The 67,681-nt window shown below is 35.4% G+C and overlaps 8 protein-coding genes, 1 non-coding gene and 3 pseudogenes across 18 annotated transcripts; 9 read left to right on the top strand and 3 right to left on the bottom strand.

Annotated features, from left to right (window-relative positions):
• Positions 1-7,069: 7,069 nt before the first annotated feature.
• On the top strand, positions 7,070-9,405 carry LOC104724229 (uncharacterized). The gene is made up of 9 exons (XM_010442687.3): positions 7,070-7,524; positions 7,657-7,703; positions 7,806-7,908; positions 8,040-8,126; positions 8,491-8,574; positions 8,671-8,724; positions 8,824-8,904; positions 9,056-9,101; positions 9,187-9,405. The coding sequence occupies exons 1-9, from the start codon at positions 7,240-7,242 to the stop codon at positions 9,264-9,266; spliced, it is 867 nt and encodes a 288-aa protein (XP_010440989.2). The 5' UTR covers positions 7,070-7,239; the 3' UTR covers positions 9,267-9,405.
• Positions 9,406-10,543: 1,138 nt separating this feature from the next.
• Positions 10,544-14,860, top strand: LOC104728321 (S-locus-specific glycoprotein S13-like; annotated as a pseudogene).
• Positions 14,861-14,955: 95 nt separating this feature from the next.
• Positions 14,956-15,514, top strand: LOC147934512 (receptor-like serine/threonine-protein kinase SD1-8). Its single transcript, XM_087471269.1, has 2 exons — positions 14,956-15,109; positions 15,191-15,514. The coding sequence occupies exons 1-2, from the start codon at positions 14,963-14,965 to the stop codon at positions 15,512-15,514; spliced, it is 471 nt and encodes a 156-aa protein (XP_087327395.1). The 5' UTR covers positions 14,956-14,962.
• A 9,427-nt stretch (positions 15,515-24,941) lies between these two features.
• Positions 24,942-26,367, top strand: LOC104724231 (cyclin-B1-2). The gene is made up of 4 exons (XM_010442688.2): positions 24,942-25,214; positions 25,333-25,433; positions 25,739-25,836; positions 26,090-26,367. The coding sequence occupies exons 1-4, from the start codon at positions 25,089-25,091 to the stop codon at positions 26,188-26,190; spliced, it is 426 nt and encodes a 141-aa protein (XP_010440990.1). The 5' UTR covers positions 24,942-25,088; the 3' UTR covers positions 26,191-26,367.
• A 118-nt stretch (positions 26,368-26,485) lies between these two features.
• Positions 26,486-29,792, top strand: LOC104724232 (uncharacterized). Its single transcript, XM_087471268.1, has 7 exons — positions 26,486-27,176; positions 27,329-27,457; positions 27,643-28,004; positions 28,169-28,913; positions 29,002-29,098; positions 29,190-29,244; positions 29,383-29,792. Exons 1-7 carry the CDS (start codon positions 26,684-26,686, stop codon positions 29,443-29,445), a joined length of 1,944 nt encoding a protein of 647 aa, XP_087327394.1. The 5' UTR covers positions 26,486-26,683; the 3' UTR covers positions 29,446-29,792.
• Positions 29,793-29,864: 72 nt separating this feature from the next.
• Positions 29,865-31,685, bottom strand: LOC104724233 (transmembrane ascorbate ferrireductase 2). Its single transcript, XM_010442693.3, has 4 exons — positions 31,252-31,685; positions 30,980-31,028; positions 30,356-30,555; positions 29,865-30,275 (listed from the first exon to the last, which is right to left on the bottom strand). The coding sequence occupies exons 1-4, from the start codon at positions 31,396-31,398 to the stop codon at positions 29,979-29,981; spliced, it is 693 nt and encodes a 230-aa protein (XP_010440995.1). The 5' UTR covers positions 31,399-31,685; the 3' UTR covers positions 29,865-29,978.
• A 4,144-nt stretch (positions 31,686-35,829) lies between these two features.
• On the top strand, positions 35,830-36,713 carry LOC104724234 (putative invertase inhibitor). Its single transcript, XM_087471025.1, has one exon. It carries the CDS (start codon positions 36,035-36,037, stop codon positions 36,650-36,652), a length of 618 nt encoding a protein of 205 aa, XP_087327151.1. The 5' UTR covers positions 35,830-36,034; the 3' UTR covers positions 36,653-36,713.
• Positions 36,714-45,744: 9,031 nt separating this feature from the next.
• On the top strand, positions 45,745-45,850 carry LOC147934511 (small nucleolar RNA R71). Its single transcript, XR_015573423.1, has one exon. It is a non-coding gene; the product is annotated as a small nucleolar RNA R71 (small nucleolar RNA).
• Positions 45,851-50,948: 5,098 nt separating this feature from the next.
• On the bottom strand, positions 50,949-54,904 carry LOC104724235 (uncharacterized). Of its 10 annotated transcripts, none has more exons than XM_010442697.3 (9): positions 54,795-54,904; positions 53,794-54,188; positions 53,562-53,646; positions 53,349-53,424; positions 52,730-52,810; positions 52,498-52,634; positions 52,076-52,334; positions 51,923-51,986; positions 50,949-51,788 (listed from the first exon to the last, which is right to left on the bottom strand). In XM_010442697.3, the coding sequence occupies exons 2-9, from the start codon at positions 54,119-54,121 to the stop codon at positions 51,211-51,213; spliced, it is 1,608 nt and encodes a 535-aa protein (XP_010440999.2). In that variant the 5' UTR covers positions 54,122-54,188; positions 54,795-54,904; the 3' UTR covers positions 50,949-51,210. The 10 variants fall into 10 exon arrangements, with proteins under 10 accessions (XP_010440999.2, XP_087330847.1, XP_010440998.2 ...); XM_087474721.1 differs by having other exon boundaries at positions 53,562-53,643; positions 54,795-54,898; XM_010442696.3 differs by having other exon boundaries at positions 54,627-54,887.
• Positions 54,905-58,246: 3,342 nt separating this feature from the next.
• On the top strand, positions 58,247-58,956 carry LOC147934510 (uncharacterized). Its single transcript, XM_087472654.1, has 2 exons — positions 58,247-58,399; positions 58,495-58,956. Exons 1-2 carry the CDS (start codon positions 58,247-58,249, stop codon positions 58,954-58,956), a joined length of 615 nt encoding a protein of 204 aa, XP_087328780.1.
• A 471-nt stretch (positions 58,957-59,427) lies between these two features.
• LOC104728320 (uncharacterized) lies at positions 59,428-62,886 on the bottom strand (annotated as a pseudogene).
• Positions 62,887-67,370: 4,484 nt separating this feature from the next.
• Positions 67,371-67,681, top strand: part of LOC104724237 (SKP1-like protein 11 pseudogene) — an 880-nt pseudogene continuing 569 nt past the window's right edge.

Below are 67,681 nucleotides of genomic sequence, written 5' to 3'. Positions count from 1 at the left end.
ATTAATGATTAACTAGTAACTACATAAAGAGAAATTGTAATTATTGTTTGGGGGAGAAGTTCCTACTTCAATTATTAGAGTTACTTTTTTTCTTAATAATGAGTTTGTAATTATTAGAGTTACTATTTTTTCTCAATTTAAATTTAGATTATTAATGCTTCTTTCATGTGTTTGTGTTATTTTGTTGCAGGTTGAAGCGGATTACGTAATGATATCAAAGAAGTTTCAAGGTCCAACAGTGTGGAAAATTCACAAGTTTAAATACAAAAGTTGTTTGAACTTATTTTTAATTATGTATTTTTACTTTGTAATATAGATATTTTGTATTCATGTTTCATATAAATATAATAATTTTTTTTTATAAAATTATGGCAGGTTTCTCTTTTAATTTGTCAAATTATCTAAAAACTGAAAAACAAAATCCTAGAAATTTGTAATTTCAATAAAATTTAGTGTAACAATTAATAACTAAGAATACACTTCATTGTAGTATTGTAGACTGAAATCATTCATGGTTGCGTAATTCTTAGAAAGTTTCTATATCACTTCATTTCATACTTATAGAATTCTATATTCTTTGAAGAAGTCTTTCAGATAAGTCTTCAGCATAATCATTACAAATATTAAATTGATTTGATTGATTTGCAGACGGTTCGGTTTCCCGTGCAGAAGTCTGCCAGAGAAGTTGTCGACATAATCATTACAAGGTTTAAATTGATTTGACGTTAGTTGGTATAGAAGTCTGCCAGAGAATTCGATTTCTTTATATTTTCTGGTACTGTTTCAAATAAACCGGATTTGGTTTTCTAAAACCGAGATTATTTTTCTTGTCATCAATACAGACTTCACACATAACTCCATCACGTTGACTTCCAAATTAAGTCTAAGTTAATGACCTAACTGCCTAAGAAAACCAATAACTTGATTTCTCCATATGTATAATATATAATCATTTCAAAAATATACAGAGGCAAATACATAACATATATCAAAGAATACAACAAGGAAATCTTAAAAATTATTCACCAATTTGCAATAAATTGGTTTTCAAATTATGACGACTTCATGTTGATGTCAACATTTTAGACATAAACAAGCCTCTACGCAGAGACTTTAACTCGAAGTCTATTTTGTGTGGTCTATTTTTGCAATTACAATTTAATAAAGCAGACACCGGACGAAGTCTACTAGGATAGTTGACTTCTTTTGTTGTCTTCCTTTGTTAATTTTTGGTCAGTTTTACAATTAAAAACATAGAAAAGAGTAGACTTCTTAGGAAGTTTCAACAAGTTAACTTCGATTACAGTCAACTCTGGTTATTTTTGCAATTGACCAAACCATTGACTGGGTAGTAGACTTCTAGCTGACAAGTAGACTTCATCTATCCGTCAACTAGAAAAAGTAAACTTCGTTGTGGTTAGTTTTGTAATTGACCAAGTTTGAGTTTCGCCAAGTAGACTACGTACGAAGTCTCCAGGAATGTTGACTTCGTTTGCAGTCTGCCGTGGTCATTTTTGGGGTTGACCAACATTTTAATTTTTTAACTAGTAGACTTCTTTTGCAGTCAACTAATTAATTTTATATCAATAATATTACGGTTAATGTTTTTATATTTTGGTCAAATGCAAAAATAGCCACTATAGAAGTCTACTCTTTTATTATCGGAAGAAAACTTCGTCCGGCAGTCATAACTAAAAAGTCAAGAATTTGGTCAATTGCAAAAATACACCTTGCAAACGAAATATCCGACAGAAAGATTATAATGCAGTCTGAACCATATTTTTTTGTTTTCAAATGAAATTAAGAAGACTGAAATTTCAGTCTACGGGCTCGAAACTCGATAAATTTTTTATTGCAAAATTGACCACATAGTAGACTTTACATGATATTATGACGGTTAGACTAACAAATGAAGTCTAATTTCGCAAAAAAAATCAAGAAAAATCACGAAATCTATCGGAAAATAACTTTGGTTATTTCGCAATGTCAAGCACCGAGGACGTCGTCTTTAGTCACCACGGAAGAAACCCAGCACCAATTTAATCACTATCCAAGAATCATGACATATAACAAGATGAATGCACTTGCAAATTTTATTGGATTAAAATGGAGAGGAGATGGGAGAAAATGAAGTTCTCATAGCATTAGATGTTATTTAAGCTTACAAATTCAGGTTGTTGAAGCTTTGAGAGCTTCAAATTTGGTTGTTCATGGTTGTTGGAAAATTGATGGCGGTGGCACAACCGTAAATAAAAGAAGAAGATGAGGATATGAATGTAATAAATATTTTCGCAAGAAATTCAAGTAAATTAGAAATAATGGTATTTTTGTGAATACAATGAACACATAAGGATTTAATTGGGAGAAAGTGGCAAATGTTGGAGAGAGGAAAAGAGGTAGTCAGTTTTGCAATTGACTCAAGTTAGGGGTCTAGTTTTGCAAGCACCCCATTTTTTCTTGATAATTTATGTCTCCCCTCTCCTACCACAAAAAATGTCCGTTTAGTAGTTATATAATTACCATATAACTTTCCACCAAAAAGAAATTTACCATATACAGTAGACCTTCCATAAATTAATATTCTTTATATTAATATTTGCTATAAATTAATAAATTTTTCTGGTCCCGACTTGGGCCGGTGTAAAATGAAACATTTTGATAAAATAGTAAGATAATATTTTTTTTTGGAAATCCTATGTAAAAATATGGCCCCATCAGTATCATAAATTAATAATCATATAAACTGATATATATATATATATATATATATCTAAGAAAATCTAGTGAAATATATATCTATTGTTGTTTGTCTATTTTTGAATTTGCATTCTTGTTGGAGCTCATTCCTAATTTTTTTATTGTTGTATTTTCAAATCGCATCCATAAATTGTGAAGAGTCATAGATGCAATAATTGCTTCTTTACTAATTGGTTTTAAAGGTACCGCAATATCTTCTACGACTTCATCATTACCATGAAGAATAGTAGTAACAATTTCTTCTAAACTCTAAACTTCTAACATTTCTTATTTTTACCTAGATAATCAATTAAACAATTGACATTCATCCTATTACGATAACCAAGATTATAAATTAAAAATTTTTTTTAAAAATATGAATGATAAGAAAAGTATCTTATCTTGTAATCGAAAATTTTCAATATGAAAATGAGAAAATCTCTTCATAAATTAATAAAATATTAATTTATCGATAAATTAATAATTATTAATTTATTATTAAATTAAAACCACTATAAATTAATAAAATTTCATGGTCCCAACTTTATTAATTTATAGAGGTTTTACTGTAACTATCATAAATTAAATAATCAGATATTCATATGGAAAAGTTCAATTTTTTTCATTTTAAAGTAATATAAAAATATAAAAATATGAAAGATTATAATATTATTTGTTGTAAACAAAGTTATAGTATTTATTTCACAACTTTTTACGTTAAAAGATCAATTTATTTTTTATTAGATAATTTAAAGATATAAGAATATGATATTTATTAATCTTTGTACCAAAAGATCAATTCATTTATTATAAACTAAATTCGTTATGTAAAACTAATTGATTCCAAGATATTTAAAATATGATATTCCACAATTTTCCGCCAAAGATGAATTCTTTTTGTAATCTAAAATATTTTCAAGATTTAATAATAATCACAATAACAATTTATTGCATATTAATTATTTAAAATGTAACTCCGATGATGTTTGACACAAAAAAACACTCATCATATTATAAACTTTAATGTATTAATTGCCACATAATTTATATTTATTATTTGAAATGTAACCATAAGTCCCATGATGTTTGACAAAAAAAATTAAAAAACCTTTCATCATACTAATGAAGTATTATTGCATAAAAAGTTTCTCTATAAATATCAAGGACAAGTATTCATCAAACATCATATTCTATCTCTCAAATAATTTTCATAATTTTATAGTATTAACTTTTATATTTAAATCTAACTCCATTTTTTAAAATGTAACTTTGTAGGTTTTCAAACAAATAGGACAAGTCAAAATTGGAGCGTATGAAAAAATGAACATGTGAAAGGTGGTTTGTCTTTAGAAATGGTTAGATGAAGAATGTCTAAAACACATGAAGAATCTCACTTTGAGATTAGATACAAAGTAAGTCTATCTTCTTTACCTTTGATTTCTACCTTTTCTTGATGTTAAAAAGTAAACTACATTGAGAGTAAGAAGAAGGTGGATATAATTTTCACAAATTCAAATAAAACACAAGGTTTATATTGTATATTAATATTGTAATTTGTTTCTTTTTATCAATTTGATAAATCATAGAAACGGATAAATTTTTAGTTTACAATTAATCAATACAATAAAAGAAGGATGTGTTGCTTTCCTTGTGTAACACATTAGACTCAACATTGAAGTTGGTGTTGACACCACAATTAAAATCAATAGTCAATAAAAATATTTGAATTAATACAACTAAGATTTCTAAACCAATAAAAAAGTGATGTGCCACTAGGCATATCACTTAGGCCCAAAGCCCGCAGGCTGCTCCGGCCTAACCCGGTCTTGAAAAATACTGGAATCAGACTTAAATATATGTCCAGAAAATTGGGCCTTTTGGACTCAGTCCGTTCGGAGTTTAGTGTTTTTAAGGCTTACCTTGAGCGGACTCGGACCGGCCCTTTATACAAATATAATTGTATTTTTTTGTTAACATTTTTATTTGATTATAAGTAAAGTTTAAAACTCTAATCTTAGTTTTCATATTTACTGAATATTTTTAAAATCTTTCTCTATGATATTTTATATTGATTATATATATATTTTTTTATTTGGTTAAAGTATAAAATTTTATTTGGTTTTATTTTTTTTAATTTTAGATTAAGTTGGTTTTAGTGAATATAGATGTGTTATTTAAATTTTGATTGATTTGTTTTATATTGCATCTTTAAACATTTATTTTTAAGACATGTTATAAAATAACTTATAAGTTTGAATTTTTGATCTGTAAGATAAGTCCGGAAAGACCCGAAAAGTCTTATAACTCTGTTAGAGCCGGACCGGACTTTGAAATATAGGCTCGGAAATATTTTGGGCCAGGCCGAGAAGGACTCAAATATATGCGGATTTCGAGCCGGACCGGGTCGAGCCAGCATGATTGACACCCCTATGTGCCACATCATGTTTTATTTTACTTCATAAACCCTTGCTGACATAATAAGGGCCGGACCGGGTCAAGCCAGACCGATTGACACCCCTCTATGCCACATCACGTTGTCTTTCACTTCATAAACCCTTGCTGACATAATAATAATAAAAAACATGAAGACTCTAATTGTTTGTTCGTCTCCTTCACAATATAAGATTGCTCTTGAATTCAGTTAGAGAGAAAAAACAAAAGAATCGGCACAAAGTTTTGCCTTTGATGAAACAAACATAAAGAGAAAAAAAACGACTCGTGCGGTACGAGACATGGAAGAAGCATAGGTCATTGTTAAAAAGGCAAAGAAATCTCACCAAATTCACCTTTGATTAGTTCTAACAAGAATTTCATCAAAATCTACAGATGCTGAAATCAAATTCTCCGGTTATTGAGAACTCTTTGGAAGAAGAAGCAAGGTTAAAAATTAGGGTAGGGAAGAAATTTGAAAAGATAGAATAGAGAGATAGAGAAGGAGAAAGGAGAGAGAGAGAGACACATAGTGATGTGAAGATGAAGGAAGAAGAGAAGAGAGACATAGAGATATCAATTCCTTAGGTAAGCCCCTCCCTAACCACACAATTGTCGTCTGATGTACAAACGATTAAAAAATTCACAAAAGAGCAACTTGGGCATGACAAAGTTCATTAATGTCTTTTAGAATCGCATGTCAAATTGAGGTAAAGATGCCGTATTTATTCAAGTTTTTAGAGTTGCTTCAAGAAGAAATATTAGTGTTTGTGTAAATTGACTCACCTCTTTTTTGTTTACTTAGGTTTTGAATGAAGATGATATTGAGCAAATTGCTGCTTTGGACCAAAACGTTTTTTTTTTTCAAGGTTTAGTACAATACAAGTTACTTAATACTACTTCCATAACTATCTATGTGAAAATTATCACTTTTTATTTCCCTCTCAATCTTAGTAAATTTCAAAAGTTTCATCTTTGATTTGTAGCAAACAACAAATGCTAGATTGAAATCATGATCGGTTATGTAATTGCAATATCTAGAATGATTGGAGGCACACTTTAAGGTGTAGGCAAGCTTTAATATATGAGTTATGGACAGAACGAAACAACCTACTTGATTGCAATATTCATCGCTCACCTAGTACAATCACATGCCATGTAAAGAACACCATTAAAAACAGAATCGCCACCTTCATATCAGAAAGTGATTCAAGATGTTTGGTTCAAGCCGTTGGTTCTCTTAAACATGGACAAGAAGCTTTATAAAGGATATCTTGTGGAGAAGGAGAAAATGATTTAAACCAAACACTTTATTCCAAGGTCGTCAAGCTAGCTAATCAACGTCCACGAATAACTTTTACAAAGACAAATCTTATCTCGGCTTATCATGTTGTATTGGAAAATTGAACTAAATGGGATGGCTTCAATTATTGAGCTTGATTGGAAAAATTATTGTACTTCGTAGTGATATGTAATGAGTAAGTTCGAGTTATAATAAAAAAAATCACATTTATATACAATATCATCCAATTTATATATTATTAAAGTAAATTTTAATGTTTATTTCTCTAAGTATTTATTTTTTTTGAAAATCATTTATGCGGACTCACGTACCAATGTGTAACAAAAATTACAGTAACCACAATTTGTTAAGCCTAACTTTTTTCTTCATTTTTTATTTTGAAAACTACAACAAATTATATACGTAAAACCAAAAAAAATATCATTGACCACTATAAATTTTTTTTTATTAATTATGATATTTGATTCCAAACAACATAAAAAAATAATATTTCAAAAAAATACAAAATGAAATTAATAAATATAATATAAACTAAAAATAACGAGTGACGTAGGGCAGATACCAACCTAGTATATCTTAATTACAATATTTATGCTAATTATCATTGAATGTATCTTAAAATAACCAAACAGTACATTTTAATAGCTATAAGTACACACTGCTAAAAAGTTTTAATAGCTATAAGAACACTTTTCACCTCAGCCTCACATTAGTCTCTCACAAAGATACACACAGAGAAGAGAGAAGAGAAGAGAAGAGAAGAGAAGAGGATGGGATCTATATCGGCAGCTCCGGGAACCACCGTCTTGTTCTCCAATCTCCGTCGCCACAGTCTATACGATCGTCGCCATGAGAATCTATCCGTCGTTTCGTCTTCTTCACAACCGTCTCTGATACCACGGCAGAGATGGCTCTACGTCCCTAAGACGAGGTTGAGAAGAGAGATTCTAAAGGTCGATTTCATCGCAAGAGCTGCTGATTCCACTAGCTCTTCTCCATCTGTAGCTTCCGGTGACGGAACCTTAATCCCCGATGATGAATTCACTCTAGCCAAGGTTTATATTTTCCTTCCTGACCTTTTCAATCCCTAATTTAAGTGTCTCCGCTCCAATTAGGTAGAGTGATCTGAAATTGGGAAATTGGGAAATTGGAACAAAGTTTCACATTGAGTGTTTTGGATTTTGCAGATTTCGTTTGGTGTTATTGGGCTAGGTCTCGGGGTTTCGCTACTCTCGTGAGTTCTTTGATAACGCCTTTGTTTGTTGCTATAGAGTTTATATGTGAGTTTTTTTTTTTTTCTTTTTTTTTCAATTATGGATGTGTTAAAATCCTACAGGTATGGTTTTGGGGCTTATTTTAATATCCTTCCTGGATCTGAGTGGTCTGCTATTATGCTTACATATGGATTTCCCCTTGCTATTATTGGAATGGCTCTCAAGGTACTTATTGTTCTAATGTCCCTGAGAAAGTGGAATATTTCAGATGGCTGTAACTTTATTGTGAAATTTGACTTGTGGTGTATTAGAGTTACTTCAATTATTTGTTTTGTTCTATTTTGCTTCTTCTGTAGTACGCAGAACTCAAACCAGTTCCTTGCTTGAGCTACTCGGATGCAGTGAAGCTTAGGGAAAGCTGCGCTACTCCTATTTTAACACAGGTACTTAATTGTTTATGGACCTCTGGTGATTGCTCTTGATACTTACAGGCGTACCTTCATTCTGATTATAGATAAATTCTTCATAATTTAGTTCTACATAGATTTTTCATAACATATTTTTGTTTCTTGTTAGAGGATAGATGTTAGTAGTTGTCGTCATTAGTATTTGGATATTCAGTCTCAATGCTAGCTCGAATTCAGAGTGGTATGCTCACTTGCACAAGTTCTTGCTTACACAAAAGTTCAGTTAGTTTCCCTTTTGCCTATATGACATTGAAATTGTAGTCTTGTCAGTGCACATTGGATGCTAAACTTACTTCTCTTGAAATTGTAAATGTGCCGGGATTCTTATTTCCTTTATTAGGTTAGAAATGATGTCACGAGATACCGTTATGGAGATGAACAACATTTGGAAGAAGCATTAAAACGGATCTTTCAGTATGGACTGGTAAGCTATTTTATTGAAACAAAAATGAAGCATATAACAACACGCTTTCTTAGTTGCGGTTTAACCCATCTTTCTTACAACTGCTTTGGTCATAAGGGAGGAGGAATCCCAAGACGTAGTGCACCTATCTTACAGATGATTAGGGAGGAGGTAAATTTAATCATGTGCATGAATTTACATATATTGAAATGAACATTGACCTGTGAAACTACACTTACCCTGATCATTCTCGATAACTCATGTTTGTAGGTCCTGACTGAAGGTCGTTACTGCTTGGTCCTTGTATTTGAGGCGAAAGCTCTGAATTTGTCAGATTTTGAAAAAAGACAGGTATGATTACCTTTATAAACTAAATAGCTACAGTATGCACTTATTTGCTTAGCGCGTAGGAAAATAGCATAACTAGTTTCATCGTATGTAGTCTCTAAGAAGTAGAATTACTCTGAAACTGAACTTTTAAAACATAAAATTGTTTTGATAGGCGAAATTCACTTCCTTCTTTGGACCAGACATTACTGCAGAAGTTGGTAAGTAGTAAATCAATTCACCATCCAATTTCAGGTTCTCGTTTGTTAAATTGATTTCTGAACCATTAAAATTTTTGCTTTGAAGGTAAAGGAGAAAGTGAAAATCTCTATGAAGTAAGACTGATTTCCAACGTCTCCACCAACTCTGTATCTTCTTCCTCTTAGATATGTACAATCACATAAACAGCTACGTTTCTGTCATTTTGCGCTTGTATATCAGTTCAATATAATCATTTCTGTATACAGTACTTTAAAAGTGTTGAGGCTGGAGGTGAATATAGTATGTATATAGATTGCCATCGTAGTATACTTGTATTCTTTAATTCAGTCATGTCGTGGTCTAGTTATGAATTTTCTCTGGAGATGTGGTTAGAGACAGAATGAGAGAAGCTTCTACATTGTGAAGGAGGAAGTAGAACGTGCATTGCCATGTCCATGATCCTTAAGCTTCATTCTTCACCATTGTGGTTTGTTCTAGATGACCTTTAAAAACTTGCAACGATTGCCAAGTCAACCAACATTTTGGTACAAAAAACAGAATGAAAAGGGCAAAGAAAAAAAGAAAAAAGAAACAGAACAACCGGACTGAGTTATTTTATACAGAGTGGTGAACATTTTGGAGCATTTGAGGAACATACAAAAAAGGGTTTCAGATCCATACGAGAGGGTAAGGGTTAGGATGGTAAGTATTTGGCTGGATCATTTAAAAAAAAAAAAAAAAAAAAATAGCACCACTGATGCAAGGAAAAATACTCTTTTGAGTAAGAATTTATTTGAGCAAAGTCCTGGAGGTTTGGAAGAATCAGGCTAACAAAGAAAGTGCGGACTTTTATATCCATTGTCAATCATGTAGCAGTAGCAATTTATTTTTGACTTTGGTGTCGATAGACATTTGCCTTGTGGAAATAAGTCATTGTTGCAACTTGCAAGACTCTATGCACAATGTGTGTTATCATTTTTTTTTTCTATAAACAGTTCCGAGGTGCCGCTAATCTATCTGCCCGGTGTCTTCTTACAATAAGCATTAGTCTTTTGAGCATGTCCTTTTAGCCTTCCTGATCATTAAGACTACGTACGGTAGACTTTAGAAAAACTTGAGAAACTTCAAAAAAAAAGACAATCTACATGATGAAAAATGAAGCTAAGTTGGTGTTGGTAATATTGAATCTCACATGTTCGTAATTTTCTTTAACAACTAAATGAACATATGCATTGTTTTCTCTGGGAGAAATTAATCTCACGCATGTTCGTAGTTTTATAGTTTCATTTATGTCCCGTTGAAATTTTAAAAATTAAATGCAACTTGTAATAAAAGTCAAGCAATGTGGATAAAAACAAATAAAAAAGAAACAAAAGCTTGTCCGAACAATTTATAAATTATAAGGAGAAGAATGCAGTTGTTCTCATGAAACAAGAAAGAACCAAACTACGAAGACCAAGAGATGAGGATAGTTTTGTTATTATTATTCGTTCTATTTCATAAAGGTTTCTCCTCCGAGTATGATTCGAGAATTTCATCCTCAATGCCCCTAAAAATATCTAAACGAAGACCCATCTTATCCCCTAAAAGTATTTTTAAGCTTGGCTTTTTCACACCGGCCGTAGTAGGTGACCGTTGGTATCTCGGTATATGGAACCGAAGGTTCCCTAGTGAAGTGGTATGGGTTGCAAACAGAAACAATCCACTCCCCAAGCCCATCGGAACACTCACAATCTTCAAGAACAACCTCCACCTTGTTGATCAATACGGTAAGTCTGTTTGGTCAACCTCAACCAATGGGACTAGCCAAAGACTGAACAAGTCGGTATTGACTGGAGAGCTTCTTGACAATGGCAACTTGGTATTGCGATGCTCCGACAAGCACGACTCAAGTGAATTTTTATGGCAAAGCTTCGACTATCCGACTGACACGTTACTCCCTGATATGAAAGTGGGTTGGGATAAGAAGTCGGGTCTAAATAAGATATTACGATCATGGAAAACCACTGACGATCCTTCAACCGGCGATTACACTTACAAAGTAGAAATCCGTGAGCCTCCAGAGTGGTCCGTGGAATAGTGTGAGTGACACGGAAACAATGGGAAAATTGAGGTACGGAACGTACAATCTTACAGTGAGGAGTGAGGAAATCAGCTATTCATTTAGCATAAGTAACGCTAGCTTTTTCTCAATATTGAGATTGAGTTCTAACGGAGCATTGAACAGGTCCACATGGATCCCAAGATCAGGGAAGTTCAAGAGGATAGGTTATTTATTACCAAATGATGCGTGCGATGTATACAACACATGTGGGCCTAATGGTCTATGTGACATAAACACCTCACCGCCCTGTAATTGCATCCACGGGTTTCAGCTAAGAGAACAAGAGGCGTGGGAACTACAAGATAGAGAAAGCGGGTGTGTGCCGAAGACTCAGTCAAGGTGCTCTGGAGATCAGTTCTTAACTCTGAAGAACATGAAACTACCAGATACAGCAGAGTCAGTTGTCGACATGAAACTTGGGTTGAAGGAATGCGAGAAGAAGTGCTTAAATAATTGCAACTGTACTGCCTACGCGAATGAGAGTATGAAAAACGGTGGTTCAGGTTGTATTATTTGGGTAGGGGAGCTATTGGATGTCCGGAAGAACAAGGTTGCCGGTCAAAATCTTTATGTTAGGATGGACGCCATTTATATCGGTTCGTTTCTCCCTCCACAACTAGACAAAAAATCCAATTAACTAACTCCATAGGACCCTAAAATATTGAAATATATGTTATATCTATACTATTAAAGCAGAAGTACTCACTAACTCAAATTGGAGCATGACTTTGTTTTGATACGTTTTTCATTAAAAATGATTAGAGAATCACTTAATTTAATCAAATTAACCTATAGTTTCGATTTATCTAAATAATCATTATACCCTTTGCTCGACCACTTAATTACGACCGGGTCGGGACGCGGATCCTCTTTAACCCGAAAATAGAAGAAATAAAACTCACGGATCTGTTTGTACTCCAAGTTTATAATATTCGGATCATGTATGTTGTTTGGTTCAAGAATAATTATTCATGTCGCCAAACAGAGGTATAATCCCTACAAATAAGGAAAATGGTATCTGAGTATTTAATGGCTTCAGTAATATCAAATATTAATTACTACCATACTTAATCCATATAATTATTACGAATATTAATAATAATGAGAAATCTTTAATACTTATAGATTGTGACTTTGTTGCTTCCAAAATAATCAATAGATGAAATACGAAATTGTATATATATGTAAACTTATTTGATTTGCTTTTATATTGTAAGATATTTACGGAAACAACAAATCAACTTAATACAATTAAATAAAAACAAATCATCATTTAGTTTAGATTTTTTAATATTTCCTTAACGAAATTATAGTAATTAATTATGATTATTATAGATGGAAAGAGTAGAAAACGCAGAAATTATATATATGTAAAGTTGTAAACTAATTTATAGAATATATGTAATATATATCCCACATCGACTAAATATTTTGGAATATGGTTCATAATCACTATAAATATATGACTAATATGTTTTGAGTACAAATGGGCAGGAAGTTTGATTTATCAGATATCCAAATTTAACAGTTTAATTTCGTTCTATATTTGAGCATATTTAAATTTTTAAAAAGATTATAAATACATATTAAAATATATTTACGTTTTTAAAATTTTTTAAGAGATTATAAATACTTAATTTTTTTGTAGAATTTTTAAATTATTATAAATATTTGAACTCCTTCGAAAGTTTAAAATATTAGAATATATTTAAGTCTATATAATATTTAAGTAATATTAATATTTTTACTCTTAAAATTTTTAAAATATAAAAAAGTTTGAGTTAAACCAGTTAAAACAGGTATTTTTATCAAACTATAAATTAAATTGATTTTTTACAATTTTGCTGAGATTTGATATATCAAATATTAACTTCTAAATGATAACCTAAATATACCTAATCTAACTATAAATACAATGGTTTCCCAACTATTGAAATATCTCACATTAAAATTTAACAAGCAACTTCTCCTCTTTTGACGACAAACCAAAATAAAGAAAAACTCATCCTCTTACAAACTACTATCTGATATTGCGGTGTGTCTATCATCTTACAAAACTACTATCCGATATTGCGGAGTGTCTATTCTCTTACAAAACTACTATCCAATATTGCGGTGTGTCTGTTTCCGTGAAAACCTACATTTTACAAACTACTTACGCTATTAGAATTTCCGATTTACTGTATAACCCCAAATATACAAATAAACACTATATAAACAAAGAAAATAAGTCAAAATAAAAAACTACAATACAAAAATACAAATTACAAAAAAAAAACTAACAAAATATATAATCCCGTGCTGTAGCACGGGGTATCACCTAGTAAAATTTATTCTTTATGTTTTACAAAATTCTTCATTCATAAGTTTTATTTTTAAGGTTAATTAATTTTATAAAACATAAAGAATAAATTTTCTATCTCATTAACAAATATAAATTTTGTATTTTAAAGGTTATTTTCTTCATTAAATTGTATTGTTAAGGTTAACTGTATCCTTTTCAACTCATCAAACCAAAACACTCATTCACGTGATAATATACAAATTAAGACTATTAATCATTTTTTTTGTGCACCTAAGACTATTAATAATGTAACACAATAATAACGTGATAAATTTTTGTAAACTTTTTAACTTGTTTTTCATTTTTTTAGGTGAAGAAGGAAACATCAATAAGAAAGAAGGAAACAACAATACAACAATAATAATTCTTGTTGTTGTTGGAGTCGTTATTTTTCTTATTGTAAGTTTTATTATACTGTTTTACGTTTGGAAAAGAAAAAAGAGGCCGCCAAAAAAAGCAGTTGCCGCACCTATTGGTATGTTTGTGATATAGATAATTAATCTCTTTTTCTTATTCAATACTTTGTGTCTCAATGGAATTTTTTTTGTTTTCGTTTTTAACTAAAGTAAGTGAGTAACTATATATATACTTTTTTATTCTATTCAGGAGAATTACATTTTGAGTCTATGGAACTTGAAACTATTGTCCAGGCCACCCAAGGTTTTTCTGATTCAAATAAAATAGGAAAAGGTGGATTTGGGATTGTTTACAAGGTACATTAATATATATATTAGTTCGTTTTGCTAGACTCCTTTTAATCTATAATACATAAACAGGGGAGGTTACTTGACGGACAAGAAATCGCTGTGAAGAGACTGTCGAAGATTTCAACTCAAGGTATTGCTGGATTTAAAACTGAGTTAAGTCTGATCGCGAGTGTCCAACATGTAAACCTCGTCCAGCTCCTAGGCTACTGCTTTGAGGGGGGGGGGGGGGGGGGGGGGGGGGGTGAGATGATTCTAATTTATGAATACCTGGAAAACTCAAGCCTCAACACTTTTATATTTGGTTAGTAACTCATATTTTAAGAAGTTGTTTTTGTAAGGTTACTGAAAAGTAACTAATTTGATTTTGCTTGTGATCGTCTCCTAGACGAAAGCCAAAGCTCTAAGTTAAACTGGGAGAAGAGGTTCCAAATTATCAATGGAATCACTCGGGGCCTTTTGTATCTTCACCAAGATTCGAGATATCCGATTGTCCATAGGGACTTAAAACCCAGCAATGTTTTACTTGACAAAGATATGGTTCCAAAAATATCAGATTTTGGGATGGGAAAAGTATTTGATAAGAATAAGGCAGAAGCTAACACAACAAATATCGTCGGAACTTAGTAAACGACCAAACTATTATTAGTATCATCGTTACCTTTTGGAAATAAAGTAAACAAAAACTCACAATTGTCTTTCATGTTTCTTGCTTGACACAGCGGTTACATGTCTCCGGAATACGCGGAGGACGGAACTTATTCAACAAAGTCTGATGTCTTCAGTTTCGGTGTCTTGGTTCTTGAGATTATCTATGGAAAAACGAACAGAGAATCTTATAAATACTCGGAGAACGAAGAAAGTCTTATTAATTATGTAAGTATGTAAGCAATCAAATTATTTTCGTCTTTTTATTTGTGATTGATAAATGCTTAAAAGCTTTGTTATAATGAATAGATATGGAGGTATTGGAAGGAAGGTAAAGGGCTCGACATCATTGATCCGGTTATCTTTGACTCATCAACATTCGAACCACACGAAGTAAAAAGATGCATACAGATTGGTCTCTTGTGTGTTCAAGAACGTCCGGAAGATAGACCCACGATGTTATCAGTGTCTGTGATGCTCGCAAGCGACACAATGGAAATCGCTCTACCAAAACCGCCTGGTTATTCAGTTCGTAGAAGTCCTCTTGAGATTGGTTCCTCATCACGAAAAAGGCGAAATGAAGAGTCTTGGACTGTGACCGAAGTTACCTATTCGGGCATTGAACCTCGGTAGTATAAGGAATTTATTTATGGAGAAAGATTGTAAAAGTTGATAGAAATACGTGTTTCACAGAGTATTGCAAATTTTATTTTATATTTGTTTAGTCAGATTTATTTACTACTAGATGAGGATCCATCGGATGTGTGAATTTAAAATTTTATAAATTAAATTAAATTTAACAAAAATATATTAAAATATGTTGTACGTATTTATAAATTTTATTTTTGTTATAATACACTGATTTATATCCATTTATAAATCTTTTATGTATGTTACTGTTAAAAGTGTATTTTTTTACATCGAAATATACTTTATGTTACAAATATATTGGGTGCAAATGGTTGCAAGGTTGAAGAGATTGAACAGGTTGAAAAAAATTGTTCAACCAATTTTCACCATTTGCATTGAAAAGGTTGAAGAGGTTGGAAAAACTTATTCAGCATGTTCAACTTAAAAAGTTGGTAACATAAACTAATCCTAAAGCAAAAATATTCAACTTGTTAAACCACTATTTTGGAGATGAATGAGTTGAATATTATTCAACCCAATTTTGTTCAACCCATTTTTTCAATTTTAAGCAACCATTTACACACATTATTTATCACCACCTAGAAAATGTCTATATGAACACATTAAGCCAACTATTTTACTTTCACTTCTGCATAGTTTTTTAATTACTAAAATTGTTGGCTCAAAAAAAAATTTGAATAAAAAAGATATTACATAATATACTAATCAATGATGTATCATCACAATAATGTATGACCACCATGGTGAAAACCTCGGCTCCGTCCTCATCCCTTATGGAAAGAACATGAGAGAACCTTGGCTCCGCCTTCCTCCCTTGGGGAGATAATCTTGCGTCCAACCTCCTCCACCTTCTTCCCTTGGAGAGATAACCTTGTGTCCAACCTTCTCCACCATAGAGAGAACCTCAGCTATACTCTCCTCCTGTGTGGAGAGAACATGTTCACGTCTTTTTGTTATCTCAAAATGGCTTTCTCCAACAACCTATGAAAGTAAAAACCTTTTTCTAACGTCACAAAATCTTTTGATAGGAAGTAATATTAATTTTCCAATGTATTCATGGAAGTGTCTTTGACACACCATGATGTAGCCTATGTCTCCATAATGCCTCAACCACCACCTTGCTTAGTGCCCATGTCCACTCTCAGTCCATGGGCCCGCCTTCCTAAGTGGGCCCTACATCCCGGCCCGTGGATCCACCCATATTCAATGGTCGGTTTGTTACGTATGAGAAGCTTTAAAAAATTGTTTACCGACCCTACAAAACAACAAATGATATTTTCCTGTGCTTTGTTCTCACTTGCACAGTTCCGACAATCACTTATAGGAAGGTCACTCATCATGAAGTTCTCTCAGGACCATTGACTAAAAAAATAAGGCATTTTGGTGACATATGTGACCAAATCAATTCTTTTAAACCTTTCCGCAAACCAGGGTGTCACAATCTTTGAGCTCCTATGGATCTATCAACAACGATTTATGCTTTCTAATCTATCTATCTATATTTGTTGTAAGCTTGTGTTTGATTAGCCTTTTTTATCTATCCATTAGGTTGATGAGCTTCTACTCGTTATCTCCCTCTAGGATTAAATGAATAATGATAACAATTATGTTTGCAAAAAAAAAGAAGGATTTATGACCAACCAATCAAAGTTGAAAAATTAGAAGAAAATTAATTTAACATAATTAAAAAATAATAGAAAATTATAAGCATTGTAATATATGAATACCAAATAATTCAAAGATGAAAATATAAATTAAAAAAAAAAATCTTAAAATACTACAATAAATTTTAAAATATAGTATTAGGAAAAGAAGACGCATATATTATTTTTTTTTGGGTCAATATATTAATCTTACTTACCTATTCCCAACTGAAAAGGGAGAAAGTATGAGAAAATTTTGGTTTAAAAAAATAAGAAAAATTTACTTTCATATTAAAAAAATTTCCAATTAAACAAAGTTAAAAGCAGTATTTTTGAATAAATTATTGAAATATGAGACGATCTATGTTTATATAAAAGTGAGTATTTACAAAATTTAGAATTAATATTTAACTGTATATTTTACTTAAACCTTTTTTCTATTTTTTTGTATAATTAATAACTTAAAATTAAAAATAAGTAAATAATATTATAATTTCGAATTTTATGAAATATATCTATATATAATCTCCTTATATTTATTTAAAAAAAATTTGTATTTTTAATAAATTTTTTAATTTTTGATAATTATCATTTTACATTATTAATATTTTTTAAAACAAAATATTTTATTTTTCAAATTCCTCTTATTAAATATTAACTTTTACACATGTCAAAATCTGAGATTGATAACTTGACACATGTCAAAATCTTGTTAATGACTAACTTTCAAAACCCAACTTTATATAATAAGATAAAGATTTTACTATTTTGATAATAAAAGATAAATTAAAAAGGAAAACAATATTGTCCATGACCAAGGTATAATGTAAATTTGGTATTAAAATATAGAAAATTAAAATAAACATAAAACCCAATATTTTTTAGTGCAAATAGGCACCCCAAAGACTACTGAGTACTGACTATGTTGAGAAAAATGCCATTTCATACTTGTATTCTCATAAATGCGAATTTCTATCTGTACAAACTACTAGTGCCAATTTTGATCGGTACTCTAATAATATTCAAAATTCATTCCTGTACTATTAAAATTAAGCTGAATTCGGAGTCCACGTTAACAGATCTAAGTCAATAGTAAAAGATGCTAACTGTGACACCCCGGTTTGTGTAGAGGTTTTAACAAACTGATTTGGCCACCTATGTCACAAAAGTGCACTTATCTTTCCGGTTAGGGGTACTGAGAGAACTCCAGAGTTAAACGTGCTTATGTTGGAGTAGTCTCAGCATGGGTGATATTCCGGGAAGTGATTGCCGGAACTGTGCGAGTGAAGACAAAACTCAGCGAAAGATCATGTAGTGATTTGTAGGGACAATAACAAATCTTTCAAACCTTATGGACGTAGCAAACAGAATGTCGGATATGGATGGGCTCACGAGCCTAGTTAGAGGTCATGAGGCCCATAAAGAAAGGTGGTCCCATGGGACCAGAGTGAACATGGGGCCCACTGAGAGCTAGCGGTCGGGGTTACAAATAGTATTAGCGCCGAACCCAGACGAGTGTAGAGCCGAATGGGTTCACAGTGTCAGGGGTGACGATCTTGGTGCGCAACAAAGATGTTACGATCTGTTAGTGAGGCTGAATTGTGACACCCTAGTTTTCAGAGGGGTTTAAAAGAATCGATTTGGCCACCAATGTCGCTAAAGTACACTTTTCTTTTTGGTCAGGAGTCCTGAGAGAACTTCATAGGTAAGCGTGCTTATGCTAGAGTAGTCTCAGGATGGACGGCCTTCCGGGAAGTGATTGTCGGAACTGTGCGAGTGAGGACAAAACACAGGGAAAAATCATGTGGTGATTTGTAGGGTCGGTAAACAAGTATTTAAAATGATTTGGACTTATTAAACCGACCGTCGGCTATAGGTGGGCTCACGAGCCAGGAATGGACATGGGGCCCACTAAGTAAGGTGGGTCATGGGTTAGGAGTGGACATGGGGCCTACTAAGAAAGGTGACAGTCGAGGCGTTACAAGTGGTATTAGAGCCGAACCTAGACGAGTGTGAAGTCGAGACTCACAACATCGGAGGTGACAGTCTTGGTGCGTAACAAGGACGTTAAGATCTGTTAATGGGGTTAATTGTGACACCCAGGTTTGCGGAAAGATTTAAAAGAATTTATTTGGCCACCTATGTCACGAAAGTGAACTTATATTTTCGTTCAAGAGTCTTGAGAGAATTCCACAGTTCAGTGTGCTTATGCTGAAATAGTCTCAGGATGGGTGACATTCTAGGAAGTGACTTTCAGAACTGTGCGAGTGAGGACAAAATACAGGGAAAGATCATGTGGTGATTTGTAGGGGCAGAAACAAATCTTTAAAACTTCTTGGACGTAGCAACCTGACCGTGGGATATGGATAGCCTCACAGGCCTAGTGAGAGGATGTGAGACCCATTAAGGAAGGTATGTCCATGGGCTAGGAGTGGACAATAGTCCCACTAAGAGGTAGCGGTCGAAGCGTTAGAAGTGGTAACAGAGAAGAACCTATACGAGTGTGGAGCCGAATGGGCTCTCATTGTTGGGGGTGACGATCTTGGTGCGCAACAAGGATGTCACAATCTGTTAGTGGGGTTGAATTATGACACCCTGGTTTGCGGAGAGGTTCAAAAAAATTTATTTGGCCACCTATATCACCAAAATGCAATTATCGTTTTGGTCAAGGATCCTCAGAGTAATCCACAATTAAGTGTGCTTATGCTGGACTAGTCTCAGGATGGAGGATCTTCTGTGAAGTGATTATCGGAACTGTGCGACTGAGGAAAAAACATAGGGAAAAATCATGTGGTGATTTCTATGGTCGGTAAACAAGTATTTAAAATGTTTTGGACGTATTAAACAGACCGTGAGGTATAGGTGAACCCACGGGCTGGGAGTGGACGTAGGGCCCACTAAGCAAGGTGGACCATGGGCCAAGAATGGGCCATGGGGACCACTAAGCATGGTGATGGTCGGGGCATTACAAGTGGTATCAGAGCCGAACTCAAACAAGTGTGCAGTCAAGTGGACTCACACCGATGGGGGTTGACAACTTGGTGCGCAACAAAGACGTTGGGATCTGTTAGTGGGGGTGAACTGTGACACTCTAGTTTGCGGAGGGGTTTAAAAGAATTGATTTGGCCACCTATGTCACTTAATTGCAATTATCTTTTGGGTCAAGGGTCCTGAGAGAACTCCACAGTTAAGCGTGCTTATACTGGAGTAGTCTTAGGATGGAGGACCTTCCGGTAAATGATTGTCGAAACTGTGCGAGAAAGAACAAAACACAAGGAAAAATCATGTGGTGATTTGTAGGGTCGGTAAATAAGTATTTAAAATGTTTTGGACTTACTAAACCGAACGTCAGCTATAGGTTGGCTCACAAGCCGGGAGTAGACGTGGGGCCCACTAAGTAAGGTGGGTCATGGGTTAGGAGTGGACATGGGGCCTACTAAGCAAGGTGACAGCCGGGGCGTTACAAGTGGTATAAGAGTCGAACCTAGACGAATGTGAAGTTGAGACTCACAACATCGGAGGTGAAAGTCTTGGTGCGCAACAAGGACGTTGCGATCTGTTAGTGGCATGAATTGTGACACCCAAATTTGCGGAAAGATTTAAAAGAATTGATTTGACCACCTATGTCATGAAAGTGAACTTATCTTTTCGGTCAAGAGTCGTGGGAGAACTCCACAGTTCAATGTGCTTATGCTGGAGTAGTCTCAAGATGGACTGGGATTGGAAATGAGGCCCACTAAGAGGTGGAGGTCGGAGCGTTTACGATGCCACGTCATTACATATATGGAGTCTGAGTCTCTCAGTGTGCCCAATGTCCACTCCCGGCCCATGAGCCTACCTTTTTAATGGGTCTCACGTCCTCTTACTAGGCCCGTGAGTCCATCCATATCCAACAACCGACGTCCTACGTCCAGGAGGTTTTAAAGACTTGTTTACCGTCCCTATATATCACCACATGATCTTTCTCTATGTTTTGTCCTCACTCGCACAGTTCCGACAATCACTTCCCGAAAGGTCACCCATCCCACGACTACTCCAGCATAACCACATTTAACTGTGGAGTTCTCTCAGGACCTTTGACCGAAAAGATAAGTGCATTTTGGTGACATAGGTGATCAAATCAATTCTTTTAAACCTCTACGCAAGTCTCTGAAACTGGGGTGTCACAATTCACCCCCACTAACATATCACAACGTCTTCGTTACGCATTATGACCGTCACCCCCGACAGAGTGAGTCCACTTGACTCCATACTTGTCTAGGTTCGACTCTGATACCAAACTGAAACGATCCGACCTATTTTTTGTTTTTTTAATAAATATCATTTTCAATTAAAAAAATATTTAAAAAGCTAATGCTCATGGTTCAAACTCAAGACCTCTAATAATTTAATCATATGATGTAACCAATTGATCCAACAACTATATATAAGATAAAGTTAAACTTTTTATATTATATAATTTTTAATATTATATATCTTTTAAATAAAGATTTAAAATATTTATTGTTAATTTGGCATTAAAATGTAGAATTAAAACAAACATAGAACCAATATTTTTTTAGTGCAAATAGACACGCCAAAAGACTGCCATGCCTTAAGAAACCAGAAAATAAAAATAGAATATAATATACAAACAACTATGGTTTATCATGAAAGTAGCAGTAGCAATTTATTTTAGCCTTTCGAGTTGGAAGACGTAGACATTTGCCGTTTGGAAATTGGTCATTGTCGCAAGACTCTTTGCATAATGCGTTACCATTTTTTTTCAGACAAGTCCCAGGTGCCACCAACTTGCTTGGTATTTTCGTAGTGTAAGGACTATCAGCAACTACTTTTGGCATTCCTGATAAATTAAAGAAGATATATTTTTACATTTTTGAAATACATTTTTTAAATACGTTTTTGTGTCATCCTCTTTTATCTTCGTATTCAAACAAGTCTCAACTAAATTCTCTACAATTCTTACAACCAAACACAATCATTTTCTTATTTGATAATATTAATTTCCTAAAATATATTTATTTAATTTAAATAAATATGTTAGATTAAAATATAAATCTCTTTTTTTATTAATCTTATATTTAATTATTTTAATTATTATTCAATACATAAAGTTAATAAAATTTTAGATTTTTTTTCAGCATATAATGTGATTTGAATTTTTATAAACGGATATATATTAAAAACTGTCTTAGGATATTTGTAACCAAACAAGTATATCCACATATAGAGCTCGAAATACATTTTTGGAGTACAATAGGGTGCCATCACTTTTTGCCAACTTCGGGTCGGGTTTTTAACTAAAATTATAACCGATTCAATTATCCGGATCCTCCTTAAGATTGCCGAATATTTTGGGCGGATTTTTAATCCATATCATACTTATTTACATCCAATTGTATCTTAGGAAATATCTAATTTGCATGCCGAATTTTTAGGACCGAGTTTGACAAAAAGAATTGATAACCCAATTTATGTAATCACATCCTCTTAATCACATCCCTATAATATAGCAACTAATTCAAGATGAATACATCTTAGGAAATATCTAATTTGCGTTTAATAAATAATTACATATTTGGTAAGATCTTATTAGCTTTAAATGTACACTATTAATCCAATAATATCAATTGAGAATCATAATAAGAATATGTCAGATCATTCATTCCTAAATCCTAACTAACAAATCGTAAACTGTATATTTTCAACTTGTGAATCAAGAGTTTCTACAAAACTTTACCTACAACCATTAAAAGTATATATATAAACAAAATAATAGACCGTGGTAAACCACGGGATAAAACCTAGTTACAATGTATAATATGGGTTTGGATGTTTAAGAAGTCAAATTTTAAATTTATACTTGTATTTTTACAAATGAATTATTTTCTAATTTTATACTTCAAAAATAAAATTGTGGAATGTTTATTATATAGAATATATTTAAAAACTATATGAAAATTGTTTATTATGCGAAGGATTGGGAAATTGTTTAAACAAATTCCATGATGAACACATAATTAAACAAAAACACAACAATTAAGACTTTGTTTAGATTCATATTATATGTAAATTACCTCCACAATCCAACACCATTTGTACACCTAGCCATTTTTCTTTATTTTTCTGTTTAAGCTTGTTTAATGAAATCAATTATGTTTATAAAAACTTTGGCTTCTATTTTAAGAAAAAACATTAGATGATCCATAAATAATGCCTATGGAGAAAAATTCAAAATTGTATTTTAATGGAGTTGGATATATTTTAAAATCAAGCGTTATTCAATTATGTATTTGAAAATATATAATAAAATCTTCTGTTATTGGATTAAACATTTATTTGATTTATTTTAAAGTACTTTGTTGATGTCCAAACCAGTTACAATTAGAGATTTTAGTTCGCTAAACAGGATATCGAAATTCTCTTATAAATGTATGTCGAAGCACGTATAAGACGAGTTACAATGCTAAAATGAATTGATGAATCGTAAGTAATGAGCTATAAGGAACAGAGACGGCCCTGATTGTTCGTCTAAATCGGACTTCAACGAGCTAGCAGCCAATCGCTTGTCTTTTTATCTACCGTTCTCTTTTCACCTTTTTCCTCATTTTCTCTGAACACCGTACACTCCTATTTATAGGATATCGTGTCGGTTCGTCCATCAAAAAGACCACAATACCCTTATTCACATTCTAACATTATTTTGGGCTTTTGCGAATGTTAACGGGCCAAGCTTTGTGAACATACTTGCAAAACAATTGTTATTCAATTTTCTAATAGATTTTGTTTCATTACAGATCTTATGTATTTTACATGTAAAACATGAACAAACATGATCCTAAACATTTTTCGAAGTATGTATTTTATCTCTTCTCCCGACGAAATTGTCAAATCCTCGTCATCCCAATGTACTTCTGTCGTGCTCACTGAATCAATGTTATTTATTTTCGCATCAATATACAGTAGAATCTCCATAAATTAATACTCTCTAAATTAATACTAGCTATAAATTAATAAACTTTTCCGATCCCGAGTTGGGCCGGTGTAAAAAATGACACATTTCGATAAAATAATAAGATAATAATTTTTTTAGAAATCTATGTAAAAATATGGTCCCATTAATATCATAAATTAATAATCATATAAACTGATATATATATATATATATATATATCTAAGAAAATCTAGTGAAATATGATTCTATTGTTGTTTGCCTATTCTTGAATTTGCATTCTTTTTGGAGCTCATCTCTAATTTTTTCATTATTGTATTTTCAAATCGCATCCATAAATTGTGAAAAGTCATAGATGCGATAATTGCTTCTTTAGTAATTGGTTTTAAAGGTACCACAATATCTTCTGCGACTTCATCATTACAATGAAGGATAGTAGTAACAATTTTTTCTAAACTCTAAACTTCTAACATTTCTCATTTTTACCTAGATAATCTATTAAACAATTGACATTCAACCTATTACGATAACCAAAATTATAAATTAAGAAAATTCTTTAAAAATGTGAATGATAACAAAAGTATCTTATTTTGTAGTAGAAAATTTTCAATATGAAAATGAGAAAATCTCTTTATAAATTAATAAAATATTAATTTAATTAATTTATTGATAAATTAAAATCTCTACAAATTAATAAAATTTTATGGTCCCAATTTTATTAATTTATAGAGGTTTTACTGTATACTATATGACATATGTCCATTTTGAGTTAATTGGGCTAAATGGGCTTTGTATTTTGAGCTTTACTTAAAAGTTAAAACTATTATATATTTAGAGTCCATGATTAAATAATACTTAGCCAAAAAATCATTCTCCTTCTTCTTTCTCTCTGATTTTGCTTGCTTGACCACAAAGTCGCCGAGAAGTAACACCGGCGGAGGAAGAAAACAAGGGAGGAGTAATGGAATCGCAGAAGAAGATAGCTCATGAGATCGGAGGCATGAAGAACGATGCTCTTCGCTTTGGTCTTCACGGTGTTAAGAGCGATATCATCGGATCTCACCCTCTCGAATCCGCCTACGAATCTGTAAGCAATTCAACATTGAAGGAACGGAACACAGTGTGTTTGATTTTCTTCGTTTCTTCGTAAATTTGAGAACTGGGATTTTTACTGTGTTGTGAAATTAGGGTTTGTTTTGTTTCAGGGAAAGAAATCAGAAGAAGAAATGAAGAGGAAAGTGATTATGCATACTTATGGAGCTGCTCTTCCTTTGAAGATGGATCTTGATAGGCAAATCCTTTCTAGGTATGGATCTTTTTAACCAGTAGCATTATATAGATGAAGTTCTCTGAATCAGTAGTAGCATATATAGGTTCTATAGATTAACTGTTAAGATTGAAATATGGTTAATGGCTGTTCTGAATTTTGAGGTATTGTCTTGAGAAATGTGTAGATGAATCATCATAACTGGTTATTACATCAGAACTTGGAATCATAAACCGCATTGGATACTCTTTTAGATTTGGAAGACTTAGTATTCACATAGAGCAGCATCAACTTCCTATGGTGAAGTGAATATTTTATCTTTTTTCTCTCTGTGGAGTATTCAGGTTTCAGAGACCTCCGGGACCAATTCCGTCGTCAATGCTTGGCCTTGAAGTCTACACAGGAGCTATAGATGACTTTGGGTTTGAGGATTACTTGAATGGTAAATTGTTCTTTTACAGCTCTATTCCATTTGGTTGTGCCTTACAACTTCATCTACTGGTCGTCCACTTCTACAATCACTGTTCACTGAGCATTGCTCAAAAAGTGACTATCACATTACTCAATTCTTTGAGAAAGTTGAACTATACCATTTAGTAGTAATTAGGAGAAAAGCGTTTCAGCTTTCTTTATTTTCCTAGTTTTTCATCATTTTTTTTCTTCCGATTGTTCTAATAATGGTATCTAATCCGCAGATCCTCGTGAATCCGAGACGCGCAAACCAGTAGACTTTCACCACGGCATGGAAGTCCGGCTTGGTCTCTCCAAAGGCCCAGCTTGCCCAAGTTTCATGTAGAGTCATATATTTTCATCTCTAGGTCTCATCATATGCTTCAAAATGTAAGATCATGTCATGAATTTTTCATATTTCCGAAAAAGAATCTACTCGTTTGTTTGATCTTTTCTCTACATTGTGTGTCCTCCTCTGCTCTGCTCTGAACATAAAAAATATAAGAAATCTGGTTCAGTTTCATTCGGGCTACTGACTCCAAACTTTGGATGCTAGATTTTTGTTCTTATAAAATAAGGAACGTAAATAGATTAATACTAAATTACTAAACAGACAGAAGAACAAATGAAGATTGTTTAGTGTGTGACTGGGACTACTGCAACATCGGATTAATCTCAAACAAAACAAAAAATATTATCACGTAAATTAATTATAATTAAAATAAAAAGAACCCTATTCTCCGTTTTTATTCGATCCCCAAAAACGAAAAAGAATTCATAATAATTCCGTCATCTTCTTCACCAAGAAAAGGCAAATTAGCTTCTTCTCCAACGCCGCGATGGAGTCTCGACGGAATCCTCGCGCCGTAGTCGACCCAAAGGTCCGACAAGTTGGTTTCTTCACATCGTCTCAACCCGATTCTTCTTCTACTCAACAACAACAACAACAAACCGACCCGATCCCCGCATCCGCTTCTTCTCCTCCCGTTTCCACCATTTCTCCTTCCGGTAACTCACTCTCCCCAGTCATGATTCCTCCTCCTCGTCTCAATTCCTCTGATACCTTCCCTCTCCGCGGCGCCGCCGCTGGTGCTTCCTCAGCCGTCTCTCCTTCTTCGTTTTCTTACTCCAACCGCCGCGATTTCCCTGACGGATCAACGACGGCGTCTCCTGGACGCCATTCCAGGGGTAGTTTCGTCAAATCGTCTGCTCCGGTTGCGTCGTCGCTTCCTGGTATCGGGATGGATTCTATGGCCGCGGCTAAATCTAGTAGTGTTCCTGCCAGTGGATTAACCACTGTCTCCGTCGTTACCATGCCTCCTGGACTTGCTGGTACTGTCACTTTGATCTTGGAATCATTAATTTCATTGATTTTGCTTTGTTTGTAGTTGTAGTGATTGAGTTTTGAAATCATAAACTTTTGGTTCTTTAGGATAGTGAAGGCTAATGGAAATCGCAATGTTGTTCTTATGATTAAATTGCAGAGAAGGCTAGTGGCATGGAGGTGCAGAGTGACCAGAAGAAGAATCCCAAGTCATTGAAAGAGAAAACTACAAAAGCTGAGAGACGAGCTATTCAAGAAGCTCAGAGAGCTGCTAAAGCAGCTGCAAAAGGTGCTTTTTTTTTTTTCGAATTGTAACAGTGTGTGACTTTATCACAAAGAATGTTTCGTCAGCTTAGTATATAGCATTGCTTTTACGCTTTCATTGGATGAAGTAGCTGGTTGCTCTCTTGTGTTATCGTTGTGCATTTTGCAATATCTTGATCAGTCTGTTTAATTAATACTGTGCTATATCAGCTGATGGTGGGAAGGTACCACCAGGGACCTCAGCCTCGGTGGCTTCAACCAGTGTTAAAGTTGCTAAACCAGCAAAGCCGTCTACTCAGAAGAATGAGGTTTCTGTAGCTGCTGGAGTAACTGAGAAGAAGGGAGGTCCATCTGAGAAAGATAGAAAGAAAGATGCTCCTCATCCCCGCATGCAGTATGATGATGAAAGTAGAGTCGTGAAGGCGAAAAGACGTGCTGTTGTAAAACAGACCGAGGCTAAAAACAGGGTTGAGCTATTTAGGCATTTGCCTCAGTATGAACATGGTACTCAACTTCCTGATCTCGAGACCAAATTCTTTCAACTTGACCCTATGCATCCTGCTGTGTACAAGGTATTTGTTTTCTCTTGATATTATTTGGGTTGTGCTTGTAATATACTTTTAATAATCTCTTTGTAAAGACAAGGAACCGTTTGTTCTAAGGAGTGGTTGCTATTGTTGCTTTAAGATGAATGTTACTTGTGTACTGAATGAGTATCAGTTGTTGTGGTTATCAGGTTGGTCTTCAATATCTTTCTGGGGATATCTCTGGTGGCAATGCCAGGTGTATTGCGATGCTCCAAGCATTTCAAGAGGTTGTCAAAGATTATTCGACACCGCCTGAGAAGAATCTTAACAGGGACATGACTGCGAAAATAAGTAGCTACGTCTCTTTCCTCATAGAATGCCGTCCGCTTTCGATTAGCATGGGAAACGCAATCCGATTTGTGAAAAACAGAATTGCAAAGCTGCCTATAACACTTTCTGAATCCGAAGCAAAAGCTGCTCTTCAGTCAGATATTGAACGGTTCATTAACGACAAGATCATAGGAGCAGATATGGTGATAGTCAAACATGCTGTTACTAAAATAAGAGACGGTGACGTCCTTTTGACATACGGATCTCCAACTGCTGTTGAGATGATATTATTACATGCACATGAACTCAAGAAAAAGTTTCGTGTCTTGGTAGTGGATTCTCGCCCAAAGCTTGAAGGGCAGCTACTGCTTCGTAGATTGATCAAACGAGGCATTAGCTGTACATACACTCATATAAATGCCATTTCATATATCATGCACGAAGTCACCAAAGTGTTTTTGGGCGCCTCATCAGTTTTATCTAACGGAACAGTTTACTCAAGGGTTGGGACTGCTTGTGTTGCAATGGTTGCAAGTGCATTTCGTGTTCCTGTGCTTGTATGTTGTGAAGCCTACAAGTTCCATGAGAGGGTGCAATTGGATTCAATATGCTCCAATGAGCTTGGTATGCATTACCATCCCTCTTAATCATATCTTACATTCCCTTGATTTTGTTTTACCTCAATTGAATTTCTTACTTTTTTAACCTTTAGGTGATCCAAATGCTATTTCAAAAGTTCATGGAAGAGAAGACATAAACTACTTAGATGGCTTGACCAACAACGCAAACCTGCAGTTTTTGAACTTGGTGTAAGCTTGTGTGATCAGAGAAGTGAAACTATGTTCTGTTAAAACTGTTCTTCTCTGCCACTAAACCCGTTTGTGATTTTTCTAATGACAGGTATGATGCTACACCTTCAGATTACATTTCCATGATAATCACAGATTATGGCATGGTAAGATTAATCATCGCCTCTTAAAAACAGAGCATTAGAGTCCTCAAGTCGCATCCTTAAACAGAACTCATGCAACACAGTTTCTCAATTCATTCAGAATCTCAAACCATCGAACACTGACCATGTTTTCTTTTTCAGGTACCTCCCACAAGTGTCCCTGTCATCGTGAGAGAATATCAGAAAGAACATTTGCTTGTCTAAGCAACAAAGCTCATTTTTGCGAAAGCTCTTCGTCTCCAACCCCTTCCTCTAGCTCAGGCTCTTCTCGTCACAACCCCGCATAGAATAACTACCGGCACTGTCTCCCTCATCCGCTTCTTTTCCTGAGTACCGGATTCATTTTTTTTTTGGCCTTGACATGTTTTTAGAAACTTTTTGACTCTGTGAAGAGTGCGATTCCATCATCCGCCTCTCCGGGAAAATTTTATCGGTATCGTTGATGTTTTTCTTTTGTCTGTGATGTATGAGTGAGGCTTCTCTTATTCTCCATCTTTTCATGGAGGTTGATACAAATCTCTCTCAGATTCTATGCCAATTGTTTTTTTTTTTTGGTTTAGTCTTCCCTATATGCTTTCATGTGTTATCAAGCTTTGCTTGTAAAAATGTAATCGAATAGGATATGCACCGCCATAAAATCACTTCAAAAAAGACTCAATTACATCACAAATCGTCTCTAAAAGTAGCAATGTTTTGATAGGTCGAAATGTTAAAAGAGATTTTTTGGAGGTTTCACTCTATTGTGTGAGAACTTGATCCTTGCCATTAACCGGAGTAACCACACCGAGTATCACAAAACCGCCAAGAACAAGAATCAGAACTCCCGTTGTGTTGACTAACATTGCCTCTGTGGAATACCGAGTTATCACCTGATTAACTTGCAGGAACGTCAACTTCTCAAGTATCCCTGTGGTTGCAGTCACCAAGGCCAATGCATATATGTAAATCCCTAAGAACACATGCCATGGCATCAAACTGACTCGGCTATTTCTTGAACCGCCCGGGTACCAATAGGTCACAAACCCTGCAGCCCACTGTTTGTAATAATAGCTTTTAAGTTCTTGGTTAATTATTCGAGTAATGAAGATTATCGTTTTAAGAGAAGAGAGTGTACCTGGAAGGCAAAGAGAAAGAGGCAAGCAAGGCCGAGCCATGAATGGAGACTGTAGAAATTTTCTATCCCTTTGTCAATATGGAACTTGAGAGCCGCCCATACTCCGATAAGGCTTAGAATAAATGCTGTGAATTGCAGTGTAAGATGAACCAATTTCTTCAAGTTCTTTGTACCTTGAAATGACTTGTATGCTAACATTGCTGCATAATTTCAATGTACCCCAACAAGTTAGAAACAAAAAAAAGACTGAAAAGACCAGACATGGTCTCTTTGACGAACTAAGAATACAGTACGTAAACAAGAAAACTGATACTATGAATCCTAAACCGCTTGACATATATGTATTCAAATGTTAGAAAAGACAACTCAAAGAACATAACGGTCCAGTTTCTTTACCAAAGGAGAATGCGGTAATCGAACCATGAAAACCTATACAATGAATACTAAACCTCTTGACATTAGAATGAGTTTACAGAAGATCATACAAATTTCAAGTCTAAATTATGAAGTCAAGACCTTAAACTCCTATAAACTCTAACACGAATCAATAATGTCAACATGATTATGTGGAACAAGTATATCTAAAGCATTTAGGAAACATGTGAAAGGAGTTTGTTCGCGTACCTTCGCCATTGAAGAGTATGAGTCCAATCACCATCATCACTGGATGAACCTAGCACAAACAAAGATATCTTACATCATCAGATACATCTTGGGTCAACAACATTACACCTCCCAAATTTAAGCTTCAGATCATCATAACTTGGTTAATCCAAATTTCAATATCTCCAACACACACAATATAAGGAAATATGAAGCCATGAACATTTTCATCCAATCTAATTCCCAATTTCTATAAAAAAAACAAGATTCGAAAGAGAGAGAGATATATATACATTAAAGATGTGATCTTTGTTGTCGGAAGAAAGAGCTAAGCCTCCTCTGTAGTGAACAGTCCATGTCAGAACCAAAGCCGCAATAATGAAACCCAAAACCCTCACTACCAAGAAGATCGGAAACCCACCAAGCATCGGAACAGCCATATATTGTGATGCCCAGAAATGCGAACAGCGATCAAAATAAGGGTTTTTAGTTTTTTTTAGTCGAATTTTGGAGATTTCTGAATCCTCTGTTTTAAGATCGGCGATGCGGTGAATTGCAATTAACTCTACTTTGAGGTCAACCAAACCAAACCACAGTGATTTGCCAGAAATATTATTTTTATTGCTTTTTTTTTTTTCTTCTCCTTTAATTAGATATACTTCGCTTGAGTTGATGAGCTATCTATTTCTTCGAAATTAAAAAAAAGAAAAAAAAATAAAATTGCAATTGCAATATGTCTTCATCTTCAATATAAAGTTTGCAATAAGTTTTAATAAAATTTTAGAAGGTTTTTATAAAATTTCATAAGATAATTTTAAAATATTTTAAAACATATTTATAAGTTTTACAAGATATTAAAATTTTTTTTTATAAAGTTTTACAATAGATTTTAAAAGTTTTTATAACATATCTAAACCATTAAATCAAGATTACCCATACAACTTTACACATTTTCTTGAAGAATATTTGCCAATGTAAGCAAATGTTTAATTTTTAATTAAGGTACCCTTGTTTTAGCTACACTTATAAAGGGTTCACCCGAAAAATAAGTTGTGATTCGAGTGCCTCTCAAGCATTGAAGCTTGTTTCTTCTTCAGGGTTTTCTTATAATAAATCTCAATGTAATTTAAATATTAGACTAATACAATCTTTGAAATAATTATTAGTTTCCAAAAAATAATAATTAACTTTCTTTCTCTAATTAATTATGGATAAAAATTATTAATTCATTTTTTAAAAATTGTTAACCAATCTAAATTTTAAAAAGTAAGTTTTCATAGCGAAGTATACCATTTTTTAATAACTATATTTGAAAGATTTTATTAATATTTTAATTTACAAATTATTCAAAATATCATATAATACATATAATTACTAATAAATATATTAATACATATGTAGTTTTTTTCGCATATGTTGTAATTTGAATTTTTAAGCACAAAGATATATTATTTAATATATCGAAAAATATGTTCATACGTGTTTTATATCGGTGGATTGGTAAAATCAAATTTCTATGGTTGATAAATTAATAAAATTATATTTGTTCAAAATTACAATATTATAGTTACTATTATAATAATAATATTATAATTACTACTTTAAAATATCATACTAAATTCAGTTACGCAATTGTGACTTATTATGTCATGTATGTATTCTACATGCTATTTGTTTCTTCCTTCTATCACTCGATATGCTTATTTGGCAAGTGCCGGTCGTTGGCTGGCTGAACCAACCCCTACAGCGGATCCACACATACTGGTGAATGCCAGCCATCTTTTATCGAGTACCCCTGACTATTCAAAAACTCTTGCTGATTCAATAGCTTGAAAAAGATCGACCATGATTTTGATTTCTGACTGTCTATGGCTTTAACATACATACAAAATGAAACTGTATATGCCAAATAAAAAAATGTAGATTTATCTAACAATTGCAATATAAAAGTAGACACTGTCTCATACAAAATAATCTTTTTAAAAAATATATACAACTATAATTTTCTGGAAAAAAACGTAGCACGGGATATCTCCTAGTTTATAATGTTTTAAAAATATTTATACATTATTAATTATAATTTATACATGTGTAAAGGTAGTTTGTGTATGCTTTTAAAAGGTTATACACTTATTTGAGTATATCTCAAATTTGAGTATTTTTTATAAGTAGTCTAGATGAGGAAAAACATGAAATTAGTTTTTAGTTTTTACTAGTATAGTGGTCAGCATTAAAGAAAGTGGAAAATTTTCTCATTATAAATGACCAGAGATTATAGATGGGTAAGATGGAGGAAGTGGGCATAACAAAGTCTATTTTAGTTTTTTTTCAATATTCTTAACTTATATATTATTTGACATGCTTTTTTAAAAAAATGGTTAATGGTTTAGAAATAGGTACTGTAGCTTTAATCCAAATGCACTTATTCACCAAATATTACCAGGATAAGTCATACATAAGTAATGCTTAACATTAATAAAAAAATTTAAACGACAATACACTTTTTGAATTCATTATTTGAGAAACAACTATGAAGATGGTATAAATTACGAAGAAGATTGTTCTTACGAATGCACAAAACAACAAAATTGTGTCTAAATGAATACAAGTTTAAAACTTATAAATTTGATAAGTTATTATTGTTAGATACAAACATCCCCTATATATTAATAGAGAAACATTCTTGCAAAAAATGCTGATGTGTCATAGTCAGATAGCTCGAAACACATTTGAGCAAATAACCCTCATTAATTAATATTAATTACATCTATGCCATTATAGATTTAAATCAAATTCCATTAGATAAACTAAAACCATTTGTAGTCATTTAATTTGAATCTATATAATACTCCTTTAAAAAACAACAAAATATATTTTTTAAAAACATAATAATTACTCATGATTTATTAAAATAAATTTCAAACAAACTTTTTCACCAAATTAAAATTATTTTCCACGTTAAAATATATATTTCACATGTGTTTTACACAAAATAAACCGAAATTTAAATAAAACAAACAAAAACTTTAGTTACATATTTTGTTTTACAAAAACTAATCTTAGATTCAAAATAATAATTTTAGTCATAATAATTTTATTTAAATTGATTTATCCGTACTATGTGCGGGTTGTTACCTAGTATATTTTGTAAAATGCAATACAATTTTAATTAAAATCTCATATTTAATTATTCCATGTAAATTAATATATATAATTTTACTATGAACTATGAAAATGTATGTAATATTGAAGTAGAAAATTCTTTTTAATATATAATAATTTTGTTTTATATAGCTTTTTTGTACAAAATGATTACAATAATATTAACATTGAAGAAACCATATAAACAATGATAAAGATAATACGAATACAGTAGTTTTGTTTAGTAACATTGTACCATCATTTGAATACAGAAAAAGTTAATTACTAAAGAAAAACTGCTAATTTGAAAGAAATAACAGTTAATGTCACCTAACCACACACTTGAAGAGTAAGTAGAAGATACCAAGCATCGATAGCTCAACTGGTAAAGATTATTTGGCAAAGTCTAGAGGTCGCTGGTTCGAGGGACGACGCTTGGGAGGGGACCATATAAAATGCTCTGGTCCATGGCTTGAGGGGATGTAGGGGTCTTGGCCCGGAACCTTTTAGTAATTAAAAAAAAAAAAAAAAAAGTAAGTAGAAGATGCACAAATGAATGGAAAATATGCATGAAAAAACTGTAGTAAGATATTATGAATATCCTATAAAAAAATTCTTTTGTTTATTTTCATCGTCAAAGTCAAATTGTACATGAATTTGGGTGAAATTGTTTTCTTCAAACTCTTTATCTACACCAACAACTAGTAAATACATAAATGTTATATATAAGAATACACATATTCTCTCAATATTACATGTACAATAATCGACATGCATCCGAAACAGATTAAGCACACTAAACAGCGGAGGCCACTCTATATACGAAGATGAAATCCGGTATTGGTTTGAAACAAGAAGAGCACAAGGATAAATGATCTTTGTTTGAATCTTTTATAAAAAAAAGTTTCTCATTGATTTGTATGTAATAAAAGTTTTTCTTTTGAAAATAATTTAACATTAATTTAAAAAAAATAAAAAAAATAATCGACATGCATCTAAAGTCATGTTTAACACTGATAAAAGATTTATGCGACAATACTCATTTCAGTTCAACATTTCATTAACAAAGTACATCTCACACTATATGAATTAATTGATACGAAAACGTTGGATAAATGGAATTTACATTAAAAACATGAGTTCATCGTTGACATCATATACAAATGCACAAAATAAAATGTGCATACAGTATATGAATTAATATAAGCATAAAGTCCTATATATTTCATTAAACAAATTGAGCACATATGGTTTCATCTTTGACATTATTGAAAATATTGTATGTGGTGTCGCGGAAAATTAGAAGATTTGAGTGTATGTTGGGAATTGGAGTAGAGTGAAATTAATTTAATTGGTTTACTAAGTTGGTCGATTTATTAATTAAATCAAAGAATGGTTTAATTAATTTTTGGTTTAGTTAAATCTTCTTTTAATTATATTTTGGTCTAGTTAAATTATGGTTTATTACTTTATTTGATGTGTAGAATGGTTAAGTTATGTGGTTACCTTGTGTTGAATTGCATTTGTGGAAGTTTTGTATGAAGTTATCTAATGTGGATTAGGAATCAAAAAATAAGATTTTAAGCTTATTTTAATTTGGTCTCAAATTTGAATAAATGTTTGCATAAAATAAACCAAAAATAAGATTTTAAGCTTTGAATTTGCAGTCACTACTTTTCAAAAGTGATTGCAAATGCAATAATGAAATTTGACTACTTCGTTGATTTTCTTCAAATATTCTGTTTTTTTTTTTGTTGGAATTTTCTTATAATTGAATATGAGCAATACAATTGTATTAGAGTACAAGCAAGTGAAACGTATCGTTCATTATACTCAACCATCTCAAATCGTCAAATATTCCCAGTTTCCCACAACACAAATATGACGTCGTTAGTACACATTGATCTTTCTATATATTAAACCAAACAAAAGACAATGAAGCTCTCTCAAGTCTTCTTCCCCATCTTCTTATTCTTCCTTGTTTCACAAGCAAACTCAACAACCGATATCATATCGCAAACCTGCAAATCTTGTGCAGCCAAATCCAAGATCTTCGACTACAATTTCTGCGTCTCCTCTCTCAACAACTCTCCCATAGCTCTTCCTTCTCCGACCAATCTATCTTCTCTAGCCCTAGTTCCAATGCTCCAAGCTCTCGACAACGCCACCGCAACCGCTTCCACCATTCAGCAGCTTCTGATTCTTGACGACGACGGTGGTTTCCACGGTGCTTGCCTCCGTGACTGCCTTGAGCTTTACGAGGACGCTACGGATAGATTGGAGGAGGCAGTTAGGGTTTTTATTACGAGGAAAGAGTTGGGGACGGTGAACGTGATGGTGAGCGCCGCCATGGAATCTGCTGTCACGTGTGAGAACGGGTTTAGAGAAAGAGACGACGGTGATGGTGATGGTGATGGTGGTGGTGGTGGTGGTGAGATGACCTGGACGTCTCCTGTTGGGAGTGAGAATCACAAATTGTTTGAATTTGGTCAGATTGCTCTTTGTATAATCAATATGATGTCTGCTTCTGTCACAACATCTGTATCTCTCTAAATCGTTTTCAATTTGTTTGAATAAATGATAATAGCATGTATGGTGAGGACATTTTTTTAAAGGTTTTTGTTTATTTTTTAATGCAAATTATTTTGTGACAACGTATATCGAAAGCGACAAAAGGATAAGGGATAGCGTAACAAATATATCTCTAATGCATTAAATGTTCACAATATTCGTTATTACATCTTCCACACACAGGAACTTCTATAAACCGGTATTAACCAGGAAACCAAATACATTAAAGGATCTGATAACCGGATAATTCTAATACTCGCTCTCTCAACATCTACCAAAAAGTTCAAACTCAAGGCAAAGATTTAACACCTCTTAATAATTTTGTTTAAAAGTTAATTATTTGTTTTTTCTCATTTATTAACTCTAATCAATACTTTAATAGGGTAAAAAATAAGAAATATTAAACAAATATTATATCTATCTTCGTGTATCATTTCAAATCTATATATACAGTTTTAAAAAAAAATTTGGGTTCTAGCCTTTTATTTGTACTTATTTAAAAATTTATTTACAAAGTTAATTTCCAAAAATAGCATTAATTCATATTTTGTTTTTTAAATATTTTACATTTAATTTCAACTAAAAAAAATACAGCAATCAATATGGAAACTATAATATATTTAACCACACGTTCTATTGTGTTTTGAAAATATTTTATCTCTAAATCTTTTGCAAGCGAAAATACAATAATTTGATTCCCATTTTGTTTTCCAAAATCTGTGACCTTTGATTATTAAATATTATTGAAACAATCATTCTCGTATTTTCTATAATAAGAATAATTTTCTAGTGGTCTCATACCCACTAACAACCTAACAACAACCAACAAAATCAAATAACCAAACAATTCCATTAAACCAATAAAGATTCCAGATTCCAACAATAAATAATCCAATAACCAACAAGTCAATAACCAAATTTCAACATCCTACAATATTCCATCAACTCAATTCTAGCAACCTAAAAATAGCTAGACCACAATCAATCAAGCCTCTAGAACATCCTCCTCCTCATCGCCTTGAAGCCACGATCACACTTTGCCTTTACCTGCACCACAAACACAAATTGAAATGCATGAGTATTGTCATAAACACTCAGTGAGTCAATCCTTCCATCTACTGGGCTATACACAAGCAATTGATAATCCAATGTCAAACAATCATCAAACAAATACAATCAAACCAGGAAGCAAGCAATCATCAAACTAAAGTTGGTGTCGACCGACACCTCCACATGGTGTCGATCGACACTCCATAGAATTCTCGAGCTGTCCTCGCTCTGGTGTTGACCGGCGCACCAATGGTGTCGATCGACACTAATGTCGAACATCGTCTTCCCTGAAGCTCCATTGCAGATCTCCGCCTCCAAACGATTCCCAAGCGTCCCAAACTCTTCCACATGCCACATAAGGCCATATAAACCCCAAATTGACGACAAGCAAGCAAGGAATCAATTAAACAACTCAAAGAACATAAAACATAGAATTCTCAAGCTCAGACAAGCCATGGTCATGCACTCACCTCTTTTATAGGAAGATTTGATTGAGAAACGGTGGAAACAACACCTTAAAAAGCTTCTACTTCGTTCCCAGCAACCACACTCCCTTCCACAGCAACAAATCTCACCAAAAACCACCAAGAACAAGCCAAAATCTCTCAAGAACACTCTCAAACGCTTTCTCTCTTTTTCTCTCTTTTCTTCTCTCAAGCGGCGACCAAACAACCCAAAAATCCTCACTTTCGTCGCTTCTCCGCTTATATACCCGGTTTGGACAACCCAAATAAACCAAACCAAACCAAAAATCATGAATTTAAACAATCTGGTCGAACCAGAAAAGCTGGTGTCGATCGACACACCCCCTGGTGTCGATCGACACACCCCCTGGTGTCGATTGACACCCATCCCCAAATAACACTACTTGGTTCGCGGATGTTACAATTCTTCCCCACCAACAAGGATTCATCCTCGAATCCCGCAGCACCGTTCATCCGCCAAGGACCTTTGTGCCACCGTTAACACGGCCTGCACGTCCTCCGGTCGGACTAAACACCATCAACCAAGATTTTCGTGCCACTGTCGCAACAGCCCGCACACATCCTAAACATCATTTGCTCACAACTCAGTGCTTTCCCCGTCCGCGGTCGAAACCAATGAATAATGCCGGCTCGCTATCAGGCTAACCACCTTAAGCTACGGCTCCAGGAAGTCACTCACACTAACTCCCCCTGCTCTCAGGTCGTAACCCTCGAGACATACCGACTCACTACCGAGTGCGGCTCACAACTACGGTATCTAGGGAGTCTCAAAATCCCGCTCTTGGGTCGTCACCCTAAAACGCGCTCTCAGATCGTCATCCGAAGCAAACATACCACTCCCACTCTCTGGCCACAAAGTCGATCGAGCTATCGGTATCACATGAGTTGGGCCCACACGGCCTTGTGCAAACAAGTATGATGCCATCTGGAAACTTCTATTTTTAGAAACTTTCTCTTTTAATTTAGTAGTGCGCCTTCACGAAAACTCATATCCTGAACACCACCTCAACTTGGTACTTAGTCGCACAACCAACCACCAATAAGCGGCCAAGTATCAAGAGAGATGGACTGGAATACTCCATTCCCGTTCTAGCCACAGACTACAACTGGGACCAGACTAGACAAGCTCAGACGCGCCCTGCTTCTCAAACCACTTCTTGAACCTTCCCTTCATCCTCGCCTACGGCTCCCAAATCTGCTCCTCTACACCATCACAGTCCCAAAGGACTCTCATCAAAGGAATTTTCTTCTTCCGAAGTTCCTTGATCCTCCTCTCGAAAACCCTCACTGGTCTCGCCTCCAAAGTCATGTTAGGCTGAAGATCCTCAGGAATCTTAGCCAAAAACCGATGACCTGTTCGGACCCCGCAACATGGCCATCTTGTGGTACACTCTGTCTCCTATCTGAAACTCAAGATCTCTCCTCCGCCTATCGGCATAACTCTTCTGCCGATCCTGAGCTTCCCTCATGTTCAGCTTCGAAACCCGAATCTTCTCCGAGGTCTCCTGAGTAAAAATTGCCACGAACATGCTTCTCTCCCCCACCTGAATCCAGCATAACGATGTACGACATGACCTCCTATACAAAGCCTCATAAGGAGCCATCCTAATACTCGTCTGGTAACTGTTGTTGTAAGCAAACTCTACCAAGCACAAGTGATCCATCCAATGGCCACCCAATCCAACAGACACATCCTCAACAAAACCTCCAACGTCTGGATCCTCCTCTCTGAATGTCCATCCGTCTGGGGATGATAAGTTGTACTCATATGCACCTTAGTGCTTATCTCTGCCTGAAATGCCTTCCAGAACACCGAAGTGAACTTAGAATCCCTATCAGACACAATACTCGCTGCGACCCCATGAAACCTGACTATCTCTTTCACATATTTCGTAGCCAAGACCGTTGCTCCATCCGTCTTCTTAATGGCCAGAAAATGTGCCGACTTAGTCAACCGGTCTACAATGACCCAAATAACACCAAAGGTCCAAGACACTGGAAATTCTACCACGAAGTCCATCGTGATCATATCTCACTTCCACTCTAGAATGGGCATACTCTTTAGCAATCCACCTGGAACCTGATGCTTAGCCTTCAATAGCTGACACACATCGCACCTCGCGACCCAACTAGCTACATCCTTCTTCATCCCGACCCATAGATACTACCTGTTGAGATCACGGTACATCTTAGTCGCTCCTAGATGAATAGAAAACATGCTCTCATAAGCGTCTCTCAGGATCTCCTGCCTCAACTCCTCATCCTTGGGCACACAAATCCGTCCGTGCACCAATATGGTAGCATTAGCTGAGACCTGGTACTCTGAATCAACATCCTTAGAGGCATCACCAACCCCAAATCCTTCTCCTGAGCCAACCGCACCCTGCTTAGAAGGTTTGCTCTATCAACCGCCTCCAAACCCAACGGCTCCTGAGAAACAGCACACAACCTCAATGCACTAATCTCTCCTACCAGAGAATCCATGTCCTGCTCCTGAGCCGAAGCTACCCTCTTCCGACTCAGAGCATCTACAACCAAGTTAGCCTTACGAGGGTGATAGGCTATCTCCAAATCATAATCTGCCACCAGCTCCATCCACCGCCTCTTTCTCATGTTCAGTTCAGGCTCCGTGAATATATACTTCAGGCTCATATGATCTGTAAACACCTGTACTTCTGCACTATAAAGATAAGATCTCCAAATCTTCAGGGCAAAAATTACAGTAGCCATCTCCAAATCATGAGTAGGATATTTGTCCTCATGCTTCTACAACTGCCGCAAAGCGTAGGCAATCACCTTCCCATGCTGCATCAACACACACCCCAAACCAACTCTAGATGCATCTGTATAAACCACATAGGTTTCTCCCTGCTCAGGCAAAGCCAATACTGGCGTAGTAGTCAACATCTCCTTTAGGATTGTAAAGCCCTCCTCGCACTCCTATTACCAAACAAAAGGAACATCCTTCCCTGTCAACTTAGTTATCGGACGTGCTTTGCTCGCAAACCCCTGTACAAATCTCCTGTAATAACCTGCCAAACCAAGAAAACTCATGATCTCTTTGGCATTCTACGGTCTAGGCCAATCTCTGATAGCATGAATCTTCTCCGGATCTACAGAAACCCCCTCTGTAGAAACAATATGACCCCCAAAACCCATCTCCCGCTGCTAGAAACTACACTTGCTCAACTTAGCAAACTTCTGCTCCCGCAGCTTCTCCAAAACTAATCTCAAATGCATTGCATGCTCCTCAGGGCTCTTAGAATAAAACAAGATGTCGTTGATGAAAATGATGACAAACACGTCCAGAAACTTCTTGGCACAAAGCGGTAGCGAGAAACCACCGTATCCCACCATGCTCCTGCATCTTCCTCCAACAAGTTAACCGCGATACGCCTTCGGTACTCCATAGGGCATTCAGACGTATCAAAGTGCATTTCCAGATTGTGTAGCCGCCGATCTGCTTGCATCGTGTCCGTCTCTCCTTTGAACTTTCGGACACCTAGATCCTTCATCATTTTCACCAATCTCACGAACTAGCCCATCAACGTCTCAGCTAGCGGGTCTCCTTGATTTTGATGTTGCTGTTGATGTAGCATGTGAGTCAAGAGAGTCTGAATCATCAAAAGAGTTTGTTGAGTCTCCGATGTTCTAGGTGCTTTGTTATCACCTTCCTGACCTCCCTGGTCTCCACCTGGAATAGCCACATTTGGTTGTCGCGTACTGCTCAACCGGTGTATGCCGTTGACGTTGCGGATACATAAACTCTGGCGTCTCATAACGAGCAGACGCCACTGGAGAATACATTAGTGTATCTCCGGGATATCCCCATCCCCAATTGTACATGTCACTAACACTTGGTGTGTAGTAAACATACTCATCATCATACTAGGGCCCATTACTCTCATGCGAACCCCATTCCTCTGGCTCAAACGTTGACCCCAAGGGTCCTCTTTCCCAAACGGTTGTTCCCTACTCTCCCCTCGCTCTGGTGAAGAGTCCCTCGATCTAGTTCCTCTCGAACCTTGACCGGACATCTGCAACCATCGACAGCAAGGTACTTAATCCCATATACCTAAAGTGCTGAACGAACCAGTATTCCTAAGTGCCTTTATGCGACCATTTGACTCGATAAATAAAATATAAGAAAATATACGAGTTCGGCGAAGCATCATAACCATGCTCTGATACCACCCGTTGTAACGCCCCCGAACCGTGCTATGGCCAGCCCCGGTCAGAACAGTCCCGGACGTTACCGTGGAAATAGTCACCAATGATCCAGCCGAGGTTCTAAAACCCATTTAGACCTTTAACCAGTCCATCGATGATATTTCCACCACTATGGACATCACTTAGGCTTTGCAACCCTCGTGACGTCTAAGTGTTGAGCCAATCCGGACTAGTTCACTTCAGCCATATCCCGCACTCGAATATAAAACCGATTTTTATCAAGTAAATAATATGTCACATACCAAAATTTATAACGTTTGTGGCTAGGCCTAATGCCAAAAAGATTTTACATATGGGTTTTAACAAAAAGATGCATACTTTTTCTTTTACACAAAGACACAAAATAAAACTACTTCGGGCTCCTATCGTACAACACGCCCTCTAACTTCTCTCTAGTGGTTACCTGCAGGACAAAATTCTATCATAAGTAATCTAAAATTACTTAGTGAGTCTCAGGGTCCCTGCAGAAGATTAGATTCCCAACCCCACCCCAAATCACAAGGAATCAATCACCACACACAACAATCAAACAATCAGAGAAAGCATGCGGAAGTAAGCAAAGCAAACAATCACACGCAAGCAATCAATGCAACACGCAAAACTTGAATAAAAAGAATAGTTTTTAAACAAGTTTTACTAGGGCCCAGATATTCCGCCTTCCATTCCTTTCCCTTTTATCTCTGCATTGCAACCACAAAGGCATGCAACCAGAATAAAACCCCAAATACACCGTCGTGTAAGCATCAGTCAAGGTAGCGAGCCATGACTGAGCTCTTCGTTACAACATGCATAGCTAGGCTGCATGCTGCAACGACTTCACAAGGAAGGACGGACATATCTCCACTCTTAGTGCGCTTATGGCCGTTCGGATCTCCACATCAACGAATGCCACGCACTAAGACCAACCAATTCACAAGGTTGTAGGTTTATAATCTTAAAGAATCATAAACCTCAACAAAAACAACAACACGCAACATGCATAAAAAATGCAACAACAACCAACAAAAACCTCACATGCAATAGATCAATCAAGCGGATCTCCCCCATCAACGCTTGAGATCCACCATGGATCAAACTCACATGGAAAGGATCGATCAAGCGGATATTCACATCAACGCTTGAGATTTTCCATGGAACAACCTCACATGCAACACATCAATCAAGCGGATTTCCACATCAACATTTGAGATCTATCAGGGGAATTCCTCACATGCAATAGATCATTCAAGCGGATATCCATATCAACGCTTGAGATCTACCATGGAACGTCACATGCAACACATCAATCAAGCGGATATCCACATCAATGCTTGAGATTTACCATGGAATCTCCTAACCAAAATGCAAAACTTCAAGAAAACTAGCAAGAAATTAAGATGAATGCAACTATATGCACATGCAAATCGACTCTAGCTTGGGTCTACCAACACCAAGCTAGATCGAAGATATCCTCCCTGAAACTCACTGATTTTCGTAGATCTTCAGCTTCCCAAGCTCTATCTCTTCTTTGCTTCAAGATCTCTTCTCGCAGATGAAGCTCTCAACAATTCTTTATTCTCATACTTAGAAGAAATTCTCTCTTTTCTTCTCCACTCTCTCGCCAACAGCCTTTAGAAATTTCTTCCTCTTTTTCTCTCCATGTGAGAAAAAGAGAGGCTTTAAATAGAGAGTGTGGGCAAGCACTTGAAGCACACGCAGGGGGGTATGTGGCAGCTCCACATTCTCTCTCGCCAACACTTGGCAAAAACGAAGAAGTGAGGTGTCATCACCACATTCTTCTTCTCATGTGAGTGGGAGAATATTCCTCCCCACTTAGCCGATTTCTTAATAAACTAATCTCCCACTCACTCCATTTTCGATTAATTAAGTAGTTAGTGGAAAGTCGACTAAAACTAATTAATTAATTACCCACTAACTCCATTTTGAATAAAATATTATTTTAGCGGGTTACTTCTCGTTTCCCGTAACCTTCCATGGTTACGGTACTGTTCGCATGGTCGTCTACTCGTCCGTTCCTATACGCTGTCCTGCGCGTACCACATACCCTGGTATGTACTAATTAATCGGCCTGTTGCTCGATTTAATTTTTCTCGGACATCTCTCGGCAGTTCCTTTCTGCCTCCATCTCTCTTCCTTTTTGAGCCCTTCTCGGGTCAATTCCTCAGGAAAATTTTTAGCCCGTAGTGAGGGTCACTACAATGACCGTCCATTGGACTTGCTTGATTCTCTTTATCACTACATCTTTCAGGAATTTCTGGTATGGAGGTATGAGGGCAAATGCGTCCATTAGAGGCATACAAACCTCCTTAATCTGTTTGTCGAACAAGGCCTTGTATTTCTCTAGAAATTCTTTGTGAAACCTCCCAGGAAATGGTAAAGGCGGCTTGTAAAGCGGGGGAATAAAGTGTATTTCCTTCTGCTTTTCGCCACCTGTCTTATTAGAAGGATTCAGTTCTAATCGAGGGTCAACCCAATCAGGTACACGAGTAGTCGGGTGCTGGATCGGGTGGAGCTGCTGATTTGTTTCCTAACCAAAATTATCCCCATCTATGTCATCACTGTCCTAGGTGATGGTATTTGGTGCTTCCCGGGTTGGTAACATGCGTCCAATGTGTAAGACAATTGCAGTGTGGGTGCGCGTGTAACAAAGGTAGACGTAATCTTGCCCTCAACCTGCTTGATTCGGGAGTTCATAGTGTCAAAATTATGGTCCAGACCCTTAGTGGTGGTTGCGATGAGACTGTCCATGTCAGTGAATCTCTTTGCTGTGTTAATGGTTTGACTTGTCTGAGTTAGCAAAATTTGTTTTAGGTGGCTATGCAGGTCTTGTTCCAAATCGGGTTGTTGGGGGCGACCAAGGTACTGAGGTCATTGGTTGTAGCCTCTATTGTATGGGACAGTTTGGTTTGGTGGACTCGCATTGTACTGATTGTAACCTTTGTTGTAGCCATCCTGATTGTTGATGTAGTTGACATCTTCATTCTACACAGTCTCCTGATCTTGTTGCTGAGACTAGTCTTCGTCAGAGACAAAGCTGATGTTGTGCGCTTGCTGAGGAGTATCTTGTCCAACTTGTCGTTAAGGGCTTTCATATCCCTTATATACTTCTCGTCTTTGTTTCCTGGCGATTTGATTATCCGGTCATAGTCCTCATTGTAGTGACTATCAGATTAAGCCAAGTTCTCCACAAGAGCCCAACCATCATCAACATCCTTGTTGAGGAAGTTGCCATTACTAGTTATGTCCAACAACATTCTGATCTTAGGGACAACGCTGCGGTAGACGGTGCTGAGTAAGGACGCATTGCTGAATCCATAATGTGGGCACCGACTGGCATATCCCTTGAAACGTTCGAAGGCTTCGACAAACGTTTCATTATTCTTCTGAAAAAGCTAGAGATGCCATTCCTCAGCCTTGTAGTTATGGAGTTGGAGAAGAAATTAGCTAGGAAGCCCTTCCTACAATCCTCTCATGTGGTGATAGACTCCTTAGGCTCAGTTTGAAGCCATCTTCACCGATTCCATTAATTTTGGTTAGGCTGCAGAGCCTATCAAACTCATCTAGATGATCCAATGGATCCTCCATTGGTAATCTATGAAACTTGTTGCTCTGGATCATCTGGATGAGACAACTCTTGATCTCAAACTTGTTGTTCTGAACAGTAGGAGGCACAATGTCATGCCTCTGAGTATGAGTAGATGGAGCATCTCCAGCTCCAATGTTGCTCCTCTCTTGAGGGGCAGTTGGACCGTTTTTCTGATTCATTTCCACCTCAGGTTGTTGCTTTGGCTACCTTTGGATCGTTTTCGTATGCACTCCTTGATGGTCAACGCGATCCTGGTGATCAGGTTGTACCTGAAACACAAAACAAACAAGCATAAAAGACAAAGAAGTCAGTACCAAAATAAATAAAATAAAAAGAACTTGATGAAGTAAGTTTTGAAATCCTAAACATAATAAATAAATCAACCAAATGACAACAGCGCCAAATTGATATAGATTTTTTACACCCAGGGTATCAATTCCCTATGCAATTGTTGTATAAAGGGTTATTAATCCAAATGGTTGTTGTAAATAGATAGGATGCACTCAAGGCAATGCAAGTCAAGCCAATCAATAAAGTGGTTTTATCTAACAACCTCGAACAAACAAAAATAATAAGAATAAAACAAAGAACTACACGATTGAGGTACACGATGCAAGCAATCGAGTACCGGATCGAGTAGGTGATCGGCTGATAAGAAAACAAGAACAGAATGACGAACAACTCGAGGCACCACATGATGTTGATGATCGAGTACCACGTCGGATTGGTGGTCGAGTGAATGATAAAAGTTTAAACAATCAAAATACGAAAGCTCTTAAGGATGGGGTAATCGGTTCATAAGTATTCCTAACCAACCTAGAATGTTTTATAGGCCTCAAGCAATATATTTCCTAGACAATGAATTTCTGGACCTTGCTAATCCACTCTCATGGTAGAAAAAATCAACCTTAATCACTTTCTTGCCCAATTCTCATTGGAGAAACATGACCAAGTAGGCATTAAAATCCAATTCACTATCATCAATAAACTCCTTGCTCATCTAATCTCTTAGGCTAAGTGAGTAAATCTCTGGCATTAGTTTATTCAGGCATTTCATCGTACATCTCTCGGTGCAGAAATACCTAGAATCTAATCCTAATCTCTCGGTTTGAAACTAGCACTAAGAACATTAATGCAGAAGGGATATTTCATATAAACACTCAATCTAAAACATCCTAATCGATTAATAATACCTACAAGCCTATCCCATCCCTAGAAACTTTGGTTCAGTACACTGATCTCATTATAATCGACATAAGCAGAGAAACGAACAGGAACTTCATAATAAAGATATTGATAAACGAAAGAAAATAATGTATTCGAAAGAAGTGAAATGTAATACAGAATCTAAGTAGAAGAATTGTAAAAATAGAAATAAGAAATCCTAAAAAAAATTACTGTAAAATCGGCTCTCAATCTCTCTCTAAGCTCTCGCTTTTTCTGTGTGGCTGCCAATATAGGAAGGGGTTTATATATGGAAACCCTTTGACCTAGCCGCACAGCCATTATCCGAAGTCCTAACGAGGCTAGGGTCAATGCACCTCTTCGAGTTGGGCTTTGGGTGGTTCCTCTTGCGCTTAGATCTGCTTGTTCAGGTGAAGGCTTCAGGTTGTTCTTCTGCATGATCACACCTTCGGGTACATGCTCGAGTGACTCCTCATTCTGGTTATTTTTAAGCTCCAAAGCACCTGTTTTTATCCAAAGTATAACAATGCAAAATTGCAAAACCCTAAACAACCTAAATGCAAATATCTAAGGTTAAAGACCTAAACATGCTAAGATTATACTCTAGACAATGCAAAACATGATAAAAAAATGCCTAAAAAGGTGTAAAATAGAGAGGCATCAACATATCAAAGTTGGATTGTTTAGGTATATTTAGCTCCTATTACCCGTGTAAATAGATTAACATAGGTTGTCTAGACATAGTGATCCGGTTCTGTGGGAATAGGCGAGTTTCTTAATCCACATTTGAGTTCTTGAACATTAATGGTTGGAAATTCCCTGTTTAGTTTCTTAGTATGATTCAATCCATGATACCATAAGGATTATCTGTTGCCCAACACTTTGTTCGTAATAAACCCCACAACAAACCCCCTTTATTTTGTCTTAGCCATATTCCTTCTTCATAAAACTTGACGCGTAGCTTATTAGTCTATGTGAGATCGATCCTTAAATACTACAACCGATTAACTGCTATTACAGTAGTCAGGTGGTCTTTTGAGGTAAAAGATTGAGGTGAAACCCATACACATAAGGCTTTTGGCACCGTTTTCGGGGACTACTTAGGTTACCTACGAGTTTAGGACTAGGATATCGTATAAGACGTTTTATTTTTGAGTTTACTATAATATTCTTATTTTTCGTTTCAAGTACTCTCAAGCCTAGCTCGAATGCAGGACCAAAACCAAGGCCCGAGAGAGCTTGACGATCCACCACCTTGGAGGAATGATCAAGAAATCGCTGTAGCTTGTTGTAAAAACCCGTCCCGTGGACCCCACTAGCCTACCCGCTAACTTGCCCCCATAGGCCCCAAGCTGGCCCTGCAGGGCATCCATCCTAACCCCTCACTGTGGAAATGGAAATATTCATCCAAATCCACCAGTAGGTTATTGGTGCGCCATACGTTCCTCGAACCGTAGTCCCCACCCTTTAACAACCTTCCCACAGGACAAGCTGTCACTTGGAGTCCGTTGGGACGGCTAGCGCTGGGCTTTTGGGGTCCGCAGAATGGGTTGTCATACTTGTGATTCATTAACTCGAAGAGTCGCAGATTTCGACACTCCTCACCAACACTCTCAAAATTGATCTGCCATTCAGCCGTTGATACCAGAAGGACATGATGTTGAGATTTTTGCCTTGAAGATCAACACTCCTTCAGAACAATTATTTGTGGAAGAATGTACTTTATTAAGATTTTTGCCTTGAAGATCAGCTACCTCAAGCGAGGTTACAACTCTACTACTAATACTAAATTAAATCATAAATTCATACATTAAATGCAATAATTCTCTTTGAGTGCGTCTGTTTTGATCTTGGCTTTATTGCTCGTAACTGTCGAATCTTCATGTTTAACTGAATATGTCTCGAGCCAAGAATCACGCTCCTTGATTTAGGAATTTCTTCATTAGGAATCTGAAATGTCATGCAACAGTAGAAAGTCTTTAAACTCTTCTTCTCCATCTTCTTTAGTAGATGATAGATCATAAGACTCATCATTCTCTATTGGCAAATCTTCATAATGATCAGTTGGATACTCATGTGAGGTTCCATATCCTTCTTCATCTTCAATAGGGTGATAGACTTGATCATAACTCCAATTTTTGCATTCGTCTGGGTTATTGAATACTTGTTGTAAGGCTTCAATCTTCCACTCTAGGCGGTTCTCAATGGTATCAATGGCGTAACCCATGTTGATAATCTTTGTTCTATCATTATCAATATACTCCATGTCGTACGTAACTTGATTGTTGATGGCTTCTATTCGTTCCTCCAAGCGTGTAATGTCCTCGGTCATAGCCTCAAACTTAGCTCCGAATTCGATACTCATCTTATCAAATTTAGCGTGTAAAACTTTATCGGCCTGCTTTTGACTCAAAATAAGTTATTTCATCATCTTCATGAGCTTGTCTTCAGTGTGAGAGCTCCTTGAAGTGATTGGTTTGCAAGTGTCAAAGAAAAAGTTTTCATTGACATCGACATTCATGACTTCTTGTGGATCAAAGTGATGGTCTGTGGCGAAGCATGGAAGATCCGCGTTGTACAGAGTAAATGAGTTGACAGCGTGGTCATAGGGTGAGTGACTTGGTCCCATGAGTGCCTGGCCTCCGAATGGTCAAGTAAAAGATAGGCGACAAGGGCGCCTAGGTGGTGGTACATGGGCTGGTCGAGAGTGACAAATGCAAGAATCATGCATCGAGTGAACTGACGGTCCGGATGGGTCTCCATGCGTGGCTCGGTAATGCGACATAAGTTTTGCGATTGTGAGATTCTGAAAATCGTATGGGAGAGCGTCGAGGTTCATCCTCAAGGTCTCCTGAAACAAATGAAAATCAAAAAGAAAAAATTAAAAAGCAAGGTGTCCTAGACGTTACTCATGATCCTTGCCCATTCGCTAGTTGCTTGACGTCGGCACCAAAGGCACGGTACGGCCGATACGTAGGCCTCATCATTGAGGATGGACCTCGACGCTCTTCCTTATGAATTTCAAAACCTCACAATTGCACAACTTATATCACATTACTAAGCCACGGACGGAGAATCATCCAAACAATTTTGTTGAATGCATGGTTCTCGCATTGGTCACTCTCGACCATCCCATGCATCACCACTTAGGCACCTCGTTGCCCACCTGTTACTCGATCCTCTGGAGATCGAGCACCTATGGGACAAGCTTCCCATTCACCTAATCCATACCACGGAGAAGGATATTGCTCCTCGATGGACCAACACTTGGATCCACAAGAAGTCATGAACGTCGATGTCAACAAAAGCTACTTCTTTGACACTCAGAAACCTATCACTTCAAGGAGCCCTCAACAAGAAGAAAGACTCCTGAAGATAATGCAAGATCTTGCCTTAACCCAAGACAAGATGATGAAAGACTTACACGCCAAGATTGCGCAAAAGGCCATTGTAGCTTAACTCTGCAATTGTTGGTTTCATGATTCTGAGATTCTTTAACGTATTTGTTGGTTTCGTGATCGAGAGATGGAGGAGATGCTTCAGATTTTTAATTTGGTTTATTGTTAGTTTTAAGTAGTTTAGTATCAGTTTAAGTCTTAAACCAACAAATTCAACGTACGTTAGGAACTTCCAAATTAAGAGGAAACTGGACTACGACTTCCGATTTGTGTGGCCCGACATGGAGGTTCGAATTCTGTGGAGTTGTGGTGCTATATAAAACATTCGAGGGAGATACAGATAGTTTTGAAGACATACCCAAAATAGTAAAACCTTATGCGTCAAAAGAAACTTGCTAGAGGAGATACTACCTTTCTAGCAGACTAAATCAAAAAGTATAAAAGTCAAAAGTATAAACCCAAAGTCTGGTAACTAAGAAAAAAAAAGCTTCCACTTTCATGGACATGATACAACAACAAATTCAACTTAGAGAGAGAGAAAGAGAATGTAGAAAAGGAAACCCTAACCATACACATACATGATACACAGCTAACAATCTCACAGTTTCATCTTCTGCTGCTTAACCTATAAGACCAATCACGATCATCCCTGTCCCTATCCCAGTCTCTGTCCATATCCCTGTCCCTATCCCAGTCTCTGTTCCTATCCCTGTTCCTGTCTCTATCTCTGTCTTTATCTCTCTCCCGGAAATCAGCGTCATAAAAAGAATAATCCCTCTTACTTCTTTCGGATACAGATCTATCTAACTCCGGGCTTCTTGATCTCGAACTATAATCTTTTGACCCATACCCGTAATCATATCTACTGCCATACCTTGGAGGATAACTCGATGATTCAACACCAAGCGGACCATCGTCTCTGTAATCATTTCCTCTGCTTGTTCTTTGCTGCCATCGGCCGCTTCTGCTGTTGTTCCTCTGTGAAGGTGCAGCTTCCCAAAGCCACTCATCTGCGTTTTCTGGCAAGGGAGCGTTAATTCCTGGAAACTCGACTGTCTTTTTCATTTCTGGCTCTGGAGGGTGTGCTTTTTCCAAAATTTCTCCATCCTCACTCTCTATTTCCTCCCGAGTCTCCACCTCTTCTCCAAATATAGTGATTCTAGACAAATGGTCATCTTCTGGAGCTGGAGACAGGATGAAGCAGATACAATAGAAAGTGTGAGAACATCTAATACAGTTTAGGTCCTGTGCGATAACAGCAAAACCCAATTCTTTTCCATGTACATGAATGATAAGAAAACAGAGTAGAAAAGCTTACCTAAGTATCCTGGAGGGTACCCAATCTCTCGCATTCTGTTAAGCCAAGGAGGAGGATCTAGTTCCTTCAAAAGAGGAAAGCAATGATCTAAGAAATCTTGAATCGAGAATATAGGTAAGAACCTATACACAGAAAGACAAGGTTCAAAATTACCCCAAGATTCAGAAGCTGACGTGTCTCTGCATCAAGTGTGCCGGGTTTCAAGCCATCATACTTTCCAGTTTGAGGTTTTTGATAATATCTCGATGGTAGACGGGGCCCACTACTACTCTGATTTCGTTTGGATTTCTGAAGCTTCCGAGCACTATTAACCGCTAACCGATCAAAAGGCTTTGGACATTCTCTTAAGGAATGACTGTAGCCACCACAATTGAAGCAACGTGGAGGATCATCATCAATAATCTCCAATCCTCTGAAACAACAGATACATTAAATGTTACATGAATGCAAGATCATTAAAACATTCACGGTTAGGTTGTTCTACAACAAATAAAAGCAAAGAAAAATTAAAGGATGTATCACAGTCTTAAATAAGAAACAGATGGAAGTTGATACAAATCTAAGATTTAATTTACCCTTCCAAGTTTCTTGAGCCATCTGCTGAATTTAAACCAATTGCAAATTCACGGTCATAAAGAGGAGTGGTGCTACTTTCCACTAGAACAAACTCTTCCAACGGCTTCGGGCCAGTTTGGTTATCGATCCAGAATGACTGCATATGCAAGAATGCACCAATTGTCATGTTATGAAGATTACTGATATAGATAGTTAACAACTTTTAATAGCGTTGACAACATTTTCACTCACCACAGATGAAGTCTTCTGCAATCCAACACGTAAGGCAGGGAAATATATCTCTTCACCAGATTCTAATGGTTTTTCTTGATTCTGAGCATATAACCAGTGAAAAGATTATACCTTTAAGTTTCATACATGATAAGTCAAAAAATTTATTCGAAAACCTAATCAACGAACAACTTCCCCATGTGAAGTCTATAATCTTATCATATAAACTAGATGATTTCGATGTTAGGGACTATGATAAGGATGCCTTAGTCAATGCTAGTTCTGTTTTACATAAGAAAATAATTGGTTCCTTAGTACAAATATGGCTAAGGCTTACCTAATGCAAGGATAGAAAACTGAAGATCCACATCATAAACAATAATACATACTTTAAGGCCTATTTAATGCAAGGATAGCAAACTGGAGATCCAAAGCATGCATAATATAATAGATACTTTATATGGTCCACGATTATTTAGTATCATATTCTTGCACACTTCTTCAGCTCGATATCCAACAAAGATTCCCTTAACGAAATCTTAATTAAATCAAACATTGAAGAATGATTGCATTCATTCACAATTAATTATGCTAAAGAGAACATTTTAGAGAGTAAATGACCTTCTCCATTCAGAGATACCTGAGCCAAGGACGTATATTCAGCCTCCCATTCTGACCATTGCTGTAATAAACTTTCCAGCTTCTGCTTGCTAGCTCTGAAAGATGCAGTCCATTAAAAATTGATTCAATGGTAAATCCGAGAATCACATAATAACGGGACTGCTTGTGTAAACACCACTTTATGCAACTTAAAATTACATGCAGTTGAGTTGTGACTCGTTTTTCAACTAACCTCGTCAAGTGTTTATAAGTAACATAGACAGTAGGCTGCTGCTCGTCAGACGATGTTCGGGGTCTTTTAACACCCGATTTAGCTGCTATGACGAATTATGGAAAAACAGAAGAAGATAACATAATCACAGGCGTCGAGTCTGAGTAGCAAATAACTACAAAAACAGATCAGGTGCCATGTCTTATCATAATTGCGAGCAACCTTCAAAATAGAAGGGCAAAGAAAAGGATACAACTAACATCCAAAGTAGCACTTTGAATTAGTGTCTCCTTTTTGATACCCACGTTCTCATCTACCACCAAACTTTCAACACTCACATTGATACCGTCACCAACCTGCTCTGTTAATATTTCCCCAGACTCCTGCCCCCCCACAGTTCTCAAATTCTCTTCCACTGGATCCAAATCCGTCTCCATATCTAAATTTCTTTTCACGTTCTCATCATTGCCAACTATAGGATTAGCCTCAGGTGACCTATTCCCAGATTCAATACTACTTTTCTGTACTTCAGAACCAAAACTGCTTGAAGCTGGTAGGTCAAGCCCATCCTCCGCTTCCATTATTAAACAAAATTGTAAAGCTTATATCCTCAAAACAATTTCACAAATCACCCATAAAAAAAATACCCTGTAGTAAGAAAACAACAGTATCAGAAATCCCAGAACAAAATTACACATTAAATAGCATTCAAAACACTATTTCAAGACCAAAAGAATCATATCCAACACAAGGCACACAAGATTTAGTTCCCTTAAGAAACGAATCAACAAACCATAGATTCATATCCAAATCAAGCCACACAAGATTTAGTTCCCTTAAGCAATAACAACATTTGATTAACGTAAATTGCTCAAGAATGAAGAATAAGAAAGCAATATCTCAATCTAACAAAAAAAAAAAAAAAAAAAAACCAGTTCCTAGAGCAATTAAGTCAATCCCAGCTCGTTTCGCCCGACCCAAAAAAAAGAAAGAAAAAAATCCAGAAAACTAGGGTTCAAAAGATTTTACAAAATACAGTGACCATAGCTCAATCTACTCGATTCGAAACATAAAGCATATACTCACGTAGCAGAAACTAGAGAAAACTTAGAAAATTTGAGGAGGGGGACGAAACGACGCGAAGGCAGCTTCGTCGGGAACAAACAAATCATTCAAAAAGGTGTAAAAATTTACGGTAAGCTACGAAGAAAGCTTGGGAGAGATATACATGGAGATAGAGAGTGAGGGCTTAACCTAGTTAATAGAGGTTTTGGAGAAGCAAAGGAGAGAGAGAGAGAGAGAGAGAGAGATGAGATGAGATCTGGGAGATTCAAAACGAAGACTGTTTTTATTCATCCGTCTATAAGACTAAAGAGTTAAAAGTCAATAATCTAATGCTACGCAGCGCAGCTAATTTACTATGAGCCTAGTGAACTTACCCAAACGGTGCGTGTTTGATTCGTCAACTTGCTTGTAAAGTTGACTATGTAATTCTTTTGGTAAGTAATCTCCTTTTTTTTTTGTTTTTTTTGAAAGTTGAAAAATTAATCTCTTTTGGTAAGTAATTTATTTTTAGTAATTTTGGCATTCACAAAAAAACTATGAAAAAATTACTTACAAAAAGTGCATTGGTCAATAATTTTAACTTTTTGTATTGAAAAGAAATTTATGTGTATTTTTAAATAGGGAAAATTACTAGTTTGACCCAAATTGAGCAGTTAATTGCTAGATTAGCTCATAAAATTTGAGGGTTAGTTGGATTATTTTCATACCTAAAATACTTTTTTTTGCTTTGTTAGGAAAAAAAAATCAATATTACCCTTGATTAAAAATTCCTGCAATTTCGTTTTTTTTATAATAAAAGTCTGCCAAACATGTAATGGCAGATTATTTTGTTAGTGGCAGATTTTTTGTCCATGGCAGATTTTTGTTGGCAGACTTATTTTGGATGGCAGATTAATTTGAAAAGTTTGACGGCAGATTTGTTTTTTTATGGCAGATTTATTTGAAGTATGTAACGACATATTTTTTTTGAACACCAGATTTTTTAAACGCGACAGACTTATTTACAAAGTCATGACATATTTTCATTATTTTAGACAATTTTTTAGGAATTTTGTGGCAGATTTTTTTTGAATGTTGTAACAGTTTTTTTTCCCTTTAAAAATCTGTCACATTGCGACAGATTTATAAACGAAAAAATATTTACTAGTTTGACACCTAGTGGTAACAGATTTTTTTTTAGTTATGACTGATTTTTTGATTGAAGGAAAAATCTGTTGTTTGATAACAGATTTTCTAATGTCTTTTTAAAATTGTTATGTTGACCTACATTCACACTATATGTTGTGACAGATTTTCTTATGTTATGACAGTTTTGTTTTTTTTACTATAAAATCTGCTGCTTAATAACAGATTTATTATATATGAATACAATGATAACATATTTTTTTTGTTAATATAGTGACAGCAGATTTGTTTTCTGTAATGACAGATTAATTATTTTAGAGGTTACTGACATTTTTTCTTATATTATTGCTTGATAACAGATTTTTTTTTCAGGGTGATGACAGATTTATTAGTGTGTTTTGCGACAGATTTTCTTTATGGTTAAGCGACAGACTTTTTAAGTAGGTGACATATATGGCAAGAATCTAGGGTTTTCCTTATTCTTTCTTGTTTGTCTCGTGCCTCCCCCAATATCGACTCTAACTTTTTTTTTTTCTCTTTTGGATTCATCTTATTTTTCCATAGATTCCTTCTACCTTCCCTCGTAATGTGGATTTAATCATGCTTTCTTTCCTTCTGGGGTTCATAATCGACTTCTCTGTTATTTTCCTTTTAGGTTCTTTTTTTTTTCATCGCTTCCTTCACGTTTGAGTGCATCGTTACACAATAAAGAGAATATGAAGCAGGTGATTCTCGTTTGTGGTAATTGGATCTTCGACAACAATAAATGGTTGTTTGTTGTCGATAATGAAAGGGGTTCACGAATTCTAGAATGTAATGATCTAAGCAGTTTTGATGATTGCATTGGAATGGTATATGAGGATTACAGACTGGATAACAAGGTATTTGATGTTGTGTTGAGTTACAAGATCTCGACGAGGTTATTGCAGGATTTACCCGCTGATACACCACCAATTATTATTGATAATTCTCGTCAGTTGCACACTTTTCTGGGACAATTGAAAAGGGATACATGTCGTCTTTGTGTTGAAGTGAAGAAGAAAATACGGACTGATTCGAATCACAAAGGTAAGAAACGAGGAAGAGATGAAAACGATTTAGTTGGAGAAGAGTATCTTGATTTGACCAGCGAAGCAAAACATGAAAAGATCGATGAAGATGATAGTAGATTTGATTATTGTGATGATTCTGATGGAACATATTCTGATGATGAGAATTTTACCTTGTATGGAATTCCGCCAGAAGAAGAGGATCATAAATTGCCAATGAAGAAAAGGAGTTCATCGTTTTTTATTGAAGAAAATAAAGAACCAGTTTATGTCTCAAAGATAGACTTGTCTTCTGTGAATTTGGCTGTTGGGCAAATGTATGATACAAAGGAGCACCTAGAAACACGGTTGAAGATACTAACCTTGGTACAAAGGTTTGATTTTTATGTTTACAAATCGAGACCAACACTATTGATTGTTAAGTCTTGGGTTAAAGGATGCAAGTGGGGGGTAAGAGCTGCAACATTAAGTCACTTTCCCAAGTTTGAGGTGCGTGTGTTTATTTCAGCACATACATGTTCAGTAACAGAGCGCTCTATGCGTGCCCGACAAGCAGATCATCATATTCTAGGAGAGTTGTACACAGATTTTGTTGGTGGAGTTGGTCCCAAGGTACTGCCAATGCATGTTGCTGAAGCGTTGAATAAACGTTTTCAAATCAAGATAAAATTATTCCTTCTAGTTCTATTTAGCATTATACCGTTTATTTAGTTTCATAACAATCTAAAATAATATTGTTCTTGATAGATGGATTATTGGAAGACATATCGAACGCTAAGGCACGTTCGCGAGTTGGTCAAGGGTAGTCCAGAGAGTGGTTATGAGCAGCTCCCTACATATTTGTATATGATAAAAAGGGCAAATCCTGGAACTTTTACACAGCTTGAAGTTGATGAAGTTCAAAGATTTAAGTACTGTTTTCTAGCATTTGGTGCAAGCATTCAGGGATTTCCATTCTTGAGGAAAGTGGTTGTTGTGGATGGTACTTTTTTACAAGGAAAATACTTAGGGACACTTCTGACAGCAACAACTCAAGATGGCAATTTTCAGATTTTTCCAATTGCTTTCGCTGTGGTTGATACGGAGAATGATGAATCATGGGAATGGTTTTTCAAGCAACTCAGCTGTGTGATACCAGATGATGAAGGCCTTTCCATTATTTCTGATAGGCACAATTCAATTGGGAAAGCTATTAAAAAGGTTTATCCGAAGTCTAGCAGGGGAATATGTACATACCATATGTACAAGAATATTTTGGTCCGGTTTAAAGGTCGAGCAGAATTTGCTTTGGTTAAAAAGGCGTCAAATTCTTGTAGACTTATTGACTTTCAAACCACATTTGATCAGATAGAAGCCATGAATCCAGCACTATATGAGTACCTCGTAAGGGCTGATGTGCGTATGTGGACTCGTGTACATTTCCTAGGTGATAGGTACAACTTGCTTACAAGCAACATTGCATAATCAATGAATAAGGTCATGTCACATGCTAGGAGTTATCCTATTGTACAACTATTGGAAGAAATAAGGTCTATGATGACTAGGTGGTTTTCAGATAGAAGGAGTGGTGCATTGAAGATGACAACAGTTTTGACACGTGGTGTAGAGAAAATTCTCCAGGTTTATTCTTTTATCCTTTCTTAGCAAATGTTCATGTTGGTTATTTATGTTTCAAATATAATGTATAATGTGGCATCGTATTATATATTTTATAGGGTCGTGTGGATTATGCTAAGTTACTTACAGTCCAAGATATCGACGAACACCAAGTACAAGTAACAAGTGGGACATCTCTGCATGTTGTCAATTTGAGAGATAAAAAGTGTATGTGTCGCAGATTTGACTCGGAGAAGCTCCCTTGTGCACACGCAATTGCGGCCGGTGAATACAGAAACATCTCTCGCATTTCAATGAGTCATCCTTATTATCGGAAAAACTACATGTACACTTCCTACGCGAATGCCATCATGCCAAGGGAGTTTGATAAATCTGTTCCTGGACATGTGATAACAAAGGTATGTTCAGCACTGATACCTAAACAACAACCAGGAAGGCCAAAAAATTCAAGAATTAAATCCGCATTGGAGATTGCAATGGAAAAGAAGAAGCCAAGAAAGCTATACACGTGCGGTAATTGCAACCAAGTAGGACACAATCGTAAGACATGTACTCTATAAATTCCAAGTTATTTAAATTCATGTTGAGATTGACGCTGCTTTCATTGACATAGAACTCTTTTTAGTTGCCAAATTCTTTTATATTCTCTTGTTCTTTTTAAATCGTAAGACATGTATTATATTGATATAGAACTCTTTTAAAAAAAAAACAACCATTACAATGTAGTACATTCATATATGATTACAAGTGTACCACAAGTAATCCTAAAAACATTAGATAATAATTCTGAAAATTATTTAATCATTATGCATTTAAATTTAAAATTATAATCATTATGTATACTCGTGATATATTATGAACTTGCATAATGTAGTGAGTTCATATTATATTTACGTTTGTCCACTAATCGTAAAAGCATTAGATAATAATTCATGTAAAAAAGACGAGAACGTAGTAATTCACATGCAAAAGAAGAATAGTCTACAATGATAACGTTATTAAAAAAACGTAAGACAATGAAACAAAATAGTCTACAAGGACTCATCCATGAGGGAAGGGATTTTAATATCTTTAGCTCGAGGATATGAATCAGACATGTTCGGTGGTATGTCTAGTTCTCCAACTTCGTCATATAACTCCCCTACAAGCTTAATCCGAAGAGTCAACATGTTCTCATCGAAAAGCCCATCAAATGCTTTCCCAAGAGCTAAACATTCAATATACTTTAGAACGTACATTCCACAATCACCTGGATTTTCATTCTGAGGGACATTCTTCTTCACCCTTCTCAATTCCAGCATACATTTACTCTTCTTACGGATCGTCTCAGGAATCATGTCACATAACATCGCTGGGATCATTCGCCTTAAAGACAAAAATTCAAGAGCCATTTGATCGTCACTCACCATGCTTGGGATGCTATCATAGATGTAAATTTTATTACCCTGCAAGTCAATATCCAAAGCCACCCAATGGTTTTCATTGACAAAGAGACAAGCGTATAAGTTATCCACATCAATCCACCATTTCTTGTGCGTAGCTGACTCCTCGGGAAATTCACCATAAGCGTGTTTCACATAGGAATCCCTAAACACAAAATTCTTAGGCCCCATATCAAACTGTTTGTAGTCATTCCGCAATGTTGTGATCAGATCTTGATCTAAGAAGGCAATGCGTTGTTTAGGATACAAACAAGGCTCACGCATATATCTTCTCCGGAACATAGCCATTGCACAACCCATGTGCTACATTCAAAAAACATAACTAGAATAAGGAAAATAACAGTAGTCATTAAATCAGTTGTACAAAAATAAGCAAAAATTTACTTACATGATCTGTCAACCATCCATAGTCATTGCTTGGCCAATGTTTCCTTGGAGTCATAATTTTCCAATAGAATCTCACAGCTGCATTGTTGGTGCTAAGTGGTTCTTCCCTGTTATTGGTTGAAATGAGTTAGTACAAATATAGATAATGATGTAACTTTTATTAAACTATTAAGAGTTGTTGAAGTATACTTATCAAGGCTGAGGAAATCCATAAGTCTCTGATGTTTCTCATCATCTGCAGGCTTAAGATGATCGCTGAGCTGAGCTTCACCCTCTGTAATGATCCGCTTGACTGTCGAGTTACCAAGGTAAGGATATTTATGCGATTCTGCCAATTGTGGGACGTGTCTTGGTTGCTTCGAAGGTCCAGGTCCATCCAACTTCGTTAAAGCATCTCCAATGCTTTTTAGTGTCACCTCGAGTTTCTTACTAGCTAACCGATCCTCCTGGTTGGACCATGTCTCTTCAGAACTGGAAGCTATTTTCAACTGAGCCTTATGAACTTGGGTAGTAATATCTTCAACATCGTCAGAATGATGAACATTTTTCCTCTTTTTCTTGGAAGTGTTCTTCTTCTCAACCTTAACAGATTCCTTCTTCTCAAAGAGAGGAAGATTCTCTGATATCTCATCTTCTTCCTTTTTCATATTGTTGACAGTGTATACCTTCCTCACGGCCCTTTGAGTGGGAAATTCATCATGTGATGTCTGTTTCATCTCAACAATCCATGACTGCAACCAAACAGAACATTCCACAAAAAGGTAAGAAAACTATAACGTGATAAGTTTTTAAAAAAAAACAGATCATGAGAAGTGAAAATAACATGAGAACGTGATAAGTTTTAAACAAAAAACAGAACATGATAAGTTTTAAAAAAAACGGAACATGAGAAGTTTAAAAAAAAAAAAAAAACGTAACGTGTTAAGTGAAAAAAAGAAACAGAGCATGATAAGTTTTAGAAAAAATCAAAACGTGATAAGTGAGAAAAAAAATCTGAACATGATAAGAGAAAATGTTACTTACAGGTGCTTTACTTGTTCCCTCATCATCTTCAATGGTGTGCGAAGTGGCATCATTTGGTCCATCAGCGTTTTTGGCTCTTTTCTTTCTTTCTCCACTGCTTTAATCCTCTCACTCATCTTCTCTTCTAACACAGTCATTTTTTTTTCAACAAATGTTTCAAATTTGCTCTCCAAAGCATCTAATCGATTGTTGAGTGTTTTGCCCAAGTCAGAAATAGTCTCATTCATTTTCTCAATCGCCCTCCAAATATCCAAAGAAATTGACTTTTCATCCTTACCATCCTGCAATAACATGTTCCTTAATATCATAATAGAAAAGACAAAAAAACGGTAACCATGTTCGGTGAAGGATAATGAAACCTTACCTCCATGTTGGTTACATTTTCTCCTTGTTCACATTTAGGATCACTATCTGTCAATCTCTTTTTCTTAGGATTCCACCCTCTGTCGTCATTCACCTTATCAGCTTCAACACTTCTTTTCTTCTTTTTTGAACTTATACCAACTGTTTTGATACAACTCCAAGCATCTAGAGACAAACGGTTATGAATAAGATCTTTAATTAGCTCGTCTAGGTGTGGATCCGTATGCTCATCTGCGTCAGACCTTAGAGGATACATGTTTTCCTCTGAAACATGAATCATATGCCTAACACGAACCTACAAGCCATGAATAAAGTGATTAACACTGGTAATAACTTTAAATTCACACAAATTATTTGTTGATGTCAAAAGTATTTTTTAAAAAAAGATAGTAACAAACTAGCACCACTACTAACCTGTCCATTCAACTTCTTCTCGTTTTGGATGAAGTTTGTGAAGTTGATACGTTTTCGAGATGATCGCCAATCAAGAAGTGGAACACCAGTGGTTTTTGTCCTTCTAAACCCATAACTTTCTCATATTCCAGTAACACTCTCATACAACCAAATTAACATAGCATGAACACACCCATGTATGGTGTATGAATCTCTGTCATAGTCAACCATCTTAACAGAATTCACTAGACTACTAAAAGCAACCCGATCCCATGGATGTTTTTCAAAAGCAACTGGATCTAAAACTCTCTTAGCGGTCGCCAACGGGATTCTAGATGTATGATGAATTCCATGTACGCATACTGACAACCGACATAACCTACCAACCATCATCCTCTTATCAAGATGCCATGATTTGCTAGAATCAATCACCTTTACCAACTCACTCCACATAGGACCATCAAGGGTTGTTGGTATTTTCATTTCTTTCCAGAAATCCTGGTGATCAACATCAAAGTTGTCTAAAGGGTCAAATGCATCACAATTTAAGCTTGTTATCTCCGCAAACTCATTTAAAGAAAATCTAATAGGCCTATTATCGATCAAAGACCAAACCTCATGAATGTTGTTGATTCTCAGCTGATGTGTGAGTAGAAAATGAACTCTCTGCGCAGCCCATGTGTATTCCAATTCAGCAAACTTTATAAACACTCCAAGAGATGATTTCTTCAGATTATCCCACACGTCCACACCTAATCCTTCTCTCAAAATTCCAATTTTTGACACAAAACAATTGTGGTTCATGCTCCTATGTTGGAGAGGCGATTTTCCTTCTTCATAAAGTAGAGGATGATATTTGATGCTATTGCTTGATGATGCCATTCCTAAACATACAAAAAAAAGCATCAAATGATAGGATAAGGTAGCAAACAATATGATAAATACTAAATTTGACCCCATTGATGAAATAAATCTCTCATTTAGGAAACACAAAATTGTTAGATACTTCTAATCCAAAAACAAAAAACAACAGTTAAGATAAAGCTAAATCATTCACAAGTTGACAGTTTTAAAAAGACACACACACAATACTTATAAGTGTGTCGTAAGGGCTGCCATGAAAGAAGTCTAGAGAGTTAAGATAAAGGCTTCAAAGAGAAACAGATAAGCATTCGAGAGTACTATTGAACAAATCGACACACACAAAAAAAATATAAATTCGAGACCATGATCTTAACTCAAGATTGAACAAATCTACAAACAAAAAATATATCAATTCGAGACCAAATAATGCAATACCTCAAGACCCAAATCAAATCGAGACAAAATCTTATCATATAGACAAAAAGCCTTACCGGATTTATGAAGAACCACCGACCAAAGCTATTGGTTCCACCAAATCGAGACAAAATCGAGCTTGAAGTTCCACAAAAACTATTGAACAGCAAGACCCAAAACAAAAACAGGGTTAATCTACAATTGCAAACAATTCAGTAATCGTTTCTAATAAGGGAAAATAACAACACTCACCGCCGGACAAAATCGACCACCCCCGAATCCACTATGGTTCTTATTTCGCCGGCGGAAGATGAGAGCCAACTACGACCGTCTGTATGTGGCTGTAACAAAAGGGGACCAGTGAATGCTCTTCTAATTCGCCGGCGCAAAAACCCAACAGATCGAGTTTCTTTTGGTGTACCGTAAAACCTCTCCGTCGCCGGCGGTTGTGTCTATGTCTCGTGTTAGAGAAATAAAACCAAATGCATGTCGGGTTTGTTTGGTTTGATAAACTCGATTTTTTCTCTTTTAATTTTTATTTCCTTTTACATTTTTTTTAAGACACCAAATTGGGCTTTTAGTAATTTAAACAGAAAATTGTGTTAATCTAGTTTTCCCTAAAGAGAGGATGTCAATCGAGCAATATTTTCTCAAATTTGTGTCATTCTGGTCCATTTTCACTTTTAAATATCATATATCAAAATATTTTTTTTTGGACAATAAAAAAAAAATATTTTGATATATGATATTTAAAATACACATAAGTTTCATACATATATATATCAAAAGATTACAATATTCATTTTAAATATACGAAAGTAGTATTGAATTTATTTATTATTTAACCTTAAATTATAGGCTTACCACAAATTAACGTTTAACCACAAGTGTTTGTTTGTCCATAAACTATGTGAGAAATTCAGTTAGGTTTTAACAGCATTTTTCTCATCTAATAGAGAGTATTGAAGTCCTAATAACTTGCACATTTCCCTTTTATCCTTTTGCTTTTATCATCTCAGCCTTCTTTAACTTCTCTTAAGAGTATATTTTTCACGGTTAATTGAATACAACTTTATTTACTTGAATTGTTTTTTTTCTTATGGTGGAGGTGAAATCAACTTCAGTTTGTGCTTCTACTAACTGCAAAGAGGTTTGGCCACCAACTAGTGAATAATACTGAATATATAAATATATATATATATATATATATATATATATATGAACTTACAAAAACTGGTTGTGCTGAATTAGATGTCTAATTTTTATCGACTTCCAAATAAATCATAAACATTAACTGATTTTTTATTGTTTTTGTTAAATACAAACTGTCACTGATTTAGCCAAATAAGACACGCCAGTAAATTATTTGATTAAACAATTTTAACAGCTTGATTATTCCATTAGCAAATTCTATTAGTTAGTAAAACAAAAATTTGTGATTTATTTAAAAAAATCAATTAAACAACTTAATCTTTCTTAAATTATTCCGTAAATGTCATGCGTTATTTGATAAACTAGGTTTTAACCTGCGGTACACCGCGGGACTATATTTTTAAAAATAAAATAAAAATGTAAATTTTTAATAGATTAACTATATATATGACTAATGTTTTGTAAATTTTAAATATATATCCCCCTTATATCTACATATTATATAGGTTTACCAGTTTAAAAATTTAGGTTTACCAATTTAAATTGTTAAATTCAAAACCACGGCTGGTGGTTTCGAAGTCATTCTCTCCACCTCCTCTCTCCTCAAGTGGTTTGGTTCTTCTATCTTTGAAACCGGAACCGCAACCAACACCAGATCTGGTTTCGAAGTCATCGTCTCCATAGTGCTTACCTAATATCTTATCAAAATTTCCCATCGGATCGAACGGCTCAGCTCCCTTTATTGCTTGAGAATTAAAAAAGATATGAATGCTTAGCTCCCTTTTAACCCTAATTCTCTCTTAGAGATTAAGGTTAATTCTTGGGGCTTCATATTCTCATTAGCATAAAGAGTCCTTTTATACACCCTAGGACAACCGAACTAGGGTTGGGCATTCGGGTAACCCATTCGGGTTCGGATATTATCCAATCGGGTTTGGGTAAACGGGTTTAGAAAAATAGAACCCATTGGATAATTTTTGATATATGGGTTCGGTTCGGTTTGGGTACTATCGGGTTTGGGTCGGTTCGGGTTACAAATTTCAGAACCCGATTAGTACCAAAATTACCGGGTACCCGAAAAAAAATCTTTACAATTAACTAAATTTAAATAGATTTAGCTATATCTTGACTTATGTAACAAACTATTTTAGATATTTTGATTATTTTTGATATTTAAATATAAAAATAATTAAATTATTTAAAATGATAATCATAATTTTGGGTAATTAAATTATATTAATGCTAAATATTATAAATATATTTATATATTCAGGTTTGATGGGTACCAAAATGGGTACCGGGTATTACCCGACCCTAACCCGAACCCACAAGTATTAAAAAATAGAATCCAATAAGATTTTATAGGTAAATCCGTATCCAACCCGAATCCGGTTTTTCGTGTAGGGTTCGGGATTGGGTATTCGGATATAGTTTTTATGCCCAGACCTAAACCAGCCTAAACCGGCCTAAACTTTAATAAGTAAATATTCCAAAGCCTTAATCTAATTATGAAAAGGACACCTAATAATCTAATAATAAGTTAAGGCTTCATGGTCTACGTGATACCACGATCCGTATCACCAAACTGCAAGTTAGAAGAAATTGTAACATAACACCATCGTGAAACAACAGAAACAATCAATTTTAACCCAACTGAAACAATCCATTTTAACCCAACGGTAACCTAAATTCTAACACAGAAGACAAAATTTAACTGAAATTGAAACCAGTGATACATCAAATTGAGCTGAGACGAGTTACAACAAAGCTGTACGTGGTAATCCTTTCGACGGAACATAAAACGATTGGGAAAAAAAGAGAAATTCCTCAAAATATCACCTTTTCAGTTTTTTTTTTCAAACTTTTTTTCTAAAAATATCACAGAAGTTTTTCTTTCAAAAATACCATAAACACATAAATTATTTTTTTATTAGATATAACTTTTTTTAGGTTTGGATTGACATATTTAGATTTAAAGTATAGTTTTTAGAAGGTAGGGTTTAGTGTTTAGGATTTATCGATTAGGTTTTAATATAAAATTTTTACTTCAATTTTGTGGTATTTTATAAAAAATTACATTTTAATAGTATTTAAAAAAAAAAGACTAAAAGTGGTATTTCTAGAAAAAAAACTCATTTTAATGATATTTACGAGAACTCTAATTCGAAAAAATAACATGTCAACGTTTGTAATGATATATATCTATTTTAATATTTTTGGAATATAATTTTGTGTCATCTTCTAATGTTTAGTAGTTGTAAACGGGTCGGTTCATGCCTACTCATAGCACCAAATGCAAGGTCTGATAACAAAAATACCAAACAAAAGTCAATAGTTTTCCTAAAAATATTGCACGAAGAGAAAGAAATATGTATTCTAAAGCATGACTTTACAATGTGTTCTTAACCATGTACATGAGAATAGATAAGAAAATTAACTAGTCAAGATATTTCTGAAGAAGAATCTGCTAGGATGCAGATGCTCAGACCGATTACTCCACAGGTTGTGTTAGCCGGTTCTTGCTCTATTAGGATGCACAATTCTTTTTTAAAAAATGGCGAATTCATGGGCATATCCTCCTTTTGCTCGATGAGAAGGTAACATATAATGATCTCCTTCTAATTTGTTTTTGAGTAGTTATTTTTGTCAATATTAAAAGAAAAATATCTCGCAATCAATCATATATTGGTTTGGATATAAATCTCTTTCTAAATTTTTTATTGCTTTTAAATAGTTTTCGTTAAGCCTCTGTTTAGCTCTTCAAGCCAATAATTTTGCCTGGGATATTTGTCAGTGCCTTCTTTGTTGATATGCAATTGTAAAGATTTATTTTTGCTCAGTAATCTTAATCAATGATTACAATCTGCTCGGTGTCGAGTAGAGCTCGCTGTTCATGATGGTCAAGATGGTGCAACATTTGTCGTTTTGACTCTGAGATGACAAAGCTGAGCAACAAAACAGCGGCTACTCTCATCTTCGAGATTGTAAGTAGTGCTGGAATTAAAAATAAACACTTATAACTTAAATTTTTAATAACTTTTACAAATTCATGCACTAACCCATTACAATTCTAAATGTGTAGGAAAATGGTGGAGTTGAAGACGAAATACCAATCTATATTCAGGAAATTATTGAGAAGCAATTCTTATTCCAAATAAAAGTATCTCTAAGGTGACATTTTTCGGTGCGAATGTGCTATGCTATGACACTAAATAAAAACAACAAATAATAATTATTTCAATTTAAC

Source organism: Camelina sativa, chromosome 11 (assembly GCF_030686135.1).
Source record: "Camelina sativa cultivar CO46 ecotype springtype chromosome 11, ASM3068613v1".
Classification (NCBI taxonomy): domain Eukaryota; kingdom Viridiplantae; phylum Streptophyta; class Magnoliopsida; order Brassicales; family Brassicaceae; genus Camelina; species Camelina sativa.
The sequence above is the reverse complement of the archived record's forward strand: the minus strand, read 5'-3'. Positions and strand labels throughout refer to the sequence as shown.

What these genes read in the sequence shown, in the direction of transcription:
- LOC104724234 (XM_087471025.1), top strand. Translation starts at nt 36,035, where the DNA reads ATGAAGCTCTCTCAAGTCTTCTTCCCCATCTTCTTATTCTTCCTTGTT.
- LOC104724233 (XM_010442693.3), bottom strand. Translation starts at nt 31,398, where the DNA reads ATGGCTGTTCCGATGCTTGGTGGGTTTCCGATCTTCTTGGTAGTGAGG. An exon ending in CATACTCTTCAATGGCGAAG is followed by an intron (nt 30,556 to 30,979) that starts GTACGCGAACAA and finishes GAAATTATGCAG; the next exon opens with CAATGTTAGCATACAAGTCA. An exon ending in TCTTTCTCTTTGCCTTCCAG is followed by an intron (nt 30,276 to 30,355) that starts GTACACTCTCTT and finishes TATTACAAACAG; the next exon opens with TGGGCTGCAGGGTTTGTGAC.
- LOC104724231 (XM_010442688.2), top strand. Translation starts at nt 25,089, where the DNA reads ATGGAATCGCAGAAGAAGATAGCTCATGAGATCGGAGGCATGAAGAAC. An exon ending in GATAGGCAAATCCTTTCTAG is followed by an intron (nt 25,434 to 25,738) that starts GTATGGATCTTT and finishes TGGAGTATTCAG; the next exon opens with GTTTCAGAGACCTCCGGGAC. An exon ending in GTTTGAGGATTACTTGAATG is followed by an intron (nt 25,837 to 26,089) that starts GTAAATTGTTCT and finishes TCTAATCCGCAG; the next exon opens with ATCCTCGTGAATCCGAGACG.
- LOC104724232 (XM_087471268.1), top strand. Translation starts at nt 26,684, where the DNA reads ATGGAGTCTCGACGGAATCCTCGCGCCGTAGTCGACCCAAAGGTCCGA. An exon ending in TGCATCCTGCTGTGTACAAG is followed by an intron (nt 28,005 to 28,168) that starts GTATTTGTTTTC and finishes TGTGGTTATCAG; the next exon opens with GTTGGTCTTCAATATCTTTC. An exon ending in CTGCAGTTTTTGAACTTGGT is followed by an intron (nt 29,099 to 29,189) that starts GTAAGCTTGTGT and finishes TTCTAATGACAG; the next exon opens with GTATGATGCTACACCTTCAG.
- LOC147934512 (XM_087471269.1), top strand. Translation starts at nt 14,963, where the DNA reads ATGTCTCCGGAATACGCGGAGGACGGAACTTATTCAACAAAGTCTGAT. An exon ending in AAGAAAGTCTTATTAATTAT is followed by an intron (nt 15,110 to 15,190) that starts GTAAGTATGTAA and finishes TATAATGAATAG; the next exon opens with ATATGGAGGTATTGGAAGGA.
- LOC104724229 (XM_010442687.3), top strand. Translation starts at nt 7,240, where the DNA reads ATGGGATCTATATCGGCAGCTCCGGGAACCACCGTCTTGTTCTCCAAT. An exon ending in ATGAATTCACTCTAGCCAAG is followed by an intron (nt 7,525 to 7,656) that starts GTTTATATTTTC and finishes TGGATTTTGCAG; the next exon opens with ATTTCGTTTGGTGTTATTGG. An exon ending in AGACATTACTGCAGAAGTTG is followed by an intron (nt 9,102 to 9,186) that starts GTAAGTAGTAAA and finishes TTTGCTTTGAAG; the next exon opens with GTAAAGGAGAAAGTGAAAAT.
- LOC147934510 (XM_087472654.1), top strand. Translation starts at nt 58,247, where the DNA reads ATGAATAAGGTCATGTCACATGCTAGGAGTTATCCTATTGTACAACTA. An exon ending in GTGTAGAGAAAATTCTCCAG is followed by an intron (nt 58,400 to 58,494) that starts GTTTATTCTTTT and finishes TATATTTTATAG; the next exon opens with GGTCGTGTGGATTATGCTAA.
- LOC104724235 (XM_010442697.3), bottom strand. Translation starts at nt 54,121, where the DNA reads ATGGAAGCGGAGGATGGGCTTGACCTACCAGCTTCAAGCAGTTTTGGT. An exon ending in TGCTACTTTGGATGTTAGTT is followed by an intron (nt 53,647 to 53,793) that starts GTATCCTTTTCT and finishes AATTCGTCATAG; the next exon opens with CAGCTAAATCGGGTGTTAAA. An exon ending in TGCAGAAGACTTCATCTGTG is followed by an intron (nt 52,635 to 52,729) that starts GTGAGTGAAAAT and finishes TTGCATATGCAG; the next exon opens with TCATTCTGGATCGATAACCA.